Source organism: Chiloscyllium plagiosum, unplaced genomic scaffold (genome assembly GCF_037043375.1).
Source record: "Chiloscyllium plagiosum isolate Xiang-an unplaced genomic scaffold, Cpla_swu_hap1 HiC_scaffold_14, whole genome shotgun sequence".
Lineage (NCBI taxonomy): Eukaryota > Metazoa > Chordata > Chondrichthyes > Orectolobiformes > Hemiscylliidae > Chiloscyllium > Chiloscyllium plagiosum.
The window spans coordinates 98,915,388-98,987,476 of record NW_028270152.1 but is presented as its reverse complement, the minus strand read 5'-3'; the positions used below and the strand labels follow the sequence as shown (position 1 = coordinate 98,987,476).

At 43.0% G+C, this 72,089-nt stretch overlaps 1 long non-coding RNA gene and 1 other non-coding gene across 2 annotated transcripts; one reads left to right on the top strand and one right to left on the bottom strand.

Moving 5' to 3' along the window:
- The first annotated feature begins 12,838 nt into the window (after nucleotides 1-12,838).
- On the top strand, nucleotides 12,839-19,699 carry LOC148148069 (uncharacterized). Its single transcript, XR_015759313.1, has 3 exons — nucleotides 12,839-12,923; nucleotides 19,044-19,171; nucleotides 19,306-19,699. It is a non-coding gene; the product is annotated as an uncharacterized LOC148148069 (long non-coding RNA).
- A 29,110-nt stretch (nucleotides 19,700-48,809) lies between these two features.
- trnag-ucc (transfer RNA glycine (anticodon UCC)) lies at nucleotides 48,810-48,881 on the bottom strand. Its single transcript has one exon. It is a non-coding gene; the product is annotated as a tRNA-Gly (tRNA).
- Nucleotides 48,882-72,089: the final 23,208 nt, after the last annotated feature.

Here is a 72,089-nt window from a genome sequence, read left to right as displayed (position 1 = left end):
AGCTTGGCGAACAGAACCACAACAACGAGCACCCGAGCTACAAATCTTCGCACAAACTTTGAACACAATCTCTTATCAGGTTACTTCAGTGCAATAAAGCAGATTTACATGTTTGGGTGTTTGTTGGAATTCCACTCACAGAGGCCAATGAAATCTATTCAATTGCCGTCCTGACTTGTGTCTCTTAGATATTAAACAGAATGTTGGTGGTTAGCAGCTTTTTCCAGATCAACATTTGTTCACAAGCTTTTGGGCATCGCTAGATGGGGTTAATGGAGTAAGTGCTCAAAGAAATCCCAGCTTCTGACTTGCTGTTATGACAATATCATTTATAACTAATCCAGAATGAATCATTTTCAAAGCATATTTGATGAGATTATGCTTAGGCTGCTTTACTTTATATTAAACCAGTGCTGTGGCTGAATTTGATTGTTCAGTACGGTGGGAGTTCCGCTGAAACCAACACTTGCAGCAGATGGTGATAGCTTTTCAGTTGGTCTTCAATTGCTATCTCAGACCATCCAGTACCTCTGATAAGAATTATTTTTCCAACAGGAGTCAAGCCAACGTAATCACTGTTTATCTCAACAGGTGTGAGCTCTTGTGCCAAAAACATGAAAACAAATTGCTGAAGTGGGAGGGTCTCTGGATGCGAAGGGTTAACCTTGCCTTCTCTCCACAGGAGCTGCTAGACCTGTTGAGTTTCTTCAGAACTTTCTGTCTTTATTTTGGTTTTCTAGCATTTAAAGTTTGTTGTTTCATTGAAAAAAGTTGTGTTCGATGAAACACGTACTTCAGAGAAAAGATGCATTTGAACAAATTACGAATGTTCAGAGATATTAAATATCAGAGAATCATTTAATTTGACCGCCCTGATCTCGAGCTGTAGTTTCACAAGAAACTATTATGAAGTAACAACACACTCCAGAGTGCAGTGGCTGCTGTAATTGGGTGGAAGTTATTTTGATCACTCAAATAGAGAATATTAATGATCCCGTTCCAAATAATCAACAGAAGGTTTTTTTACAACATGTGTGAAACAATTAATTTGTTGAAATATTTTAATAAAAAGTGTTCACCGCCAGCGCTAGCTTAATAAATGATACAATGATAGGAAGGTAGGAGCAAGAGGAGGGCACTCAGCCCCTTGAGCTGTTCCACCACTTACTTAGATCATGGAGCATCTGTGAGCTAAATCCACAGGTCTCCCTTTGGCTAAAACTCTTTAACACCTTTGATTAACAAGCAAACACTATCCCAGATTTACTGATTCGACTGCCCGTAACAAAGGGAGACACCATTTCTGAAAGACATTCCTGGGAGTACTGTGACACAATGAGGCTGGAGTTAATTGCTCATGAAAGTAAACTTTCAATCTCTGACAATTTCCAATTGAAACATCCCAATCATCATATTTCTTTAATTTAACACTGTACTTCCCTGGAATAAAGAAGTATAATGTGTGATTGCCTTGCTAAAAATGAGGGAAGCTTCATTCCCTATTTTATGATTAAGAAATAGCTCTGTTCATTCAGTGAAAACACAGTCAAATCACACAAAATGAAACCATGTCATCTTGTTTAGACACACAAGTGCCTCAAATAATTTTCAATTCTTCCAGTGGTTGTTTGAATCTCTAGACAGGTGTGGAAGTGTCAGACATTTTATATCGCCTTGAGAAACCAGTTGTCATCAGTCTATTTGAATTGCTGAAATTTGTGTGGTATTAGCACATTCACAGCGCTGTTAGGAAGTGAGTCCCATGGCTGTGATTGAGGAAGAAGAAACGAGCAGCGAAATAGTTGAGAGTCACGTTAAAGTCTGATTTGGAGGAGAGCTTTCAGATGAAGCATTTACATGCATGTGCGCCCTTATCCTCAAGGATCACAGTTTTGGAACATGCTGCCGAAGGGACATGTCAGCATGCAAAGTGGAAGCTGAAGAAGGCCCCTCGGCCCTTCTCGAAGGCTATTCTATTCATGGGATCGTCATAATCTTGCTGCTCACCAGTCTTCCCAACACACCGATAACATTGAACCTGATTGTTTACTGTTCAGCAAAAGAATGGTGAACCTTTGGAATTCTCCACTACAGAAATTGATTAAGGACAAAACATTAAATGATTTCAATAAGGAGATAGATTCCTTCAATCCTTAAAAAATGCTATGAATATGTGGGAGAAAGGCGAACAGGGTACAATATTGGTTGAAAGCCATGAAAACATTGAATGGGGCATAGTTTGTAAGTTTGCACGTAACGCCGACATTGGTGGTATAATTGGTAGTGAAAGTTATCTAAACGTACAATGAGATCTTGATTAGCTGGGCCAATGGGCTGAGGAGTGGCAGATGGAGTGTAATTTAAATGAATACGACGTCAAAACAGGTCACAACTTAAGAGTTAATGGTAGGGCACTGGATAGTGATGTTAAACACTGGGCCCTGAGGGTCCAGACTCATAGAGTCTTACAGAGTTAATGGTAGGGCACTGGGTAGTGATGTTGAACACTGAGGACCCTGAGGGTTCAGACTCATAGATTCTTGAAAGCGTTGTCTCAAGTACCTAGTGTGTTGAAGGTGTTTGACACATGTACCTTCATTGGTCAGAGCACCGAGTGCAGGAGTTCGGACTTCATGTTCTAACTGTCCAAAACATTGGAATGAACTGCCAGAGGAAGTGGTAAATGCAAAGATAGGTCCAACATTTAGAAGACATTTGAACAGCTCCAGGAACTGGATAGTTCTGGATGGATATGGGCCAAAGGCAGGCAAGTGGAATTAGTTTAATTTGGGAACTCTGGTCAGCATGGATGAGCTGGACCAAAGGAACTGTATCTGTGCTGTACGGCTTTATGACTCACTGACTTTATGGTGGAGTAGGCTCAAAGTTGGAAGGTGGTGAGCAAGTGAGGGGCTAGATCGGGCATGTGGGAGAGTTTGGGCTGATAGGCTGTGAGGTGTTGTCTGGCTGCTGGGTAAGCTTGCATGCACTCTGTGTGGCAAGGAGGCATCAAGGTAATAGGTAATGGTCACAGGATAATTTGGTCGAATTGTGCTTGGGAGGTGAGGGGTGGTTTGAGCTGAAATGCAGGAGGTCTGTCTTTGCCAGGCTGGTTAGTGTAGAGGTGAGCAGAGTGCCAGGCTGTTTCGGGGGTGGAAGGTCACTGTAATGAAGTGACAGGTGGATGTGTTGTCAAAATGCAAAGCTCAGAGTCTGGCAAAATGGTGGGTTGTAAAGCACAGATGCGAAAGGAGCTAGGATGCAATGTGCACAGGTTGACTTGGGTAAGATGAGAGGTCAGTGATCAAGGTCATGTCTTGTGTAGTGGGCTTTAGTCAGAGGTTGTGAAAATGATGGTGCCGGTCCAGTCAGGGCCAGATTCACCATGGACCAGGTGCAGGGCGACAGCAGTGTAAATGAGTGAAAGGAATTGAGATCATATGTCCATCTGGAATATAGAATATAGAACATTACAGTGCAGTACAGGCCCTTCAGCCCTCGATGTTGCGCTGACCTGTGGAACCAATCTGATGCCTATCTATCCTACACTATTCCATTTTCATCCATATGTTTATCCAATGACCTTTTAAATGCCCTTAAAGTTGGCGAGTGTGCTATTGTTGCAGGCAGTGCGTTCCATGCTCCTACTACTCTCTGAGTAAAGAAACAACCTCTGGCATTTGTCATCTATGTCCTCTCCTGCTAGCCATCACTATTCAAGGAAAAAGACTTTCACTGCCCACCCTCTGTTTATCTTTTATGTCTCAATTAAGTCACCTCTGAACCTTCTTCTCTCAAATAAAAACAGCCTCAAGACCCTCATCCTTTCCTAATTAAACCTTCCCGCCATACCAAACAACATCTTGGTAAACCTCCTCTGAACTCTTCCAAATCTTCCATATTCTTTCTATAATGTGGTGACCAGAACAGTACACAATTCTCCCAAGTGCCGCCACACCAGAATTTTGTACAGCTGCAGCCTAACGTCGAGGTTCTGAAACTCAGTCCCTCTATCGATGATAGCCAACACAAAGTATGCCTTCTTAACAACTCTATCAAACTGGCTGGCAACATTTAGGGATCTAGGTACGTGGACACCGAGATCTCTCTGCTCAGCTACACTACCAATAGTGCTACCCGAACCAACCACCCCAACCACCCTGTAGCTCAACATTTCAATTCCCCCCCGCCCCACTCCACCAAGGATATGCAGGTCTTTGGACTCCTCCATCGTCAGACCACAGCGAAACGACGGTTGGAGGAAGAACGCCTCATCTTCCGGCTAGGAACCCTTCAACCACAAGGGATGAACTCGGATTTCACCAGTTTCCTCATTTCCCCTCCCTCCAGCCTGTCTCAGTCAAATCCATCAAATTCAGCACTTCCTTCCTAACCTGCAATCTTCTTCCCGACCTCTCCGCCCCCACCCCAGTCTGACCTATCACCCTCACCTTGACCTCTTTCCACCTATCACATTTCCGACGCTCCTCCCCCAAGTCCCTCCTTCCTATCTTTTATCTTAGCCTGCTGGACCAACATTTCCTCATTCCTGAAGAAGGACTAATGCCCGAAACGTCGATTCTCCTGTTCCCTAGATGCTGCCTGACCTGCTTCGCTTTTCCAGCAACACATTTCCATCTCTGATCTCCAGCATCTGCAGACCTCACTTTCTCCTACACTACCAATATGGATTGCCTTGGAGGTGTTTCATGTGATAGGGGTTGTGTGTTCCTGGCATGAATGGGTGTATAGCAGGGTAGGGTTTGTCAATGTGAGTGGGAAATTAGGTCTAGACAGAGTAAGTGCAGTGGTTAGTCTGAAAGATGAGGTTTGGTGGTGAACTGCGTGTCAGCTTGATAGTTATTAAAGTTAAAGATTACTTGTTCATTTCTCAAATCATATTTACATAAATACTCAGCTGTAACACTCCAAAGTCTCTGAACCTTAATGGTCCTCCATTTTTCAGAGGCCTCCAGAATTCAGATAATTGTAAATTAGATGTTTCAACTTCCAGACAATTGGCATGAGTTCAGCCGTGACAGCCATCCTCCCCATCCCAGTGCTCAGCTCCTGCCTGTGCTGCTGCTGCAGTGACCTTCCTCCCAGAGAGTACATTCTACCTTGCATTGATAAGTGAGGAAGGTTCACTGGGCCTGATTTCCAAGTATGGGGACGGCAAACACGGGGGGACACAACTTTAAAGTGAGGGGAGATAGGTATAAGACAGATGTCAGATGTAGTTTCTTTACGCATTGAGTAATAAGGGTATGGAATGCTTTGCCTGTAACGGTAGTAGATTCGCCAATTTAAGTACATTTAAGTCGTCATTGGACAAACATAAGGACGTACATGGGATAGTGTAGGTGGGATGGGCTTCAGATTAGTCTGACAGGACAGCGTAACATCGAGGGCCGAAGGGCCTGTACTGCGCTGTAATGTTCAATGTTCTATGATTCACTCTGATTTCTCTCCGAAATACTGCCAGCTGTTGTGTATTTCCAGCAGCACGGCACCTAGTGGGACAGCAAGCTGGTTCCGTGGTTAGTGCTGCTGCCTCACAGTGCTAGGGACTCGGGTTCCATTCCAGCCTCGGGTGACTGTCTGTGTGGAGTTGGCACTTTCTCCCCATGTCTTTGTGAATTTCCTCCAACAGTCCAAAGATGTGCAAGCTGGGGGAATTGCAAATGCTGTGTTCAGTGATTGGGAGTTTAGGTGCATTAGTCAGGGTTAACTGTAGCATAATAGGGTAGGGGAATGGATCTGTATGCGTTACTTTTCATAGGGTGGGTGTGGACTTGTTGGGCCAAATGGCCTGTTTGCACACACTGTAGAATTTCGATGAATCTGCATTTCCTTGGTTTGTATTTTGTGAAACGTCTCTGCTCTTCACAGCAATCCAGTGGAAGTGTCAGTTGGTGAGATCTTCAAACAGTTACTGGGGTGGGATCAGGATGTTCTTCTTCCTAAATTATGTCTTAACGGTCAAGGTCGAAGGCATGTTTCTAAAGAGGGAACCAATGATCATGATCAACAACTGGTAGGAAACAAACATAAACCCCAGTTATGCTGTAGACTTCAGCGGGAGCATACTGACAAACGTTTACAGCTGAGGATACATTTGAGTAACTGATAAGGTCAAATTAACAGAAACTAACATGCTCAATTGGTCATTCTATTGTAGAGACACCGTCTCCCCCCACGCTTTAAGGCCTGGTCTCCTCCTGTCAGGAGCACAACACCGGTTCTGTGATCTTTGGTTGTTTCGCGATGGACTATTCCCCTGACGTCACCAAGGTAACCAGGAAGAAAGGTGGGGAGCTAATCACGACTGGATTGAAGACTTACCCATCAGTGAGAAACAAGAAGGGAACCGACACCCTGAGCAGCCAGTTAACCCTGCCCGAGTCAGCGGTAGGTTGCCCCAGCAAAATCTACTGTGAGGTTCAACACAGGGGGTCACAAAAGAGCAAAGTAATGCCATGTCCAGGTAAGTGTTGTGGGAACTGAGATGAATAGATCATCTGTGATTAACATGAATAAGGCATTATTTATAACCGTTTTCACAGAATCACCTTATACAGCACAGGAAAAAGGCCATTTGATCCACCCAATTCACGCCTATCAATAACAGCCACCGAACTATTCCTTTCTCATGTGCCAGCACATGATCCATTGCCTTGTGTGACTTGCCCTTGCAAGGATACTTCATGCTTTTAATGAGGGGCTCAGTCTCTACATGACTTATAGGTGCTGAGCTCCAGGGTAACACCACCCTCTGTTTGATTTTGTTTTCCCCTGAGATCCACGTGGAACCTCCTGGCCTTACCTTCACCCTGTGCCCCTGAGGCATTGATCTCTCCATCAAGGGGAAAGGTTTCATCCAGTTTACCCTGTCTATGCCTAAAATAATTCTAGACATCTTCCCCCTAATTCTCCTCTGCTCCAAGGAAAACCCCTGTCTATCTAATCTAGTTTCATAACTAAAACCCTCCAACCCATGCACGATCCCGGCAAATCTCATCAATACTGCCTTCAGTGCAATCACATTCCTTCGATAACACGCACACAACGCTTCAGTATGGCCTACCCAGTGTTTTATTAAGTTCCAGTATCATCTCACCACTCTTCATTGTCAATGTCTAGGCTAATAAAATAAATATCCTCCCACTTCTTAGCCTCTTTATCCAGACGACACAGTACTATAGGGGATCGGTGGGTACATGCACCAAAGATCCTCAGGCCTTTCCAGGGTTGCACCATTCAAAACGTCATACCTCTAGATTCTTCTGCCGAATTACATCACCTTACATTCATTCAGAATAATTTTCATTTGCAACTTTTCTCTTCACATCCAACCAACCCTTTTATATCCTCCTGCAATCTAAAGCCATTATGCTCATGACTTACCAACATGACAGTTTTCATTTCATCTGTGAATTCACTGGTTAATCCTCCTAAATTTGAGTCTCAATCATTGGTATGTAAGAGAAATAGCACGGAAATCAACACTAATCCTTACAGAACACGAGGAGACATAGATTTCCAGTCACGCAGACACCCGATGACTATTATCCCCTGCACCCATCACTCAGCCAGCTCTAGATCCAATCTGTCAAATTAACTCGGATCCCATTGGCTCTGATTATTGCTATCATCTGGACATCAAGTTATCTCTATGAAAACTACTATCAAATTGTTACACATGACTTCCTCTCAATACAACCGTGCTGAAAATTGCTGATTTATCTTCCAAATGAAGACTAATTTCACTTCTGAATAGTTTCCTTACCACTGAGACTAGCTTGACAGATCTGTGTTTTCATTATTTATCGCTTCCTTCGTCCTGCATAACAGTGCAACGGTGGCTGATCTACACTCACTTGGCACAACTGTTGTGGCCAGACAGAAATTCTAAATTATTGTCAGCGACCCAATTATTTCATCCTTTGCATCGCTCAACCGCTTCGTATACTTTTCATCTGCCCTGGAAATATAACCACTTTTCATTCAGCAAGACAACACAGAACATCACGTCATGTGTCCAAATTTCTGAAAGTAGATCACAACACCCCTGCATGATTTCTGTCCCCACATTGTCCCTCTTACTAGTGAACACTGACACAACACATTCGTTTTGACCACAACCTAATCCTCCGGCTCCACTCCAATAATAACACTTAATGGGCATTACTGTTTCCCGAATAATTCTTTTATTATGAATGAGTCTGTAACTTTCAAAAATATTTTCCTTTATTTTGACTGCTATTATTTTTCTCATGGTCCCTTTTGCTCTTCTAATTCCTTTGTCTTTCAAACTCCCCCTTGCACGTTCTGTACTCCATATTAATTTCTATTGTTTTGAGATTTCAGTATAGACCGGAAGCCTCCCTTGTTTCTCTTTATCTCCCCCTCCATGCCATTTGGTGCCCAGAGCCCGCTGCATTCTTTGTCCCACGCAGTGGCTTCCTGGGAAATGTCCTCCCTGTGATTTTCCTATCTCTTTCTTAAATGTGTCACACTGCTCTGACTTCGACTTTCCAATAAGTGTCAGCTTCCAGTCCACTCTGGTTAAGTCATTACCTGATCTTACTAAAATTGTCCTTCCCCTTTTCAGAACTTTGGGCCAATTTCTATTCCTTTGCAGTGCAATCTGAAATCCAACTGATTTACGATCACTGTCTGCAAAGTGCTCCACCATTGATGTTTTACCCACTGGGTCGACTTCATTCCCAAAAGTTAAGTTCAGGTTCACCCCTCTCTTGCAAGGTCTGGATTAAAATTCTCTGTATTAAACACATACTTTGTTCAAATATTCTCCTGGGTGCATTTTCAGAATTGTGCTCCCTCTAAATTTTTGACAAAATGAATATCCAAGCCAATGCGGAGGAAGTTAAAAACCTCTTTTCTCATTCCTCTATTTAATTTACATGTCTGTGAAATTTGCCCATGTATTTGCACTTGGTCTTTTGGACCTATAGTAAGGTCTATCTTGCTCTCCCAGTAGTTATGTTTGCTGTATTTTGGTTTTGAAGTACTGTCAATTTGCCTTTGTTCAAGGAGGTATCCATGATTTCATTTCTCTTTACAGCCTAAAATACTCTTGTCAGAATTGCGACAGAAGCAACATTCTGTACCGCACACCCCCGCCCCCATCCTTTTCCATCTTTCCCTGTCTCGCCTGAAGGCACTAAATCCTGGAATATTGAATAGCCACTCCTGCCCGGCTCTCAATATGTCTCCATGATAGCAACGGCATCATTTCTTCATTTATGCCAGTAATTCGTCTACCTTGTTCATCAGACTCTGTCATTAAAACTAATACCATCCAGTGTTGCTATCTCCCTTCTGATGTTACCGGCCTATAGTTTCTCTGCCTCCTTGACTCCCTTGCTGTGTCCTCTAAGTTTAGCCTTTCACATTGTCCTGCTGATCTTTCTGTGTGGATCCCAGCTTCTCCAGCACTCTGCACAATTATGATTCCTGTATCCATTAACCACAAGAAACCTTGATATATGAGAACTGATTGTATTTGTTATGAAATTCGTCGGATAATGTGTGCGATGTGTTTCCTAAAGGTCCAGACATTCTCCCACCAACTCTTCTTCTAACTGTGAGCTCCAGTGAAGAAATCGCAAGCAGCAAGTTTGCAACCGTCGTCTCTTCAATCATCGAGTTCCATCCGAAGTCAATCTCCGTGAGTTGGTTGAAAAATGGCCGACCCTTGGATTCTGGCTTCTTCACGTCTCCCGTGTGTGAGGCGAATGGGAACTTCTCGGTGACGAGTCGGCTGATGGTCCCTTATGGTGAATGGTTCAACAGTGCGGTCTATACCTGCCAGGTCACTCATGGAGAGAACACTCAAAGTAAAAACATCACCGCACTCCAGGGTAAGAGACACAGACTGAGAGAGCAACAAATCATTCTGAACTCTGATGTGAATCAAACACACTAATTTATCAGGCGGAGTAAACAGCATGGTACAGCTTCTCATTTCCCAATATGCCACGTATCTTTATTTCAGTTTGAGTGTTACATTAGCATTGCTCATAATTCAACCTTTTGGCAAGTCAGAAAAGCATGTTTCCTGTCTGTTGAAGAGAGATATATAGACAGTGAGCTTTGTTAAATAGTTTGTTGCCTGACCATGCTGGGAGAGGCATTCAGAGTGCTGAATCCTTGCCTGGTAGCCGCTTCGAGTATAGGTTTGGGGTGGAGGGGGATATTGGAGAGATATCTGATTGAAACATAGAAAATACTGAGAGACTGAGGTTGAGTGAATGTGGAATAGGTGTTTTGACTGGTAGGCGAGACTAGGACCTAAGGGCACTGTCTCAGGGTCAAAAGGGCACCGTTTAGAACTGAGATGGGGAGGAATTCCTTCAGCCAGAGGGTGATGAGTCTGTGGAACATGTTGCTGCAGAAGGCTGTGGAGGCCAGGCCATTGTGTGTATTTAAGCCAGAGATAAATCGGCTCTTGTTTAGTACGGGGAGAAGGCAGAAGAATGGCTTTAGCCCGAAACGTCGTTTCCTGCTCGTCGGATGCTGCCTGACCTGCTGTGCTTTTCTAGCATCATTCTGATCTAAACTCTGGATTGGCTGAACAGCCTTATGCTGATCCTCTATCTTATGATGTTGTGGTCTCAAAATGACGTGGTTAAAATATGCAGTAACCCTTACTTGAAAATAAATCACAATGCGTTCAATGCTTCATTCCCTGCTCAGGAATGACCTGTTGGCCTTGGACATTGTACGACATCGATTTTTATCTGGGACTGAGCTCTTTAACTTCATTTATGGGATCAGACCACAGACCAAGTGGCTATCACATTTGATGAACTGGGATAAACGTGATCTCACTGAGCTTCTTAAAGATGCTCTCTGTAATTCGTGGATGAGGCAGGAGAATAAATTCTGGTAAGAATGCTACAACAGGGATGAATGAACGAGGAACTCGAGACAGGCTGATTTAGCCTGGTTTGGGGTGGCGATGTTTACACAGTGAGTATTGGATGCCTATAAAATTAGTGATATTTCCATCGCGATTGTAGATTAATTTAAGACGCTTTTGTTTGTTTTTTTCCTCCCCTGCACTATGAAGGAATTAAAAAATGCAGCTTGGTAATTAAAGTGAAAGTACAGACCAGTTATGAACTCACTGAATGGAGGGAAAGACTTAAGGAGATGGGTGTCCTTCTCGATATCCAATGCTATACACAATGTCTTGTTTTCAGATCTACTCCAAACACAGCCCATGAGGAACAATGACATAAATTAGAGAATGACATCACACCAATAACGCAAAGTATTTTTGATCACGTTAAATATAATGAACAGAATTTCCATGGCTGTTCACCGCTCCTGTAACACTTTCGAACTCTGCAAAGAGAATAATTGTTATTTATTAAAGTTTGTCCAAAATTTGGGATGTGATTTGGCAGTCTGTGTGACCAGCAGCACTTGCACCTAAAGGTTATGAACATGGAAATGAACTCATTATATTCAGATTACTCTTGTCACAAGTATCAATAGATGGTCTTAAGTGAGAGACAAACTCTGAAAGAAAGGTCATTCCATGGGTTACATGATGATATCTTCGATGATTTTACTTTTTTCACAGGTTTCACTTGTTACAGAGCCAGTGTTCTTTCGAATAATTACACAGGGTATGTCATAGGTAATCACAAATGCTTTCACAAATCAAAATACATCAACAAAGTAAGCATCGTTTCAGCAATAGTTGGAGTTGCCATTTTGAAGGTGGTGTCTTCACCCTGTGAAGGAGTAATCTGAAGATTGGCTGTTTGTATCAGAAATGGGCATTTTTCATTGACTTTGATTTTTGTTTCATAGAAGATACCGAGTGCCACCCTAACACCGTTAAAATCCTCCCACCGCCAGTAGAACAAGTCTTACTGGAGGCGACGGTGACGTTACCCTGCGTTGTGTCCAATCTTCCTTCTGGAGAAAAGAAGCCTCTGAAATCAGACATTGCTGAGCAGCCTGGACAGAATCCCGACAGCGTGATCAGCAAATTAGACATTTCTACTGAAGCTTGGCTGAGTGGCGTTACTTTTGAATGTGTGGCGTACCATCAGAATCTACCGACTCCGCTGAGAGACTCCATCCACAAGGAGAAAGGTGAGCAGTGAGATTAAAACACAAAGGATCCCATGTGTAATCCAGATCCAGTTACATCAATGGCAGGCTTTGATTGGTAATGAACAAACACTGTTGGGAGCATTAATGATGCATATGAAGGCAGGATAGCTAAGTAGCTGATTCAGAAAAAGATGGACCAAAGGATATTGTATTCTGATTAAGTCAGATAAAGTGGGAAGAAGCCTGGGTTGTGACGTCACCATCAGCAATGACAAGTGGCCAGAATATCCTCGTTGTGGGCTGGAAACGTGGAGGCAACTTTCACATTAAACTTTTCTTTTTTTACTGAACAGTATGTGGACCATACTGCTCCTTTAAAAAACGAATGTGAATAAATCCCAAATTAAACATGGCGCATTTTAATATTTAGTGAAATTGTGATATTGGTTCAGGATATTTTTGTATGATTTATATTTGTCTCCAATATTCTGCAGTGATTAATCCGCTGGAGCCATCAGTGTCGGTCCTCCTGCCACCAACAGAAGAAATCTCCGCTCAGAGGTTTCTCTCCCTCACCTGTTTAGTGAGAGGTTTCTCCCCCCGAGAGATCTTCGTCAAGTGGACAAACAATGACAAGCCGGTGAATCCCAGTAACTATAAGAAGACCGAGGTGATTGCAGAGAGCGACAACACCTCCTTCTTCATCTTCAGCCTGTTATCCATTGCAGCGGAGGAGTGGGCCAGCGGTGCTTCTTACTCCTGTGTGGCGGGACATGAAGCGATTCCATTGAAGATCATCAACAGAACAGTCGATAAATCCAGCGGTAAACCGAGTTTTGTAAACATTTCACTTGCACTGATGGACACTGTTAATTCATGTCAATAAAAATCTCAAAGTTGCATTTAATAATTCCACAGAAGTAATTAAGTATTTTGTTTTCCTCCAGCTGTGAGTTAAATACTGAATTAGTTGTTTCCCACTCTGACTTATATTCCATCTGTGTAGTTACATAGAACATAGAACATAGAAGAATACAGCGCAGTGCAGGCTCTTCGGCCCTCGATGTTGCGCCGATCCAAGCCCACCTAACCTACACTAGCCCACTATCCTCCATATGCCTATCCAATGCCCGCTTAAATGCCCATAATGAGGGAGAGTCCACCACTGCTACTGGCAGGGCATTCCATGAACTCACGACTCGCTGAGTAAAGAACCTACCCCTAACATCTGTCCTATACCTACCCCCCATTAATTTAAAGCTATGCCCCCTTGTAATAGCTGACTCCATACGTGCAAAATGATTCTCACTGTCGACACTATCTAAACCCCTAATCATCTTGTACACCTCTATCAAGTCACCCCTAAACCTTCTTTTCTCCAATGAAAACAACCCATGTGCCTCAGCCTTTCCTCATACGATCTTTCTACCATACCAGCCAACATCCTGGTAAACCTCCTCTGCACCCGTTCCAGTGCCTCCACATCCTTCCTATAATATGGCGACCAAAACTGCACACAATACTCCAGATGCGGCCGCACCAGAGTCTTATACAACTGCAACATGACCTCAGTACTCCGGAACTCAATTCCTCTACCAATGAAAGCCAGTACGCCATATGCCTTCTTCACCGCACTATTTACCTGGGTGGCAACTTTCAAAGATCTGTGTACGTGGACACCAAGATCCCTCTGCTCATCCACACTACCAAGTATCCGACCATTAGCCCAGTACCCCATCTTTTTATTACTCTTACCAAAGTGAATCACCTCACACTTAGCGACATTGAACTCCATTTGCCACCTTTCTGCCCAGTTCTGCAGCATATCTATATCCCGCTGTAACCTGTCATATCCTTCCTCACTGTCTACAACTCCTCCGACTTTCGTATCATCCGCAAACTTGCTCACTCAACCTTCTAACCCCTCCTCCAGGTCATTTATAAAAATGACAAACAGCAATGGTCCCAAAACAGATCCTTGCGGAACACCGCTAGTGACGGCACTCCAAGATGAAACTTTGCCATCAACTACTACCCTCTGTCTTCTTCCAGCCAGCCAACTCCTCATCCAAACCGCCAACCCTCCCTCAATGCCATACCTCCGTATTTTTTGCAGTAGTCTACCATGGGGAACCTTATCAAACGCCTTACTAAAATCCATATACACCACATCTACCGCTTTCCCCTCGTCCACCTCCTTAGTCACCTTCTCAAAGAATTCAATAAGGTTTGTGAGGCACAACCTGTCCTTCACAAAACCATGCTGACGATCCTTGATCACATTATTCCTATCCAGATGTTCATAAATCCTATCCCTTACAATTCTCTCTAAGATTTTGCCCACAACAGAAGTGAGACTCACCGGCCTATAGTTACTAGGGTTATCCATTCTCCCCTTCTTGAACAAGAGAACCACATTTGCTAGCCTCCAATCTTCTGGCACTACTCCTGTAGACAACGAGGACATAAACATCAAGGCCAATGGCTCTGCAATCTCCTCCCTTGCTTCCCAGAGACTCCTAGGATAAATGCCATCAGGCCCAGGGGACTTATCTATTTTCACCCTTTCCAGAATGTCCGACCCCTCTTCTCTACATACCTCAAAGCCATCCATTCTACTTCATTGTGACTCGGTACTCACATTGACAACAATGTCCTGTTCCTGATTGAATACTGACGAAAAGTATTCATTCAGTGTCTCCCCAATCTCTTCAGCCTCCACACGCAACTTCCCACTACGATCCTTGACTGGACCTATTCCTACCCTAATCATTCTTTTATTCCTGACATACCTATAGAAAGCCTTAGGGTTTTCCCTAATCCTACCAACTAAGGACCTTTCATGTCCCCTCCTTGCTGCTCTTAGCTCTCTCTTCAGGTCCTTCCTGGCTACCTTATAACTCTCAATCGCCCCAATTGAACCTTCACGCCTCATCTTTACATAGGCCGCCCTCTTCCCTTTAACAAGGGATTCCAATTCCTTATTAAACCACGGCTCCCTCACACGACCCTTTCCTCCCTGCCTGACGGGTACATACTTATCAAGGATACTCAATACTTGCTCCTTGAACAAGCTCCACATATCAATTACGCCGTTGCCTTGAAGCTTACTTTTCCAAACCACACATCCTCAGTCATGCCTCACCGCATCATAATTTCCCTGACCCCAGCTATAACTCTTGCCCTGTAGTGCACACTTATCCCTCTCCATCACTAGAGTAAAAGTCACCGAATTGTGGTCACTGTCTCCAAAGTGCTCACCTACGTCTAATTCTAACACCTGGCCTGGTTCATTACCCAGAACCAAATCCAGTATGGCCTCCCATCTTGTTGGCCTATCTACATATTGTGTCAGGAAACCCTCCTGCACACATTGGATAAACACTGACCCATCTAACGAACTTGAGCTATAGCTTTCCCAATCAATATCAGGAAAGTTAAAGTCCCCCATAACAACCACCCTATTACTTTCACTCTTCTCTTGAATCATCCTCGCAATCCTTTCTTCTACGTTTCTCGGACTATTAGGAGGCCTGTAAAAAACTCCTAACAGGGTGAGCTCACCTTCCCTATTCCTAACGTCAGCCCAAACTAGCTCAGATGGCGAGTCTTCATCCATCGTCCTTTCCACAGCTGTAATACTATCTTTGACAAGCAATGCCACACCTCCCCCTCTTTTACCCCCACCTCTGACCCTACTAAAACATTTAAACCCTGGAACATGCAACAGCCAATCCTGTCCTTGTTCTACCCATGTCTCCGTAATAGCCACAACATCGAAGTCCCAGGTACCAACCCACGCTGCAAGTTCACCTACCTTATTTCGTATACTTCTTGCATTGAAGTATACACACTTCAAGCCACTTTCCTGTTTACAGGCACCCTCCTTTGAAATTGATGCCATGTTCCTAACCTCCCTACACTCCAGGTCCTGCACCCTAAAGCTACAGTCTGGGTTCCCATGCCCCTGCAGAGTTAGTTTAAACCACCCCCAAGAGCACTAGCAAACCTCCCACGAAGGATACTGGTGCCCCTCAGGTTCAGGTGCATCCTGAACTGTTAACGTGGATTCTTAACAGGTCTATGACGAGTGTCTTGTGCAGTTAATATTCTCTGTTCAGATACACCCTTGGTCAGAGATAGAGTAAAGCTCACTCATTGCAGGATTCCGCCAAGTACCTAATCCATCCTAAATCCCTCTGTGACAAAATATGACAATATCCATTTTATGTCAAGGGTAGGGCACGAGTTTTTTTTTTTACATTACATTACAGTGTGGAAACAGGACCTTTGGCCCAACAAGTCCACACCGGGTCGCCGAAGCGAAACCCACCCATACCCCTACACTTACCCCTTACCTAACACTACGGGCAATTTAGTATAGCCAATTCACCTGGCCCTGCACATCTTTGGACTGTGCGAGGAAACCGGAGCACCCGGAGGAAACCCACGCAGACACGGGGAGAACGTGCAAACTCCACACAGTCAGTTTTGAACTTGGTATTTTTGATTCCCCCGATTGGACATTCTTACAAAATTCATGTCAGTTTTAAACTGCCAAATTACACCAATTGGAAATGTAAATTTAAGACACGTTAAATTAAATTTGATTGGAACATCGTAAATAGTGCAGAACAGTTTGAATGTAACCTTTGTTTCTGGGGAACTGCCAGGGATCTTGCGCCAGCGCATGAGTTGACAGAATGTATCTTCACTTTCACACCAAAGAGAATCAACAGATATGTTGTTGTGGAGCAGAGGGGAGGGGAACGATGAATGGTCTGTCCTCTTGCTCCCTGTGCAGAGTTTTCATGGTGGATGTTCTCTGTAATGTAACCCAGTTACGAACAGGAACAGTCAGCTTCTTGCTTACTGTCCAAAGATTTATCAGTTGGATGCAAAACAATACCTTTGAAGCATGTTAGACACGCTTGGCTCTGTTAACAAATGATTAAAATTGATTCCCATAATCCAAAACTGGTGTTTGCATCGTCCCAGTTTGAATTCCATAGTCTTGTCTCAGTTTTCTGGAGCACATGGGATCAATTCTGGTATTCGAATACCTGATATCATTTTGTTTCACATACAGAACACAAGTAGACATTTTCGAATAAACATATTCAGAAATGTTATCTCTGGGGCAGTGGGGATTTGAACTCACGCCTTTTCTCTCAGAGACAGAAGTTCTATTACTGCAACAGAAGAGATGCTGATAAAACGCTTATCTCTCCACGACGATGGGAAATGTTTCCTACAACACCAAGGTCAAATTTAATTATGGGCAATGCATTAAAATTAGAACAATAAATTAGAATAATAAAAATTCCAGTCTGGTATAAGAACAGATACAGAGAGATGATCGCAAATACACACATAATGACACATATACGGGCTCTGACCTAAAGACACATATTTATGTGCACACTCAAATGTGCATATAGATAAGATGTCACACATGCATACTCGCACAGAGCCACACATGCAAGTGGTACTTGAACACTCACCTAAGCTCGTACAAAAACTCACATACACCGAAAGAAAATCATTTGCACAAATGAACAGGAGTATTCACACATAACCACGAGAAACATCGACACACGGTAACACACAAATGGGCATGAATACATATACATTCATACAGCACAATGCGTACAGACATACACACATGAACTACAGATACAAATTTCGAAAAATGTCCTCCCACATGTCAACTCACACAGGCACATAAGTGCACAGAGATAAACATTAATATCATTATTTCCCCATTATCCGAATCACAAACATACGATGACAGAAGCAGCTTAATTAGTTATTTTTAAACCACATTGATCAGCATGTATACAATATCACACGTACACACAAATTCAGAGTCTCACATGCAGACACACAACTGCATAGATGAACAAATAGAGGGGGGTTTGTTAAATAAGGATAATGGGCACAAGGATCAGCAAGCATCCACGAACAATAGCACAAACAAGCTTATCAGGAGATAGTTTGGGAAAGTTTGCCACACAAGCAATCATCATCATATAAATATAAACATCCATAAAAGCATAACATTGCATGCAAACATTTATTATGCATAAACATGAAAATAAACTAGTTTAGGTAGGATCTGAAACAGACACATAAGCACACACTTTAGATAGCACTAATGAAAAGTGAACACTCACAAAGACATTACAAGATAAGCATAGGCAGCAACGAAGTGGCATATTAGCATGATGATGCTTACATAATGTGAAAAGACAAAAAAGTAGGTGCACAAACACATGAGCACACCAGCGGTAAAGGAACAGGAATATGTTTATTCATTCACAGACTCCAACATGGGCAAGAGTGAAGTAAGAGACTCTCATAACCACATACACAAACATTAAAGGAAAACCAAACACACCAAGCAGTAGATCAAATAAATTAAGGGACACATGTAGAAAAACTGATTCCTAAATATACAGATCCTACAAACAAAAATATGAAGCAATGTCCTGACTGTGATGTCACTTATATTCACGATTTACCAAGCAATTGGTCACCAATACATAAAGATGAGAATCACATTTGAACTTTTATTCAGTGATGGCCACAATTTTCAACTAAAGTGCTGTCACAGCCTATATTTAAAATATAACAATATAATTAAAATCATCATTCGTAATAAGCAGTCCTCAAATAATAATATCCTTAAATAATAGATGAAAAGAAAAATAATTTAAAACGTTCTGCCATGGACAATGAAGAAAGAACATGTGCAGTTAGTATTTGTAAATTTTTGCTGAGAGTCAATAATGCACTAATAGATACAGATAAGAGTCACACTTGCGAAATACCTGACTGCTTTATGAAGATGTAATGGTCTCTAATTACATTACTTGGATGCAGATAGATTGATCTGGATCAATAAACAATCTAAATGCGTTCTCTCGGCTTTATATTCATAGATTCAATAGATCGCACTTGGATTGAAGACTATGAGGATGATAACAGCAACATTTGGACAACTGCTTCCACGTTCATCACCTTGTTCTTCCTGAGTATTTTCTACAGCGCTGCCGTCACTCTGGTGAAGGTGAGAATAATCACATCTTCCTCACGCCAAGCAGCCCAATATGTTTTGTGAAATAGTGTGCCATTGAATAAACATTATATCTGAAAGTTCCTGATTATAAATATCTGCATCATTACTTTCTCTATCTTTTCCAGGTTAAGTGAATGAGTTGTGGACCTTTTGATTTTCCTGATCTGCTTATCAAGGTCTCTGAATTCCCAATCTCCAATCTGTCCTGTTGCTGACTCTAACAGTGAGATTACTTCAGTTTATCAGCGTGTAACTGAGACAATTATTGATGGATTTTCCTTTTTACTTTGATATCTTTGAGATGGTTGTGGTTGGAAGAATTTCTGGCTTCCCAGTTGTTTGAAGCCCATTTGTTTTGTTTTTATTTGTTCCTTACTCAGAATGGTTGCCTACCCTTTCTGATGAGCCTTTGTATTGCCTTTCTTGTGACTGTTACTGATGTACAGAAAATTCCCAGCTCACAGCGCATGTGTTCTCGTCTCAATGTGGCATCCAGCCATTATATTCACTTCTGTTAGCTTTTACATCAAATTTTTCGATAAAAATGCTTTCTGAAATGGTTAATAAATCTCGAATGAATATGCACTAACCTTGAGTTTGCTTAATTCTTTATTCAAGGCCAGTCAGTAATAATACATTTTCCCACATCCTACTCCTTTCCCAGCCAAATACTTTCACTTGTGCTGTTTGGTTGTGTTTCATCCAGTCATTTAGTTTAATGCTGCGCTAAATGCATCTTTCACACGATCTGCCTGATGGAACACTCCAGAGGCTGAATGAACATTTCCTCTTATGTACCAAGAGTCACGGCCTCGGGTCACCTAATGATAATTTTATAGGCTCCACCAGAAGCCGAAAAAAGGCAGACAACGGAGTTTGAAAGTTTTCTGTACACTGTCTAACCTAAAAGTACTCCCAATGTCAGGGCAGCCTGGGTTAGTAACGCAGAAATCGCCACCTAAAGCGCCCAACGAAACATTCATCAGCCAAAAATGTCAACGTTTCGTCAGGTATTCAGACAACAACACGTGCACAATCCAAGGGCGGATTCTCAGAACTGGAGTTTTTCTCACACATAAATCTCATGGAGCACAATTCCTGGGATCTCCTTGACACACCACACCTGTCAAATCCCAGGGAATGAGACTGAGATCTGTCTGATACAGAGATATTACTGAACAGCAAACCTCAAAAATAATAAATCAGAGGTCGATGTTGATCAGGCAAGGCACAGCTCATGAGTACTTGAAATATTCAGCCATTGAGATCCATATGACGCAAGACGGAATTGAGAACCAATCATAGCAACTGTTCACAGAGTCTGGAAACTATCAGCAGAGGAGAACATTCTCAATTTCTCAGAGTTGGTGAGGTGTATCATCCCGGGAATAATGTTGTGAATCAGTCACGCACCCAATCTCATAAGTTGCATTTCTTTTCAAAAATGTGCACCTGAAGCTAGATGCAACATTCCAGGTGAGACAAGAGACTGTTTTATTTCAGTTTAGCATAATTGCTTTGTGTTTGTTCTCTACAGCGTTATTGATGAAGTAGGGTTTATTTGCTATTCTGTCCACGTGTCATGGTACATTCCTTGATTTGTGCAGATATACACGGAGAATCCTATGCTCCTTCACACCGTTGGGTTTACACCCTTACTATTTTTTTCCCCTGAGTTCATCACAAAACAAAGAAGCAAGTCACACCTCCCTGAGACTGAGATCTATCTGACACACCGATATTAATGAATAACAATCCTCAACAATTATAAATCACAGGTTGATTTCGATCAGGGAAGGCAGAGATGAGAGGTTCTGGAATCCCTGCTGCTGTCCATGTCCTTTCCCACAAGCTGTCTGTCAAGCTTTGAAGCTCTTAGCTGTTCTTCCAATATCCTAACATTTTATTTTAAATTGCTATTAATATTTTTCTGTAATTTTGCATTATAGACCAAAGCACAGGTTGAACCAACAAGGACTCCAAACACTGAACTCTGAGAACGTACACGATAAGGCAATCTACATTCTGAAACGGCAAACACCCGTTAACAAATGGTTAACAAGTACAAAACAGCGGGTGAGATTAACTTGAACTCATCAAAATAAAAGGAAAGTACTCTGGAGGTAGAGCGGTTTAGACAAGACCTGGGCAGACAGAATGGAGTTCGTTTTTTAAAATTCTTGTTTCTATCCAGAATTTTCCTTCCACACAATGTAACCTTTTATTTCCCATCACCTAAGTCACCTATAGTATCTTTATTTTCAGCTACTAACCAACACCAGTAAGTTGAACAATTTATGTTCAAAGCCCCTTCCATCATCAAAGGTACGACAGAAGTAGGAAGAGCGAGAAGGAGATTGGAGTCAATTTTTCTTGTGTAAAACATTATTACTGTTCTAACACAAGGTATTTCTGAGGGATGGTCTAGTGAAGCTGTGTGGATGGAACTCAGAAATAAGAAAAGCATGATTACTTTGATGCGATTGTAATAGTCCCCCCAGTAGTCAAAGTGAAATTGAGTAGCAAATATGTCGAAAGATCTTATTTATACGTGAGAATAATAGGATTGTAATAATAGCAAATTTTAACCTTCCAAACATAAAGTGGGACAGCCATGGTTTTAAGAGCTTGGATGGTGAGGAATTTGGTAAGTGCTAAAGTCAATTTTCTTCATTAATATGCAGATGTAACTATCACAGAAGGAGCAAACCTGACCTACTCTTGTGATATAAGGCAGAGCAAGTGACTGAATGATTAATAGGGTCTGTTTTTGGGGCCGGGGTCATAATTCGATTAGTTGTAAAATATTTATGGAAAGGATTGGCATTATATATAAGTTAAAGTTTTGAATTGGACGAGGGCAAATTTTGATAGTATGAGACAAAAACTTTCAAGGGTTGATTGGAGTAGACTGTTTGCAGCTCAAGGGACGGCCGGCAAGAGTGATGCTTTCAGAAGTGAGATAACGAGAGTTAGGAGGCGTGATGTTCCTGTTAGTGTGAAGATAAGGCAGGTAAGAGGAGGGAACGCTGGAGGAATAAAGATATTGAGGCTTTGGTTCAGATTAAGAATGAATCGTATATTCGATATAGAGAAATGAGATCAAGTGAATCCCCAAGAGTACAAGAGGTGCAGGGACATTGTAAAGAGGGAAATGAGGAGGGCAAGAAAGGAAAATGAGATAACCTTGGGAGATAATGTTAAAGATAATCCAAAGAGATTCGACTAGTACGTTAAGAGCAAAGGGGTAGATCATAGAGTCATAGAGATGTACAACTTGGAAACAGATCTTTCAGTCTCATTCGGCCATGTTGACCCGATATCCTAAACTAATCTAGTCCCATTTGCCAGTACTTGGCCCATATCCCTCCAAACCCTCCTATTCGTCTACACACTCAGATGCCTTTCAAATGTTGAAATTGCACCAGCCTCCACTGCTTCCTGTGGCAGTTCATTCCATACACACCATCCCCTACATGAAAAAGTTACTCCTTAGGTACTTTCAACTTTTTCCCCTCTTACTCTAAATCTATACTCACGAGTATAGGTTTAGACGAGACTCCACCCACCCCAGGGAAAAATACCTTGTCTATTCACTGTATCCATGCCTCTGATGATTTTATAAACCTTTATAAAGTCACCTCTCAGCCTCCAACGCTCCAGGGAAATCAGCCCCAGCTCATTCAGCCTCTCCCTAAATAACTCTACATGGCTGTGAATATGTATAAGCCTAGAGGGATGGTTTCATAAATCATGTTACATTTTATATAAACGTTTTTTTTTAAATCATTTAGTTTAAAATGGAGGCTGGGTGCCTTTTCAATTTCATACCAGTAGCACAGAAAGACCTGGGGAAATAAACTGCAACAAAAAAGAAATGGACAAAAAGTGATTGCACTACGGATAATCTCACCATGTCATTCGTGTAAAAAATAATTCCCTGCTTTGACCTTGAAGTTAATAGAGTCTATTAATTAGTCCTGTGTGTGTAATAATTTAAATCTATTTGTCATTCTACATTTAGTTGTTATAGTTACCGTGTGGATTACTGCACCTCTCTAAAAATTCAAAACAAAATAAAGTAAAACTGCAAATTAATATTGTATCTAATTTAGAGAAAAAAAATAGCAATTCAATGACACCAAATTGGAAAGGAATGTAGAAATGTAGCCAATTCTGAGGACTACAAGAAATTGCAAGTGACCATTAACTAAGTGAGGGAGACAAACAAAGGGATTTCAGACAATTACGTCAGTCACTAACAATTTCACCACAGGTTCCAAAGGCCATAAAAATGCAAAGAAGGCTCTAAGCTTTATCTATAAAGGGATAGATTTGAAAGTAGGGTCACTATAGAAAATTGGTTGACTATAATTAAGAGTATTGCCTGCGGTTCGAGTTGACATATTATAGAATGTATGAGAGAGAGTGAAGAGAAGATTTATAAGAATGCTACACAAGTTTCTGGCTGTGTATATCAAGGAAGAATTGTTGTGCTGTTCACTTCTCTCTTGAAAAGAAGGATGACAGTTCTAAAATTATGAAAGTTTTTGAAAAGAGAAGGTACAGAGAAAACATTTCACTATGGGATAGAACATAACCAGATGTTGTCAATATAAGACGGTACCTCAAGAAATCCAAAAGGGAATTCAGAAGAAATCTCTTCACTGAAAGAATGATGAGAATGGGGAATATGTGACCAGACGGAATAGTTGAACTCAATAGTTGAGATGTATTTCAAGGAAACTAGGCAAGCACGTGGAATGGATGGGAATAGAGAATTACAATGGGCGATTGAGATGAGAAAAGATGTGAAACACCTTGAGTGGAACACAAGCGCTGGCATGAACTGATTGTACCAAATGGTCTGTATTTCCTCTGTAATCCTATGTAGAAAATCACCATTGTATGAAACAAAAAGTGTATTAAGAACATCGAGAAGAATTATAAAATTTCTCACAAAAAAGTCTCAAGTGTTCAGCACTGAATGTAAATGATTTTATCACATGGCCACACTTCACTATTTGCTTGATAGCACTGAAACAGCAGCAATCACAGTACTCTTACTAGGAGTAGGAGTAACCCCGTGTCCATGCACCAATTGGGGGATCTTAATGACTTATTAATGGTCTCAGTAGGACCTGCCAACCTGGTCCTGGGAATGTTGTGAACACTCTAGCCCTCACGGCTTCTTTCACTTACTTACTCTGATTTCCAGTTCCCGTAATGATCGCCACCATGGACAGGAGACTGTTCCAGTATGCAGATGGGATACCCTGTTATGAGCCATAAGGTACTTCATTAGGAGGACATCATGCAGGCGTGTCTCCAGGATGCAGGAGGAGGTCTCCCACACAATGGAGGACCCACCTACTGCTAACAAACTGCCAGCATTGGTGGGAACAGACTCTACATTGACCACCTGAGTGGGCATCCTTTCCATAATTTGGGATCATTAAAATACTGCGGAGGTGGAAATATGACAGCCACTGATACTCCTTCCTTCCCTTATCATTATCCACCTGATGACCTTGCAGCCTGTCCTTGGAGGGCTGATAGAACCCAGTCCCATTCCAATATTCAAGAACATGAAGAGCTGGCAAACTGGTCAAAATTGATAAAGCTTAAGACAAACAGTCTTGTCCTGAGTGTTAAATTCTAAAGTGTAACTTGAGATGAGTTCAATAAAAATGGCAGAAGTACCGAAACAACCACTTCCATCCATCAGAAACAAATTTCTATGAATGGGAACGGGTGGTCCGCTATTTGGAATGGAGCAGTGCATTTGAAAAGTTAATGTGGAGCAGCAATGTTATATGATGGATGTGTGCACAGTTTGAAGCTGTTTGCTGATTCAGTTTTGCTAAAGATTTGGCAGATACATTCCAATTAGAATCAATTAAATTTGCCAAAGTGGACATTAAATACTCACATTTATGAGCTGCTTTAACATCGAACATAGAAAAGTACAGCACAGAACAGGCCCTTTGGCCAAGGTTTAATCCTAATGTAAACTATAATAACAACCTACACACCCCTCAACTCACTGCTAAACATGCGCATGTCCAGCAGTCGCTTAAAAGTCCCGAATGACTCTGCTTCCACCACTGGCAATGCATTCCATGCATTCACAACTCTCTACGGAAAGAACCTACCTCTGACGTCTCCTCTATACTTTTCTACTAATATCTTAAAAATATGACCCCTTGTACCAGTCAATCCTGCCCTGGGGAAAAGTGTCTAGCTATTGACTTTATCTACTCCTCTCATTATCTTGTATACCTCAATCAGGTCTCCTCTTTTCCTCCTTCTCTCCAGAGAGAAACGTCTGAGCTTATTCAGCTTTTCTTCATAAGGCAAGCCCTCCAGTGCAGGCAGCATCCTGGTAAACCTTCTTTGCATGCTCTCCAAAGCCTCTACATCTTTCTTATAGTAGGGCGACCAGAACTGGGCACAATATTCCAAGTATGGTCTCACCAGGGACTTGTAGAGCTTCGCAAAACCTCACGGCTCTCAAACTCGATCCCCCTGTTAATGAAAGCCAAAACATCAAATGTTTTCTTAACAACCCTATCCATTTGGGTGGTAACTTTGAGGGATCTATGTACTGCACACCCAGATCCCTCTGTTCCTCCACACTGCCAAGAATCCTATTTTTAACCCTATATTTATTCGAGTTCGACCTTCCAAACTAGAAAATGATGCACCAAATGCCAAACAGGAGAAGTTTATTGGCATGTATCAGAAGAGTTAGGACCAAGACCAAAAACATGAAACCGGCTTTTAAACAAGCTTTCAAAGAGGGCATCAGTACCAGAGGGCATCTGAGGAAGTTTATCAGTAAAGTACAGCTAATTAAGGGGGCTTGGCCATACTCATGGACAAAAAGATATAAAGCAATCAGAGAACCAAAGAACAGAGTGTGTATATAAGGGGTACAAGAGAAAGCGTGGATCAAGGCCTTGAAGAATTTAGAGATCTACATAAGTTTAAACTCAATACATTAGATGATAATGAGCCTGTTAAGATCTCAGTCCTTTCTCTATGAGCACAAGTTTAAGTTTACCAGTCTTGTCCAGGCCAGCAGTAAATGGGATTTTTATTTGTAATGTGCACATCTCCTGATTTCATAAGATATCTTAGTTTTGTAAATGCAATAGAATGCATTTTGCACCATTTCAGCAATTCATTAAATAGAAATTGACCAAAGTAAACAACTTTCAAAAACTGTCTTTCAACAGCCAGACTGACGCAATATTCAAAGAGGATCTTCATGAACAAAGTGGGCTTGTCAGGGGGTTAAATCATTTCAAATTCGAAAACTAGATTCCATTTTAATCATATCAGCTGGATGTTGGATACTCCATTAACAAAAGGTTCCCAAATTCAAATAATTGTTTGCAAATACAGAAATATTTAAACATAAAGGGAAACAACATTTTATACTGAACAAGAAAAGAGTTCTGATGCTTTGGAAAGTGCACAATGATTGATCGAGATGTTCCCAATGGAAAAATGGCCTGGTCAGATGGTGATGAACGTTGACAACTGAATTTTGTTATGTTTTCAATTGGCAGGTTGCCTAAGTGGTCAAAGTATTGTCATGCCAAATGAGGCAGAGAATGGCCATCACCAATTTAGTCGAATCACAACAAGCATTGGCAGTTAACTGCCAAACATCACCTGGTCCACTCTCCATGCCTTTATCAATCAGCACTCATTACCCAGACAGATGAAATGCTTTCTCCCTTTCCATTGGAATCCTTGAGAGTGTCCTGCTAAGTACAATAGTAAAGACTTAAATAAAAAAACTTTATTTTCATCAATACTCAAATTTCCATGTTGTACCAGCTGGCAGAGGTGAAACTTAACTATAATGTATCAGGCCTACAATAAACTGGTAAAGTTCTGCACTGGTCTCAGAGGAAAACTAGCAACGATGTCCTTGTGGAGACATTACTTTGCCTTTGATACTATACAACAACAATTTCAAAGCCATTGAGGAACAGAAATAAATAGAAACAAACCACATGCACATAAACACAGCGCACTATTATTTAAAGTAATAGAGAGAAATTCTGCACCCACAGAAAACCTAATTGTCATTCTGAATACTGAATGTAGCACCAAAAGCACCTTTGTGATAATGACAGTTTGAAAATCTAGTCCATATTGTTTTGCAGCAGTTGAAGAATTAGTGGTTCTATTATGAACCCTGGTTAGTTCCGACACCAGTATTTGACCATAGATTCAGATTGTTTTTAAAGGCAGATATCAATATGAAGTTGCACAGTGGCAGGAGCACGGATCTCCTATGGACAGCACTAAAGAGATTTCACCCCCATTGGCCCTTTAATAAAGAAATGTGGCAAACCTCAGAGATAGGGAAATGTAAATAAAGGAATCACTATCAAGATTTCATCCAATTTGATAGTAACTGATACCTGATCACCAAATTCAGCTGCCACTTGAAAGGATGAAAGAAGCCCCATAAGGAGAACTCCAAATTTCACTTGATTCTGTGTCACATTATCGCAAGAGAGCTTTGTAGTTGGGAGGGGCTGTAGTTTGGAATGGTGGTGTTTGCTATTGCACTGGGAGATGTTGTCAAGAGGAATCTTACAGAAATTCCTGCTTTCCAGAAACTCCTGTTCACATTACATTCTGTTAAAAAAGGCCACTTTCAAAAGATGTGACTGCAATATATGTTGCCTTTTTTTTCAACTTGAACCATGGTCAGTTCTTTTTGAAGAATGGGGTGAGGGGAGGTGGCCGATGTAATAGTATTGGGAAGCAGAGAGTTAGGTAGTCAATGTGTTTTCAATATGTTTAGCCTCATTGCACAGTCCAGTGCTTTGAAGTGAACAACTGAAGGCCTGAACATTGAAGATCTGGAAATGATTATTGAAAGACTTTGTTTGAATGCATGCTCAATTATTCACTGGCTTTTAACTGGGAGGAGGTAGGATTTAAAAAATGGCAGGTCGGGACTCTGGCACCTTCTCATTGCTAAGCCATGCTGACATAGACCAGTTCTCTTTGACATCTTGACTCTCCATGATCTCCCTCATTTCCCTGATTGTGACCACCTTTGCAGCCTCAGCAAAGATCAGTATGAACAGTAGGGCTCAGAAATGTGTTGATCTGTCCTCCCTCTTACTGGAGTAGCAACTCTTGAAACTAAGCTGCGCTGTCAACTGATGAGTAACCCTGGAAAGAATCTCTTCATTTTAGATTAGAATGGTGCTGGAAAAGCACAGCAGGTCAGGCAGCCACTGAGTAGCAGGAAAATCGCCGTTTTGGGCAAAAGCCCTTCATCAATGAAGAATCTCTTCATTGGTCACTGCTGGCAATATACCATCCTTAGCATACGCCAAAACCTCCAGGTTTCAGTCCCAGCATCAGGTCTGCAGCATTCACTGCAAGCTTCACCTAAAATGTTTTTACAAGACTAACGATAGAGCAAAGATTACATGCCAGTCAATAATTTATTTAATGTAAAATAACAAACTGTGGAAGTTGACAATCTGAAAGAAATACAGAAGTTGCTGGAGAAACTCAACATATTTTGCAGCATCTGTGGAGAGAAAGCAGAGTTCACCTGGAGTCAAGTGACGCTTCTTAAGAGAGATCTGAAGTTGTGAACATGAGTCATTCAACGAAAAACATTAACTCTGCTTTCACTCCACAGATGCAGCCAGATCTGCTAGCTGTTAGTAAACAGTCACACATTGTATTCAGCTTACTTTTCAATGACCTTCTTAGTTTCTGGAGAAGCAGAAACACCAGCTCCCTTGCACTTTCAGCAGTTGATGTTTTCAGAGCTGCAAATGGTCATCAAGTGCCATTAAGTCAATTGAAGCAAAGATTTACGTTCAGAATAAAAACATTTTTAGAAACTTGAATAGGAGTGTCAGGATTTCAAGCCACTGACAGTCAGGCTGGAACATGGAAATGAAGGATGTGACAAACCCATTTCTTCAATACTTTACACGTGTTGCACGGTCTAGGAAAGTCTCAAGTAAAGAGCTTAGGGCAATTAGAGAAGGGCAACTAACTGTCCAATTTCTCTACTTAAGAGCTTTGGATTCTGGTTCTACATACAGGATTGACTTTTCCTCATCATTGGGTATTGGCTCAGCAATTGCAAACATTAATAGTGGCACAGAAAGGTTTGCCACTCTGCTATTGCACCAATTGATCCATCAGCTCTTTAGATTTGGCCGTTTCCTTCTTGGGATAGTGACCGAGCAACAGTCCACATCAGCAGCATGCCAACATTAGTGGTACCATCATTCACAGCAGCGCTGGGTCCAGCTCTCAGTCCAAGCAGCAGGGCTCCACCACAATTCACAACATTATTACTGCAAATGGCTTGTTTTTAAGAAAAACCACCACAATCTAACTTCTAGAAAAAATACACACTTGGGAGGCAGAGTCCAGCAGTTTCCGTCATGTGCTAACTATGGCCTGGAATAGCGTATTTGACATTGTTCTCGGATGTATGCAGAAGGAAATATCTACATAACTTCACAGAAATTGCTGGTTCTCCAGCAATAACCTTTATTCCAAATACAATATTAATCAGGAATTAAATTGCACTTTGAATCAAACTGACTCTTTAATTTCTTCAGTTGTTCCTGACAGACTGTGGGTTTCATTTCCAGCGCAGTTTGGATTGTCGCACTTACCATGTCTGCAATTGGTCATAAAAGATAAATGAAGTTATTTAAATAAGCATTTGGCTCCATCCCACAATTGTGTGCCAGCTGTTTGAGAGACTGAAGATTCTGGATTCAGGACTGCAGCCTGCATTCAGCCGTTTGAGTGAAACTGGTCACACTCCAGATGGGTGACTGCAATAGATGGTGAATTTGTTCTTCAAAACCTTTGTTGCTGGTGATAACGATTAGCGACAGAAAGGGGATATCAAGTTCTTGAATGTATTCATATTCAGAGTTTAGAAACTTCAATAACAAATTGCAAGCAAACGTACAATGAAGTGTCTTTGATGTCCTCTCCTAATACAATATTTTTGAACCAAAATTCTGCAGCCCTAATTCTAATGCAGATAACAGAGAGACAGTAATGCAAATGCTCTTGCCCGGAGTGGTGTTCCCTGCGCTGCTGTGTGATGTTTCCTGAAAAGTACCTAGAAAGTAATTTCCTTTCTATTTTGTGTACTCTGAATGAAATAAAACATTAATCACATATTGTTTTCAAACTTACTTTTTTCATGATAGATTTTGGAGTGTACAGTTTTCCATCGACCTTGTACTATGGACTATCAGGGGGTCTGCTAATAGTCAGAAAAGTGCTATTCAGTCATTTTAAGCGAACATCTACATCCACAATAAAATCCTCATTATTAACCTGCAATATTGAATAAGTATTTCAAGCCATGGACAGCTAGTTTTGTAAAACTAGTTCAAGGCACAATTACAATATTTGGTGATTTATTACCCCAAAACCCTCATTGGCTCTTTGAAAGACAAGGTAATGAGGCTGGAGTGTGGGAGCAAAGAAAGGGAGCTATGATGCAACCAATTCAATTCTTCAATACTTCAATACAGAGACCCAGGTTCAATTCCCGCCTCAGGCGACTGACTGTGTGGAGTTTGCACGTTCTTCCCGTGTCTGCGTGGGTTTCCTCCAGGTGCTCCGGTTTCCTCCCACAGTCCAAAGATGTGCAGGTCAGGTGAATTGGCCATGCTAAATTGCCCGTAGAGTTATGTTAGGGATGTGGGTGGGTTGCGCTTCGGTGGGGCAGTGTGGACTTGTTGGGGCGAAGGGCCTGTTTCCACACTGTAAGTAATCTAATCTAATCTAGCTGCTTGAATGGCTGAAGACTCTGGATTCAGTCGTGCTCCTTGAGTTCAGCTGCTTTTGTTAAACTTATTACAATCCAGACGGATACTGCAATCAATACTGATTTTATTCTTCAACCCCTTTCATAGGATACTATAGCTGGTGATAAAGGTGAGTGTGTGATGGGATACATATTTCTTGAATATATTCATTTTAAGAGACTAAAGTGATCAGGAATAAGTAACCCAAATTTGCAAGCTTCCTTGATGTCCTCTCCTAAAACTGTTTGCTTTGAAAAGAACTCTCCAATCCAAAGAACAATGTGGATAATGGAGAGGCAGTATGTGATTGCTATGGTCGGGAGTGGTAATCTCTGCACTGCTGTGTGGTGTTTTCATGAGAGGTCTGTACGTTATCTTACCATAACTGCCTGCCCACCAGCAACTTACTTTCACTTTCTTGTACTCTGAATGAAGCAAAATCATGGTCACATATCGTATCAAACATACTTTATCGGGACCGCCTTAGATTTGGAACGCACGGTTTTCCATCTCCATCGCAGTTTAGGCTGTCACGTTTACCAGGCTTGCAATTGAACAGGCAGGTTTAGTCACTCAAATCAGCAGTTGTCTGCTTATACAATTGTGTGCCAGCTGCTGGAACGGCTGAAGGATCTGGATTCAGTATTACAGCACTTACTCAGCTGTTTTTTTAAAAACTGCTCACACTGCAGAAGGATGACTGCATGAGTTGGTGATTTATTTTGTCAAACTTACATAACTGGTTTGCAAGAAGTCAGAGCACAGGTAGGGGGAGAGGCAGAGAATGTCGGGGAGATGGAAGTTTTCCTTGCAGTATAGACCAGAGAGGTCAATGGGAGGTAAAACGTTCAGGACCCGGCTGATGAAGGGGAAACGTTTCACTGAAGAGATTTGGATGTTTTAAAGCAATGGCTTTTCCAGCAACTCTGTTTATCTTTCTGATTTACAGCATTCGCAGTTCTTTCGGGTTTTATTTGGATGCTTTCTGTTGTTCCAGTTAAATAAGAGCATCAATCAGTAGGAACAAAGCAAGCATTAGGGATGCAAATTTAGTGCGATTGCTGTGGTCTGGTCTGCAAAGATGTTTGTTGCACTGCTGTCACATGCTTTCAAGAGGAAGCCCCTGAACAATCTAAACAACAGCTCTCCTGCAATATCCTTTCACATCTTTGATTTCTGAATCAATTATCATTTATACGCAAACTGGAGCAAACTTATTTTCTGCAACTGTCCCTGGAGAAATTAGATTTCCCGGTTCTTCACAGTGTACGCAGCGGAAATTAGTCATGAAAGAAGACATTTTAAGCTAGGTCTTGTATGCACAATTGGCTGATGGCTGGTATAAAATTGCTGGATGCTCAGGGATTCAGTATTATATTCTTTGATCAACTGTATTTATTAAGTAGATCAACTTCCAGAGGTAGTGGGACAATGGAAAACAGTAGGTTTTTTCTTTAAAACTTTCATAGGGGCTTTGAAAGACATCAAAGGCAGAATGAGGTGAGCAGAGGATATAGGAAACCTAATTGTTCAATATATTTATTCTTTCTTCAGAGTTCAACTATCTAAATGTTCGAATACAAATTGAAATCTGAATATTGTATGGGCAAGCAATTTTCCACTGACCACTTTTGAAGGTTTTGTATTGATGCAACTATTTTTTAAGCAAACAAAATCTCTAATCTCTCAGAAAAATGCAAACATTATAGACATATTAAAGCAACTTTGTTAATGTGACTGCCGTAGGTTGGTGTTTGTTGCATTGCTGTGGCATTCTCAGACAGAAGCCCCTCCATAGAACCTACAGGAAGTGGCACTAATTTTCTTTCACATTGTTGGGTTCTAGATGAATCTTAATTAAGTCACACATTGGACTAAAACTTTCTTTGTGATCACTGCATTCATTACTGGAATCTCTTCTGCCTTGGAAGTGTCACAGTTTCCATATCAGCAATTAGTGTTACAGCACAAATTAAGTGATTTTAAACAAACACTTGAAAGATTCAACCATTGAAAAAGCTCTGAAGATGGAGGATTTCAGCATTATAAACTTGTTTGTTGGATCTTTACATTGAAACTCCAATTTTGAGAGAAAACAAATCATCTGGATGTGTTTTAAATGGGCAACCACTGCCATTTAGACAGCAATCCTTTATTCCCGTCCCTTCTGTCAGAGGAAACATCTTGTTTCAATTAATTTGACTCTTCCTCTCCTAACCACAAACTGACCAAAATAAAGAAAATGTGTAAGAAGACAGTGCAGGTGTCCCCTGCCGTCATCTCCCTCCAACACAGGTATACCGTTTTGCATACTGTTGGGGGAGATTACTTACCAGGGGAGGGCAGCAGTTGCATGGTTCATGGCATTGTGGCAGACACTGCTGTTCAGAAGGGCGGTAAAACGACTCGTCGGACCATTGTCACAGGGAATTCTCTTGTGAAGGGAGTAGATAGTAAAGAGGAGGACCTCAAAGGTAGTGATCTCGGGATTACTACCAGTGCCACGTGGTAGCCAGCGTAGAAATAAAAAAAAGACAGGTCGAATACATGGCTTGAGAGTTGGTGAAGAAGGGAGGGGCTCAATTTGTTGGACATTGGGACCGGTTCTGGGGCAGGTGGGACTATTACAAAATGGACGGTCTGCATCTGAACCAGACTGGAACCAATATCCTTAGTGGATCTTTTGCTACTGCATTTGGGAATATTTAAACTAATGTGGCAGGAGACTGGGAACCAGAAGAGAAAACAAATAGGCAGAGATGTGGACACCGGAGACTGTAAGAATTATGAAGATTGCATTCATAAAGGGAAGAGTAGACAGAGAGTAGATGAGCACAAAAAAACTGGGAGCCTAAAATGCGTTTACTTTAATTCAAGGAGTATAGTGTGAAAGGCAGATGAACTTAGGGCTTGGATTGGTGCCTGGGAGTATCATGTCATTGCAATCACAGAGGCTTGGTTGAAGGAAGGGCATGAAGATTTGCAATTAAGCTTCCCTGGATATAGACGCTTCAGACAGGACAGGGAGGGAAGTAAAAGGGAGGGGTGGAGTTGCATTGCTGGTCAAGGACGATATCACGGCTGTGCTAAAGGAGCACACTCTGGAGGTCTTGGTTAGTGAGGCATTATGGGTGGAGCTGAGAAATTAGAAGAGTGCAGTTACACTGTTGGGGCTGTATTACAGGCCTCCCAACAGTGAGCATGTGGTATAAGAACAAATAGGTAAACAGATTTTGGAAATATATAGAGGCAACAGGGTAGTGGTGATGAGAGATTCTAATTTTCCCAACATTGACTGGGATATACTCAGCGTCAGAGTGCTGGATGGGGTGGAATTTGTAAGAAATGTCCAGGAGAGTTTTCTACTGCAGTATGCCAAGAGTCCGACGAGGGAACGATCATATTGGACCTGGTATTGGGGAACAAGCCAGGACAGGTGGTAGAAGTTGCGGTGGGGGATTTCTTTGGGAACAGTGACCACAATTCTGTAAGTTTTAGAATACTCATGGATAAAGAAGAGAGTGGTCCTAAGGGAAGAGTACTAAACTGAGCCAAGACTAATTATGTCAAAATTCGGCAGAAGCTCGGAAATGTGGAATGGACACAGTTAATTGAAGGGAAGTCCACATTTGAAACGTGGGATGCTTTGAAAGGTAGGTTAAGGATAGTGCAGGATAGGCATGTCTCGTTAAAGGCAAAGGATAGAAAGTGCAACAATGGTGAACCATGGATGACAGGAGAAATTCTACGACTAGCCAAGAGGAAAAGGGAAGCATACATAAGGTCTAGGCAGCTAAGAACAGAACGGGCCCTGGAAGAATATCGGAAAAGTAGGACAAGTCTTAAACGAGGAATCAAGCGGGCTTAAACGGGTTATGAAATAACTTTAGCGAGCAGAATTAAGGAGAATCACTAAGCATTTTATTCTTATACAAGAAGCAAGAGGGTAACTAGAGAAAGGATTGGTCTACTAAAGGATCTCGAAGGAAGGCTGTGTGTCGAACCTGAGAGAATGGGTGAGATTCTGAATGATTACTTTGCATCAGTGTTCAATGAGGAGAGGAACATGATGAATGTTGAGATTAGAGATAGAAGTTTGATTAGTCTTGATCATGCTGACATAAGTAGCGAAGCTGTGTTGGGTCGGCTAGTGGTTATTAAGGTGGACAAATCCCCAGGACCAGATGGGATCTATCCCAAGTTGCTGAGGGAGGCGAGAGGGGAAATAGCTGTGGCCCTGACAGATATCTTTGTGGAATCCTTAAATACAGGTGAGGTGCCGGAGGATTGGAGGGTAGCTTATGTTGTCCCCCTGTACAAGAAGGGTAGTAGGAATATTCTGGGTAACCAAGGACGTGTGTGCATGACGTCAGTGGTGGGAAAGTTGCTGGAGAAGGTACTGAGGGATAGGATCTACTTATATTTAGAAAAGAATGGGGTTACAGTGATAAAATGGTTTTGTGCAGGGGAGATCGTGCCTTACCAACTTAATTGAGCTCTTTGAGGAAGTGAGCAATTTGCTAGATGAAAGAAGGGCTGTACATGTCATATACATGGACTTTAGTAAGGCGTTTGATAAGATTCCCCATGGTAGACTAATGGAGAAATTGAAATTATATGGTGTGCAGGGTATTCTAGCTAGGTGGATAAAGAACTGGTTGAGAAACAGGAGACAGGAAGGAGTATTAGAAGGGAGTTTCTCGAAATGGTGAAAGGTGACCAGTGGTGATCCACAGGGGTCAGTGTTGGGGCAACTGTTGTTTGTAATATTAATAAATGATCTGGAAGAGGACACTGTTGGTATGATCAGCAAGATTGCAGATGACACGAAGATTGTTGGAGTAGCAGAAATCGTAAGGGACTGTCAGAGAATGCAGGAGGATATCGAGGGACTGGAGATCTGGGCGGAAAGTGGCAGATGGTTTTCAATCCAGACAAATGTGAGGTGATGCATGTAGGCAAGACTAATTTTAGAGCGAATTATACAATGAACGGAAGAGCCTTGAGAAAAGTTGTTGGGCAGAGAGATCTGGGAGTGCAGGTCCATTGTACCCTGAAGGTTGCTGCACAGGTGGATAGAGTAGTCAAGAAGGAATATGGTTTGCTTGCCTTCATTGGACGGCGTATTGAGTATACGAGCTGGCAAGTCATGTTAACATTATACAAGACATTGGTTCATCCGCACTTAGAATTCTGTATACAGTTCTGGTCGCCACATTATCAAAAGGATATGGACGCCTTTTGGAGGGTGCAAAGAAGGTTTACGAGGATGGAAGGTGCGAGCTATGAAGAAAGGTTGAGTAGGTTAGGTTTATTTTCATTAATAAAAAGGAGATTGAGGGGGGACCTGATTGAGATTTACAAAATCGTGAAGGGTATAGACAGGGTGGATAGAGACACGCTTTTTCCCAGGGTGAAGGATTCAATAACGAGAGGTCACGCTTTCAAGGTGAAAGGTGGAAAGATTAAGGGGGATACACGCGGCAAGTACTTCACACAGAGGGGTGGTGGCCGTTTGGAAGGCGTTGCCAGCAGAGGTGGTAGAGGCAGGCACGGTAGATTCATTTAAGATGCTTATGGACAGATGTAGTAGATGGAGACAGATGTAGTAGAGGGATACAGATGCTTAGGAATTGACAGACAGGTTTAGACAGTACATTTGGATCGGCTCAGACTTGGAGGCCGAAGGGCCTGTTCCTGGGCTGTAAATTTCCTTTGTTCTTTTTTGTTAACTTATACATTCCTTTTCATGTTGTATTTATTAGAAGGTGAGAGGTTGGGAAGTGCTTTTGCCAAAAGAGGACCCGAATGTCCTTGGTCACACATCACGAACAGAATTCATGCAGGGCATCCATTAACCAGGACAGGAAATGAAATGTCAGCCTTCATTACAAAATGAATCATGTGTAGGAGTTGTGGATTGTTGTTGAGGCAGTATTTCGTCTATTGTGGACAGACTTTCTGACCTTTATAAATCAATGGTCTCCTTGTCACAGGGGCAGTACAAAGCTGTTTTATCAGAATAATCTCTGGCGTGATGGTAAAATGAAGAGAGTGTGAAGAGAGTGTGAAGGAATGGACTTCCATATGAAAAGAGTGTGTTTGTGGCTGTCCATATGATAGTGACCGGTGTTGCCCTCGGTCTAACTACCACCCTTGATAGTGTAGGGTTTGGTATCCTCACCTTGCACGCGGGAGTTGAGGGTGCAATTCTCTGCGGCAGAAAACCATAGTGTTTTGGAGCAGAAAGATGTGAAGCTCCAGTCCTCGGGGTTGTTGTTGGAATTTTCAGCGGAGCTGTGAAGAAGGTTTCCAGCCATTTCCTCCCCTTTCTCGATGACATTCTCAGCGCTGCTGAAGCTCATGTGAAACGCTGCGGTCCTGTGAGTGTTATGAGTTGAATTAGTTTCAATCAATAGTTTCCTCTTCCGATTGTTGGGGTTTGAGAACACAAGACCCAAGACCCATCAAGTGCAGGACAAAGTATTTGACGAGATTCCACCAAGGGACTGCACGAAACAATATATAGGAGAAAGAGGCTGACAACGTGCGAGCTGCATTCATAAAGTTCATCTAGTCCGTAAATGCCACGGACAGCTGTTCCTCATATCGATATGCAGGACACTGAGTATCTCTGATCCCGGGAGTTGGAACTGGGATTATATGACCGTCTGCAGCACTGGTTACTTCCTTGTGTGAAGTACCTCCTGATAGAACACATGTAAAAGTATATTGCTCATTGAGAAATACATACAAAATAGTAGCCCAGAACAGTATTTCTGTTGTGTGTCTGGTGCTGCTCTTGACATGCCCTACAACACTGTACATATTCTGTGCTTCCTGAAGATTAAGTGAGTGCTTCTATGATCGTATTGTGGGCAGTATCTGCGTTTTAACTTCAATAACGCGCCTGTGAAGCCCAGGTCCACCAATGTCTTTTTTGTCTTTCTCTTATCATGTGCAATTACAACACAGTAAAGAATCAATTAATATTGGAAGATGACATTCAGAGGTGTGCAAAATGCCGAGATTTTAGTGATATTTATGCAATGATTAGGGATTGCCTTGATTCAGGAAATAAGGATGTAAAATGTGTTTTGTGTCGAGATAAGGAACAGTGAGAAAAGAAGTCAGAGCAGGTGTAGTTGACAAGCCCACTCGCAGTAACCAGAGTGAGAAATAAGACGTACAAGAAAAACTACTGTGTGTGAGTGCTAAAAGATGGCAGTAATCATGAGTGATCTTAATTTCCCCTCTCCCACTCCCAGTTCTATTGTAAAGAATGTTTGGAGAACAATAATCAATAAAATACGTATAGACCAAGACAAGCCATATCTTGGTCATCGATTACTTTACAGGCGACTTAGTTTCCGTCTTTTCTTGGAAACCATCTGAACCACACTTTTATTGGGTTTCTTTCCATATTAATATTAGTCTGTCTTTTGATTATTCCTCACAAAGTGCATGACCTCACACTCACAACATGAAACTGCAAGATTTCTCCACTCACGCATACTATTGTTATCTTTTTGCAGATTTGCACGTCCTCATCAAAATAAGCCCGCTCACTGATTGCGTATCGGCAGCAGAACTGGACACATTTCACTCTGCCACTTCCTTCAAGTCAGTAAGACAGATAAATCATTGAAGCCCGATGACTGACCATTCTGGATTTCACTAATTATATGTTTTCAACTTGAAAACTGCTCAATAATCCCGATTCGGTGAATTCTTGTGAGTAGACAGTGGACAGTTAATGCTGATTTATTACCCAACACCGTGAACCCTCTCAGTGTGCAATGATCTATTATATGGCTCCTAATTGAGTATTTGACAGAAATTCGAAAGGACTATACCGAACAGCTCCCTTGATCAGCTCCGCTGGTCATGTTAGCAAAGAAATCTGGCAAATTGGCAAGTGTGACTTTCCTTTCAATAAATAATGTTGACTCAGTTCGAGTGCAAACATCTCTTCCTAACGTTGTGTTTTTACTCATTTTAAATGACAGCAAAGACATAAGAGCAGATAGCAGCAATTTAGCCCATCAAGGCAGCGACAGCTTTCAATGATATCTTGGCTTATTTGTATAATCCTCAACTCTACGTTTCAGCCTTACCTCCGTGGCCCTTGATTGCGGACTGACTACATAACTGTCTATCTCAGCCCTGAACGTACCCATTCTTGACAGACCTCTGTCGGATGCATCTCCACAGACTTGCTATCCTCCGAAAGAGAGAATATTTTCCTCACGTCAGTCTTACATGTTTGACCCCATCCATTGTGATAAGGCCCACTGGTCCCACATCTTCCCAGGTGTAAATCAGAGCACAATAAACACCTGAAGGTCGGTCTTCACTAAGCAGAGACAGCTGTGAGTATTTGAAACATTTTCATATCTTGACCTCAGATGACACAAACAGACATGAATTGCACATTAGATTTGCCAAAAGCGAATCTTCTTCAAGATCACATAGAATCATAGAGTCATAGAGATGCACAGCATGGAAACAGCCACTTCGGTCCAACCTGTCCATGCCGACCACATATCCCAACCCAATCTAGTCACACCTGCCAGCACCCGGCCCATTTCCCTCCAAACCCTTTCCATTCATTTGACCAGCGAAATGCCTCTTAAATATTGCAATTATACCGGCCTGCACCACGTCCTCTGGCAGCTCATTCCATACACGTACCACCCTCTGCGTAGGTCTCTTTCATATCTTTCACCTCTAACCCTAAACTTATGCCCTCTAGTTCTGGATTCCCCGACCCCAGGAAAAAGACTTTGTCTATTAATCCTATCCATGCCCCTCATAATTTTGTTAACCTCGAGAAGGTTACCCCTCAGCCTCCGACGCAGCCGGGAAAATAGCCCCAACCTGATCAGCCTCTCCCTGAAGCTCAGATCCTCCAACCCTGGTAACATCCTTGTAAATCCATTCTGAACCCTTTCAATATTCACAACATCTTTCCGATAGGAAGGTGAACAAAATTACACTCAATATTCCAACAGTGGCTTAAGCAATGTCCTTTACAGCCGCAACATGACCTTCCAACTCTTGTACTCAGGCCTCTGACCAATAAAGGAAAGCATACCAGACGCCTTGTTCACTATTCTACCTACCTGCGACTCCACTTTCAAGGAGCCACGAACCTGCATTCGAAGGTCTCTTTGTTCAGCAACACTCCCTAGGATCTTACCATTAATGGCATAAGTCCTGCTAAGATTTGCTTTCCCAAAATACAGCACCTCGCATTTATCTCAATTAAATTCCTGCAGCTACTTCTCAGCCCATTGACCCATCTGGTACAGATCCTGTTGTAATCTGAGGTAACCCTCAGTAACTCAGCTGGCGATGAAAGCACTGGACCAATACAACAACGTTTTTATTTTCTCGATCCATTGCTATGTTTATTAATCTCTCTGCACATGAAAATGGATCCTTCCCATCCACTTTAATGGATTAAATTTCCTCCAGTGTGGCCCTTCGGCCGTACAGTCCACACTGACCCTCTGAAGATTAACACACCCAGACTCATTTCCCTGTGAGTGATGCACAAAACACAATGGGCAATTTACCACGGCAAATTCACCTGGCGAACATATGTTTGGACTGTGGAAAGAAACCCAGGCAGATAGGGGGAGAATGTGCAAACAGCACACAGACAGTGGCCCGACGTTGGAAGCAAACCTGGGACCCTGGTGCTGTGAGGCAGCAGTGCTAAGTGCTGAGCCACATTTGTCTCTCATCAACGCGTGTAATTCAACTGGATCTCCCAGCATCCTACTCCGTTCTGAACCAAGAGAGGGGGACAGCGAATACTGGGGTCAGGCTGCGGACAGGGCAAGCCAATTACTAGTGTTTCAGGTTGGAAACATTCATTTCGTAAGATATATTAAGCACAGGAGTTAAATGTGTAGTCGTGTCCGAGTGGGAAGGGGGATGGGTTAGATATACATTGGGAATCCCCACACAGTTTCGAATTCTGCCGACTACGTTTTCAATGATTTCCGAAAGGACGATTTCGTGCTCAAACTTGAAAAAAGAACAATTTCAACAAACCATGCCAGTTGTTCGATTTGATTTTGTAACCTCGAGTTCTTAATCAGAACTGTACCGTATCTATCAAAACCTTGACCGTTTCTCTACCCACGGATACTGCTGGACACATCGAGTTTCTGCAGTATTCTCTGAATGTACTGTGCAAAAGTGCAACTTTACATTCGATTCCGTTAATCACAGTCCTCCATGTCCTGACCCTGGACCGTGGCAAATTTTCTTCCTGTTCGTCAAAGCGGCCATCCCCACCACTCCCTCCCACATCATTATAAACAGCCGCAGGAAATCTCTGGTTCACCTTCTTCGCTCCAAAGTGAAACTTACCAGCCTGTGGACTCTCTCCTCATAAAGGGAATGCTCATCCCTGGACATGGTGAAAGACAGAGGATAGTGAAGAGATTTTGGGGAAATATTGATATTTGAGAGCGGAACAACGTTAAGGAGGCAAAACATGGAAACCAGTCTCCAGCTTTGTGGATCTTCAGAAACTTTGGGAAGTGGAATCGGAGGGGAATGAGCAAGGGTGAACTTTCGGACTGAGCAGAAACTATCAAGACAGCTTCCCCCTCTTTAAGGGGACGGGACATTAACTCTGATGTTCTCGGGACACGAACTGATCTGAGACATTGAAGGATTTCTCGTTTTAGTATATGAGGACTCCAGGACATTGAAAAAGCTCGGGCAGACAAACACTGAGAGGCTGGAACCTGGACTGTCAGGGTGTGGGAGAGAGGCTTCCCAGTGACATGGGTACGTCTGCAGTGAGTGGGATCAGACTGTTCCTAGGTCTCCATAATGAGTGTCCCAGGCTTTATTTTGGAAAAGTACATCTGATAGAGGACAGTTGTCATTCTGGGAAGGGCAGACTGAAGTTGAGATTCAGTAACCGCCTACTTTGGAGGATAGTGTGATGTGCTGGATTGCACGTGTCAGCGCATTAGTCTGCTGAATGAAATATAACTGATTCAAGAGCCCCCCGGGCGACAGCGATTACTGCCCTTGATGCATCTGTTTGCTTTGCTGCACAACATTTCCTGGCAAGTCTGCAGTGTCTCCTGCTTCACTTCATTATTTAAAAAAGGACTTGCTGTGACAGCGAGAGACTAAAAGTAGAAGCGATGGAGAGATCATTGTTGAACAGTGTGCAGAATCTCGCCGTTCGATAAGCAGGAGAAAACATTGACTAATGGGTTCACAGCAGGCGGCAGGGCTTGGTCTCACCAAATAACAACGGGCTGAGCTCAAACACAAGAAGCATGCTGAGCCGTCACTGTGACGATATTGGATCAACAACACGGCTTTTACAATAAGTTTATGCAATGGACTTTCAATGTACGGAACACTTCAGAGCATTTGACACCATACTCGCCTGGTTATTACCAGATGCTTTAACTGACGAAGCCACATATGGTGTTCTTCAAATCCGTTTGTGCATTTAATTAACTATTCATCACAGTAACTCGGACTTCTTTGCAGTCATAAAGCTGCTCGATGAGAATATATATCAACCTGCGCTTATGCAGGAAAGAACAGGTCACAGCTGGTCTTCCTTCAGTGAAAATGCACCAAAAGGGGCAATCTCTTCTTGCTTTGCTTTCAAACTATTGCCTTCCCCACTGTAATCTGACAGGATAAAGAGGATGCGTTCATCCTCTCGGGGCCGATAAAACACTTGAATATGCACAGAGGGAATGTCATACCAAAAGATCAGGGTAATTGTGGTGAATTTACCAGGAGTGGTGTGTGAGTCGGTGTTAACAGTGGGTAGTAAGGGCTAACTCATTAGCACTGACGTTGAGCCTTGCACCAACAGCATCAAACTCAAGTCTTGCCTCACGTCTCCCAGTCATCATTGACTTTCAGTTTATCCTACTCCCCCTTCAAAAATTCTCACTTGTTCCCGAATACTTTCGGATTTCCACTTCGAAATTGCAGCCGTTTGAAACGAATTTCTGGAGTATGAACGTCACTTTTTTGGGATCAGCTTAACTGCCCATCCATAATTACTCCAGAGCTTGAGATAGTAAGTTACTTTACAGTATCGTGGAAGTACTCAGCACAGAGATGCATCCATGATGTCGCTCGGGAGGGAGTTCCGAGAATTAAAACAAACGACATTGAAGGAACAGTGAGATAGTTTCAGCTGAGAAAGGCGAGATTCTTAGAGGCGATTTGCGGTGAGAGGTGTCTCGTGTATCTGCCGCAATGATCCTTCTAGTTGGATGCAATCAATCACTGGATTGATTCTGGCAGATCCGCGTCTGTGCTCTGTGTGGAAGCAGGAAATAGTTTTCATTCAGATAAATCAAAAGAAGAGAAATAAATCTTTATTTCCTGAATGCGAATTGGATCCAGGACTGTGCGATTCAAACTCAGACTCTGAAGCAGGGACTCCACTGATGCTTACAATAACCCTTGAACTAACCTGTCCAAACTTTTGTGCCTATTTTCTTTCACCCCACATTTTGAAGCACCAGTCCTTGCCGTGAGTGGTGAAGGAGCTAACTAATCCCTCGGAGAAAAACAATTGGGGCAAGTGACCCATATATCTGTCCCGCAGCGGGTATTGCTTTGCTCCGAACAGTCCGGGTTTGCTGTGTGGGACTGAAACTGTGTTCGATCACACACAGACGCGGTGTATCAGCTGCCAGCAGATGTGGAGAAGGTTGGGGCGGATTCAGACCCATGGTCGAATGGTCGGGCAGACTAGATGGGCTGAAAGCTCTAACTGTCCACCGATGCCTTCTGGTCCCTGGCCATCCGGAATCTAAGGAAATAGAAACAGAGTTTTTTTTTTTCAGTTCGAAGTCCTCCGGTCCTAACTGGGTGAGATGAGAGATGGAACACGTCTGATGTAAGTTTAGAGACTGGGAAAATGTTTGGAGATGAAGTAATAGAAGAGGATCTGAGTATAAAGTTGGAAGTCAGGAGATATTCAATAAAAAGGAAGGGTGCTTAAGGCAGAGGGAGATGGACATGGAGAAAGGAGTGTCACTGGTCTTGAAGTCTTAACTCTATTTTCCTTTCCAAGATTCTACCAGACCTGCTTTGATTTTCCCGGAATTTCTTTTGTTGGTACTGAAACAGAAGATGAGAGTGAGTTCCTGGATCAACCAGCTCTCTGTTCTGTGGGCGTTTGAATTCCCCGTTCGACCAGATCACATCTCAGCCACGCGAAAACGTCACTATCCTGCCCCACCCCAACCCTGTTACTGACAATAAACTGTTCATTACGTAAACCCACGTGCACGCAACAGCATCATTTTCCGAGTGAATTGGGAATGTTTAGGGAGAGTTCCGTTCGGTTTCATTCAGAGCATTCTAAATCAGTTACTTTTGTTTCAGTACAATTTGACATGGAGCCGTCACTCTCAGTCCCCCGAGCATGTGGCCATTCGCATTCCACGGCTCTGGATATTTTGGTTGGTGCATGGTTGGAATGGAACCTCACGTTTTGAAAGGGACATTGTTTATCGTATATTTGGCTGAACTGATAAACGTGTCTCTGGTACCTCCGAAACAGTGGAAACAATTTTCACTCAGAAACCAACACATGATCAAAAACAGTGGTAACAATGTGTCAACAAAATCTGCAACAGCGAGCGAATGCGCTCTCGTGTGGAGTTGCAACATTGCAAATTGAATGGAGAGCTGTGAACCTATTAACAGATAAAAGTGCCCCTCCATGAAACTGCATCTGCCAAGTCTTCTGCACTCACTCACTTTATCGATACCTGTTTGCAAAATTCCACATCCTTATCACAATATGCTCACCCACCTATTGTGTATCGCAGCATTTCACTCTGCCACTTCCTCCAAGTCATTCGGTCAGATAAAACATTAAATCCGATGACTGACCAGTCTGGATTTCACTAAATATATCTTTCCAACTTGAAAACTGCTCATTAATCTCGATTCGGTGATTTCTGTTAAATAGACAATGGACAGACAATGCTGCTTTATGACCCAACACCGAGAACTCCTTTATTGTGCAACGGACTTTTATATAGCCCCTTATTGATTGCTTGCTAAAGTTCAAATGTACTTTACGGAGCTTCGTCCTTCACCAAGTCTGCAGGTCATGCTACCAAAGAAATCTGTCAGATTGTCATCGTGTGTTTTTCCTTTCAAAAATGATGTTGAATCAGTTTGACTGTAATCATCTCTTCTAAACTTTCTGCTTTTCTTCATGTGCAATGGTGGTTCACATTTTCGAAATGACAACAAAGACATGAGAGCAGATGGAAGCAATTTAACCCATCAAGTCAGCGACAAGTTTCAATGAGATCACGGCTGATTTGGTTAATCCTCAACTCCCCTTTCGGCCTCATCTCTATGGCCCTAGATTCCCGAAGTGACCAAATGCCTGTCTTTCTCAGCTGTGCATGTATGCAGCATTGACAACCCTCTGTTGCAAACAACTTCACAGAATTGCTACCCTCTGAAAGAGAAAATATCCCCCACACCTAAGTCTTACATAATTGCCCCCTTCCGCTGTGAGGAGGCCTTCTGGTGCCACATTTTCCCAGGTGTATATCAGAGCAGAAAAAACCCTCAAGGTCGGTCTGCACTGTCCAGTGCCAGCTCTGAGTGTTTGCAGCATTGTCTTTTTTGACTTTTGAATGAACAAATATACCTGAATCTTCTTCAAAAACACTTCAATGGCTGTAATTTCTAGTGTAGTGCGCTAGAAAGTCGAGTGCTTGATCACAAATATATCACTCTCAAAATGTTACCTCTGTTTCTCTTTCCACAAGTACCGCTGCACCCGTCGGTTTTCTGCTGTATTCTGTGAATTTTCTGTGCACAAGTGCTGCATTTCATTAAATGCTTTCAATCACAGTCCTCTGGACCCTGACCCTGTTCAGTGACAATACTTCCTCCTGATCGTCAATGTGCCAATCCCCACCGCTCCATCCCCCATCAAGATAAACAGCTGCAGAACATCTTCAGTTAACTCTCTTGGCTCCAAAGAAAACCTCGGGAATCTCTCCAAATGCCAGGTAATCTCGACCCTGGACGTGGTGCAAGGCAGAGGAGTGTTAAAGAGATTTTGGGAAAATATTATCAAATGGTAGGGGGAAAAAATCTTAAAGAGGCAAACCATATAACCCAGTCTCCCACATTGTGAATCTTCAGCAACTCTGTGAGAAGTGAAATCCAAGGAGAATGAAGAAGGGTGAACTGCCCGAATGAGCAGAGACAGTCAAGACAGCTTCCCCTTCTTTAAGAGGACAGACCATTAATATTGATGTTCTCGGGACATGAACTGATCTGAGACATTGAAATAATTCTCGTTCCCCTACATGACAAACACAAACCTCATCTAGACTACGGGACAATGAAAAACCTCGGGACCGCACAAGGGATAAGGAGGCTTGAAGGGAGGTGGTCCCAGTTCGAGGAGAGTTGGTGCTCAGTTACATGGGTGTGTCTGTCGTGGATGGGATAAGACTGTTCCCATGCCTCCATAATTAATGTTCCAGACTTTAATTTGGAAAAATAAAACTGATAAGAGGACACTTCTCGGTTGGGAAGAACAGACTGAAATCCGTCACAGCCTGCTGTAGATGTTTGGGCAAGGTTTTAGGTTGGAAGTTTCAGCGTATTAGACCGTTAAATGAAAGGCTGGTGGTTTAAGACCTCCAAAGGCGACAGCGATCGTTGTTGTTAAAGCAGCTGTTTTCTCTGCTGCAGTGTTTCTTGTTTCTAATGGGGGCAGGAAAATGTTCCTCAAACGGAAAATTTCCGTGTGAAGAACCACAAAGAACTTTCTGCAATGGTTTAAAAGTTAATGTAATGAACTGTGGACTCTGGGAATCTGAAACAAAATCAGAAATTGCTGACAAAACTATCTGGTTTGGCAGTACCTGTGGGAGATTATTGAGTTCTGATGAAGTTGTTAAATATTGTCCACGATTCTCTCTGCATGGATGCTACCAGACCAGCTGAGATTTGTCGTGGAAAAAGTATAGAGAATCACCAGGAGACGTAGAGTGTTCTTCAAGAAGTCGGTCTGTTATTTGCAAACGAAAAACCGTGACACCGAGAAAGCAGATTGTCGAATGCTCTCGAACTTCATTGTCCATGGATTTTTATAAATTTTTCCCACGCTTTGTTTGCTTATCAGCATGTTTAAATATATTAATCAAAGTACCTCACACTCGCTCCACAATAAACCAGTGATGTTAGTTCCCATCATCGCTTTAATTGTTCATTCTACTTAACGTTATTCTCATGTGACGGTTAGATATTTCATGTCAGCTTTCGCAACAATGATCTTTCATTCCAGACCCTACTTCATATTTTCCCGATGCCATAAATAGTTGTTTATTGTCAATAATCTCTATCAGGCTGACTCTATTAACTATTAATTTGATACTTAATGTCATGTCCCAAATATTTATGTTCCCAATCGAGTCATAATGATTCTTAACAGGAAGCCTAACTTTACTAACTGTAATCTAATCTCACCATCGAGACCTTTCAGCGTCAATCATTCTTTGCTAATTGGTGTGAGAGAATTCCACTATTCTTATCTCATCCTGCATTCTACAGACCCCTTGCAACAGATCGCCAGTGGGGTTCATGCTTTAAGCCTTCCCTTGCTTTCATGCCCTTTATTTTCCATAATAACATTTTGTCATTCTGACCAATGGCAGTCATTCCTGGCACTGGATATACTGACGGTGAAGGGTCAGTGATCAGAGCGGACTGTCCCTGTCGTTCTATTCCCGACTCTCCACCTCCCGCTCTGTTAGTAACCTCTCAGTCTCCTGGGAATTGCATTGTTCCCAATTTTTCCGGATTCCAGGCCTTTAACCTTGGCTGAGCAGACAGTCGATGGTCTGAAGAATATCATTCCCAAACCTCTCATGTTCGAGATAATAACAATTAATAACGATGTCTGTGCATCCTCCTCTAATCTGTGAAAATCATTGTTGCGGACTGTAGGAACATTTATTGACCGAAATTGAGGAGGTTTTGACCAGATCAAACTCCTATGAGTTGAGAAGATGGTCTAGATCCCTTTTTCTTTTCCCCTGATGGCAAATGTACGACAATGCAATTCAACTGGTGAAATTTCCAGGCTTGAACCGAAACACAATTTACTTCGCACTATCGTTGTAACGCAAACAAAAAACAAAGTGTGGACTAACCCAACTCTATTGGAAAACTGAACGAAATGAAACATCATTTAACTATAAAACAGTCAATGTTCGAATATAGTAACATTGCATAAACCAGACAAAACTGGTCTTCCTGCTACCGGAATGATATTGTGAAACTTGAACGGATGAGAAAAAGGAATAATGCGATGTTTGTAATTCTTAAGCTTCCAAATGGTTTTGAGGTGCGAATGTATTTTAACCTTGAAGAAATTTGTCGCATTTAAACCTCCTTCCTGTCCACGATAGAAGCTGTTGAATCTGTTCGGAATTTCCAGCAGCTTCTGTAATTTTTTAAGGTTTCTGACGATTGCAATCTCTCACTTTTGGAACAAAACAAAACGAACCTTATGTTGCGAACAATATTCAAATAAGCAATGGGCCGCAGAGAGGAAAGCTTTCGAGCAACGCTGCCTGGATTGTCACGGCAATTAACAGGAACCATCGCCATGAAAACCCTAAAGCAACCTGACAAATCCATTTCGCCACAGCATGCAACGTTGGTGCTCAAGACCTTTCCTAGCAAAACCACAGGAAAAGCCACAACATCGCGATGGCTGGGAATCGAACCCCAGTCAACTGCTTGGAAAGCAGCTATGCTCACCACTACACCACCACCGCGCTAGCAACGAAACGCTCCCTTTTCCCAAGCACACATAACAAGGCCGTGATAGTCACCAACTGAACTGGGGCTGAAAGCAAAACAAGAAATTGCTTGTAAAACGTCAACAGGTCTGAAAACACCAGAATCAGAAGCCTTCAGCTCTTAAGAACAATCACTGGATCCAAAAGGTTCACTCCCCACAAATGCTGCCGGACCTGCTGAGTTTCCCAGCAATTTTTGTGCTGTCTCTCAGATCTGCAGTTCTTTGTCAGTTAGAAAACAAACGTTGACCCATTGAAGGGGATATTTGATCAGGTGATAGTCCTCTTCATCCACAGATATAGATGGGATGGAGTATAGGATCATAAAATTCTTACAGTGTAGAAACAGGCTATTCGGCTCATCATGCATCCCACCAAGTCTCACCCTCTACGCTATTCCTGTAACCCGGCATTTCTCATGGCTAACCTTATAGCCAACACTCACCTGGACACTATTGACTATTGAGCGTTGCAAATCCACCCTAACCTGCGCATTTTTGGACTGTGCGAGGAAACTGGAGCACCCGGAGGAAACTCATACAAACACGGGGAGAATGTGCAAACTCCACACAGACAGTCTTCAATCAGACAGGGATCTGGGTAATTGGAGAGGTTTCAAGAGGGAGCGCAGACTGGTTTGTGAATGATGGGCCGAAAGCCTGATCTCAGTGCTGTAAAGGCTCTACAGTGACATGATTCCCTACATCCAGCATTCAACACAGTTTGCATTTTGTTTTAATCCGTCCTGTTATTGACATTATTCTGAGTGAAATGTTTCGAGAGAGGTTGTTTGCGCATTCACACAGATTTTTGTTGTGATGGGTCAGGAGCAACATACAGAATAACAACTGGCGGAGGGAGAATTGAATTCCCCCTCCGAATCTGCCGAGGACATGCAGGACCTGGAACTTCTCTATCGCCACTCACTCACCACCCGCCGCCTTTTGGAAGAACGCCTGATCTTGCTCGTCAGGAACCTCCAACACCAGGGCATCAATGTGGCCTTTACCATTTGCCTGATTTCCTCCTCCGACCACCTTATCCCAGTTCCATCCTGCCAGCTCAGCACCATCCTCATGGCCTGTCCTCCCTGCCAATCTTCCTTACCACCTATCCGCTCCACCGTCCTCTCCGACCAATCACCTTTGCACCCACCTCCATCCATCAATTGCGCTCTCCGCTCCCTTCTCCGCAGCGCCACTCCCTCCCATTTATCTGTCCACGCTGGACACTCCCAGCCTCATTCCCGATGACGGTGTTTTACCCGAAATGTCGACTCTCCTGCTCCTCGGATACTACCTGACCTGCTGTGCTTTTCCTGCATTACTCTAATCTTGACACTGATCTCCAGCATCTGCAGTCCTCACTTTCAACTCGCATGACTGAATTCCTGCCCCTTACAGTTAGAATTGGGTCTCGTGTTTTCATCATGAATTTCATTATGTTTAATATATTTTATTTTAAAAATCATCACAATATATTGATGCACTCATGAGCATGGAATGCATTTGGACAGAACAATGCCTCCTTTCTTAGTGAACAAATAGAATTAAAGGAATCGGTTTGGAGAATGTTTTCTCTCACAGAAACAGGAATATGGAGTTATAATTCTCTCTGAAATAAACACAGGCCATTCAGAGGAATCTGATAAGGTCATGCAACATCTGCCGAAAGAAGGGAAAGGTTAGCTCATGTGTTATGAGAGTCGGGGAATTCAGCAGAGCTGCAGGAAGTTAGAAAAGTAATAATTACTGAACAATGGGAATGGGGTTATCGCTGAAGAAAGAATGAGAGGTCTATACAGCCTGTTTAAAATGTTCAGTCTGTTCTAGTAGTCAATCCAATCAAAGCGAGACTTAGATTTCATATCCAGTTTCCTTGTGCAATCCACATATCCCGTGACTCCCTGAGAAACCAGCAATCTGTGTCTTCCAATCTGCAATGCACTCAATTAGGGTGCATCAACAATCGTCAGGGACAGAGAATATTAAAGACTCCGAGGCCTTAGAGTTAATGGCTCTCTCCTCATCTCATTCCCAAATAACCTGCCCCTTACACTGAGGGTGCTGTCAATAATAACCAAAAGATCTGTAAATGGTGTAACTTTAACACTGACTTCTCTTCACAGATTCTGTCAGACATGCTGAGCTTTTCCGCAACTCCTGAGACTGTGTTATCGTGTTTCAGATACGCAGACCCACAGGATAAATTTCTCACCATCTACCCTCTGAAGCCTGTTCAGAATTTGATGAATTCAAATGAAATCGTATTTCAATTTTCTCGAATTTGGACACAATTTATTCAAAAGCTCAGCATTAGAGCACGTGGGTTTCAAACAGTGACTTGTATTTTGTGGTTCATTGATGTGTTTGGCTCATTGCCGCTGGGTTTCCACGTATTACTCAGATATAATTGTTCTGGCGAAGCTGACGATGAGTTAGCGTCTTGAACTGCTGCCATTCATTTTGTCCAGATAAACCCATAATGATGTAAGGGAGGGAGTTCGAGGATTTCCAACGAATGGCACTTGTGGAACTGAGACGTTTTTCCGAGCCAGGGTGGCGAGTGGCTTGATGTGGAATTGTCAACTGGTGTCCCTTGTCTCTGCTGTGCTCAGTGTTCCACGCGATAATGCCGTGGTTCTGGAAGCTGCTCTGTGAGGAATTTTGGGGAATTTCTGCAGTGCATCTTGTCTGTGGTATATTCCACTGCTACTGAGTGTGGGTGGTGGAGGCAGAGAATGTTTGTGACTGTGGTGCTGAGCAAGCTGCACTGCAAGTTAATTCTACCTAATTATGGGGAACATAACTACTTGCCATCATCATCAATCTATTTCACACCTGGACATCTAGTGATTATACGGATGTGGTGCACAAGTCTGTTAGTTGCTCAAATGACCATGATCTTTTAACTAAATTCAACTTTTCACGGGTATTATGCTGAGCGACCTCACGCGACTGTTCCACTTTCTCATCAACATTTCATCTGTAAAAACTGGGAACGAGCTGATGGGACACAGATTGTGCTGCAGATGGTTAGACACAGCGCAGTGTCAGTTACTGCAAACTGATTCTGTTTGGTTTATGCATGTGTTTCTCTGAATGTGTGTGTGCATTATCGTGTGTTCCTGTCTCTGTGATTCTGTGTGTGTCTCCCCATCTATCTCTTCCTGACTATCTGTGCTTATGTGAGTGTGTTTGTGTCTCATTGTGTGTAGTAGTGTGTGTATCCATGTTTATGTATCTCTGGGTCTGTACCTCTGTGCAACGGGCTCTCTGTTATTTTCGGGATTGTAACAATTGGAATGTGGTTTAAACCCCAATATATCTGTACCTCTGACTATTCCTCTTGGGCGTGAAGTGATCCATTGCTTTTTGTTATGTTTGAACGTGTGTGTGTGTTTGTCTGTGTGTGTCTGTGTGTGTGTGTGTGTGTGTGTGTGTGTGTGTGTGTGTGTGTGTGTGTGTGTGTGTGTGTGTGTGTGTGTATTTGTGTCTGTGTGTTTTCTGCCTGTCTCTATGTGTGTGTGACAGACGGAAATACGTACAGATACTCAGACACAATCACGTATACAGAGAGATGTGCAGAGACACATACGGACAGAAGCACACATATCGACTTAAAGAGACACACATGCACATACAGTCACACAGACATACACACACAAGCGCACAGATGTTCATGGAGACAGCAAAAGTGATACTATTAGAATTTCTTGTTCCGAAAACTAAATGAGAAATTAATAGATTTTTGGATTGTTTGACTTTACAGGAAATTTGTCCATAATTTCGTCTGGACAGCTGCGCCTTTAACAAGTTTTTGAACGAAATAAGGGACAGGTGGTTTAGTTAGTACAGTGCGAAGCTCATGTTGAAAGGATGAAAGCAATTTGAATCGATGAACGTATTTTACCATCCCTGTGTTTTCCAGTCTTTTCAAAATGGCCGCTGATGCTTCTGAATTGGGTCGACGTGCTGTCTTGTTCCAGGATGATGAATTCGGAATTGAGAACCTGGATGATATTTCTATTAGAATCAATACCGATCATTGGAAAAGTCCTCTTCCGTAGGAAAGGGGACGTTGGGATTGCTGTTAGATTTCAGCACTTCGAAGACCACCCAACAAAGAACAATGAAATACAAAATTACACAGATTGTAATCCACTGGCCTTCTTTAAAAGTTTCAGGTTAACAATGCAACATATTTTGATGGTATTGTTTGTTGTAACCATTTTATTATACACATCACGAGAAAACATAATGTGAATTCAGATATATTGTCCTAAAATACAAATGGTGAAATACGTAAAAGCTTTAAGAAATATGGAGGTTGCATAACATTGCAAGATGGGAGAAATAATAAATAGACTGCACTTTTTATAAAAAATGTGCATTATGTATTTTGCAAGTAAATGCGTTTTTGAAATGGCATTTTAGTTTTCTCAGGGCGAATATATATATATAAAAACATTTTTTAAAAAAAGAATTGAATGTAATTGTGGACTAAAATGTGAAAAGAGCGACCTTACAAACAGATAGAAAGTGGAGGATAGCTGCAAGGTTTGACAGCAATTCACCTGATAGTGACCCAATAATTGAAGTGTGATTGGAGATGAATGGAGTTATACACAGATGCAGCCTTTGTTTGTGACAAGGAGCTCATTGATGATTTGCCACTAGTTCACCACTGACAAAGACTTTCTGCTACCAGCAACGATGTGATTGGTTCTCAGGCAACTAAACAGCTTGGGACTCTGAACAAGATACAGGGAAGTCGCCACCTGCTCAGGAGCTCTCTCTGTTCGCGGCAGTGACAGGTGCTTTAATCCTGAAGAAACCTGGTTTATTTTTGTTTCAGCTGTTCCTAAAGGCTCTGCCTTTTAATGAGTGTGTTAGAGACTGTTTGTAAGTATTAACCAGTCCTTCTGCATGGCGTAAATCAATGACAGCCTCCACGATGCACTGTATAAATTTACCAATGCTCTAAACAAAGTACATTCCAAAGACATGACAACGAAGAAATGGAAGGGCAGGGGAAGCAGATGAATGGGAGGGTTATGATTTGGAGCCAGTGGTCAAACCTGGTTAAATGAAGAGTAGAGGACTTTAATTTATAACGTCAGGAAGTATGGGATACAGTGAGATTTGGCGATCTGGATTCAGAATTGGTTGGCTGACAGAAGGCAGAGTGTGGTTGTAGATGGAAAATATTCTGCCTGGAGGACAGTGTTGATTGGGGTCCCGCAGGGCTCTGTTCTTGGGCCTCTGCTCTTTGTAGTTCTTATAAATGACTTGGATGAGGTAGTTGAAGAGTGGGTTAGTAAGTTTGCAGATGGCCCTAAGGTTGCAGGTATCGTCGACAGTATAGACGGCTACTTCAGGCTGCAACGCGACATAGATAGGATGCAGATCTGGGCTGGGAAATGGCACATGGGGTTCAACCTGGATAAACGCGAAGTGATGCATTTTGGAAGGTGGAATACGAATGCTGAACATAAGATTAAAGACAGAATCCTTGGCAGTGTGGAGGAACAGAGGGATCTGGGTATGCAAGTACATAGATCCCTCAAAGTTGCCACCCAAGTGGATAGGGTTATTAAGAAAGCATATGGAGTTTTGGCTTTCATTAAGGGGGATTGAGTTTAAGAGCTGCAGCTCTACAAGTCCAAGGTGAAAGCACACTTGGAATATTGTGTCCAGTTCTGGTCTCCCTACTATAGGAAAGATGCAGAGGCTTCGGGGAAAGCCCAAAGAAGGTTTACCGTGATGCTGCCTCGACTGGAGGGCTTGCCTTATGAAGAAAGTTTGAATAAGCTCGGACTTTTCTCTCTGGAGTGAAGGAGGAAGAGAGGAGACCTGATCGACGTATAGAAAATAATGCGAGGAATAGATACAATCAAGAGGAAGAGATTTTTCCCCCGGGCAGGACGAATGGTATGGGAAGTCATAGTTTGAAGATATTAGGAGGAAGGTAAAAAGGAGATGTCAGAGGTAGGTTCTTTATGCAGAGAGTTGTGAATGCATGGAATCGGTTGCCAGCTGTGGTCATGGAAGCAGAGTCATTGGGGACATTGGTGCGGCTCCTGGGCATGCACATGGATAACAGTGAGTTGAGGGGTGCGTAGGTTAAGTTACTATATTTGACATTAGGATTAAATCTCGTGGGCCAAAGGGCCTGTTCTGTGCTGTACTTTTCTATGTTCTATGTTCTATGAGTGCATACACTGGGTATATCTAAACGTAAGGTGTCAACCTGGTGAAGCTACGACACAGAAATAGTTGCATTCCAGAAACCATAAGAAGCAACGGATAGACAAGGCTAATTGACTTCATCACTCATGGATCAGACAGAAACTCTGCAATCCTGCCACCATCCATCATAAATGATGCGGGACAATATAATAAATCATTTCCTTCACATGAACCACGAGGCTGAGGGTTACAAAATAGATCCTTTCGAAATTATGACAGGCATGGAAGTAATGGATAATGGAAGTCTTTTACACAGACCACAGGAGACATAGGTTTAAAGTGTTATCAAGCAGACCAGACCCAGACGTATGGTATGCAGATTGATTTTGCTTGTTTTGTGATAGTCATACATTCTGAGAAACAGTGAAGAATATTATGTTGCATTCTCTTCAGTACAAATCATACCTTACACAAGGACATCAGTTTAATATAGTTTCACAGCTTTTGAACAGGTGCAGAGAAGGATCAACTCTATATATGACAGGTCCATTCATAAGTTTGATAACAGCACGGAAGAAATTGTTCCTGAATCCATTGGTACGTATTTTCAAACATTTGCATCTTCTGTCCGATGGAAGAGGTTGGGAAAGAGCATAGCGGTGGTGGGAGGGGCCTTTGATTGTGTTAGTTGCATTCCTGAAGCAGTGGGAATTCAATAACGAGTCAATGGAAGGAAATGTGATTTGCGTGATGGATTGTGTTCGATACACGCATCTCTGTAATTTCTTGCAGTACGGCCAGAGCAGTTACCATACGAAGCGTCTGGATAGAATGTTTTCTGCAGTGCAATGTTAAAATTGGACAGAGCCATTGCTAAAATGCTAGATTTTCTTCCCCGTCAGAAGAGGTAGATGCATTGATGTGCTTTCTTGACTGTAGAGTTGACATGAATAGACTGATTGTTTGTAATATTTATTACTCGGCAATTGAAGCTGTCCATTACCTCCAAATCAGCACCAATGACAGAGACCAGTGTGTGTCCTTCAGTCCAATTCCTGAAGTCAATGGCCAGTTCCCTTGTTTTGCTGACATTGAGGGAAAGATTGTCGTCTTAACACCATGTCACTAAGCGCTATTTCGTGTATGAGATAGTGAGGACTGCAGATGCTGGAGATCAGAGCTGAAAAATGTATTGCTGGAAAAGCACAGCAGGTCAGGAAGCATCCAAGGAGCAGGAGAATCGACGTTTCTGGCATAAGCCCTTCTTCTTGAATGAGGAGGGTGTGCCAAGCAGGCTAAGATAAAAGGTCGGGAGGAGGTACTTGGAGGAGGGGCATTGGGAATGCGTGGGTGGAAGGAAGTTAAGGTGAGAGTGATAGGCCGGAGTGGGGGTGGGGGCGGAAAGGTCAGGAAGAAGATTGCAGGTCAAGAAGGCGGTGCTGAGTCCGAGGGTTGGCACTGAGATAAGGTGGGGGGAGGGGAAATGAGGAAGCTAGAGAAATCTGCGTTCATCTCTTGTGGTTGGAGGGTTCCTAGGCGGAAGATAAGGTGCTCTTCCTCCAGGCGTCTGTTGCCATGGTCTGGTGATGGAGAAGGCCAAGGACCTGCATGGCCTTGGCGGAGTGGGAGGGGGAGTAAAAGTGTTCAGCCACAGCGCGGCTGGGTTGTTTGGTGCGGGTGTCCCAGAGGTGTTCTCTGAAATGTTCCGCCAGTAAGCGGCCTGTCTCCCCACGGTAGAGGAGGCCACATCGGGTGCAGTGGATGCAGTAAATGTTGTGTGTGGAGGTGCAGGTGAATTTTTTATGGATAATGGAGGATCCCTTGGGGCCTTGGAGAGAAATGATGGGGAGGTTTGGTCGCAAGTTTTGCATTTCTTGCGGTTGCAGGGGAAGTTGCTGGGAGTGGAGGTTGAGTTGGTGGGGGTTGTGAAACTGACGAGGGAGTCGCGGAGGGAGTGGTCTTTCCAGAATGCTGGTAGGGGAGGGGAGGGAAACATGTCCTTGGTGGTGGGGCCTGTTTGGAGGTGGCAGAAATGACGAAGGATGTACGATATTTGGAGGTTGGTGGGGTGGTAGGTGTGGACCAGTGGGGTTCTGCCGTCATGGCGATTGGAGGGGCGGGGTTCAAGGGCGGAGGAGCGGGAAGTGGAGGAGATGCGGTGGAGAGCATCGTCAACCGCGTCTGCGGGGAAATTTCGGACTTTGAAGAAGGAGGCCATCTGGGTTGTTCGGTATTGGAATTGGTCCACCTGGGAGCAGATGCGGTGGAGGTGAAGGATGGCGCTTTTACAGAGGGCAGCGTGGGAGCAGGTGTAATCTAGGTTGGTTTTGAGACCTACCCACTATCGTGGTGTCATTAGTAAATCTGTAAATGGAGTTAGAGCTGAATTTGGCGGTACGGTCACCAGAGGGTAAGAAATATTGAAGGGGGGTGAGTACACAGCCTTGAAGGGCACCAGTATTGCGTATTATTGAAGAGGAGGAGTTTCCAACTATCCTCATTCATTGTGATCTGCAGGTCAGAAAGTTAAAGATCCAGTTCCCGATGTGCAGAAAGAGTCCTAGGACTCAGAAATGTCAATGACTCTTGTTGGCATTAGGGTCTTCAAGGCAGAGCTAAAGCCAATATACAGAAGACTGATGTAGGTGTCCTTGTTATCCAGATGTTCCAGAGATGAGTGAAGTGCCAGAGAGATGGGGTCTGCATGGATCGATTACGATCGTGTCGAATTATCGAGGACCTCAGCAATCTGGGAGTTAATGTTTGCATTTTTAACCTCTTAAAGCACTTCAGAGATGAGATCAGCCATGATTGTATTAACAATCGGAGCAGGTTCGAGGAGCCGAATTTCAGACTCATGCTCCTATTTCTTGTGTTCATTTGTTCTTTATAGCTCAGAGGGAAACATGTTAATGAATGGTTCTAGCAGACAATGAAGATTCCCACACACACAAATCCCATTTCTCAGCTGTAAGCCCATCGTCCTAAAGGTTTCAGCAATGCATGGGATTATTGATATACCACACAGGTAAAATGAATGCTTATGATTCAAACATTCATCCTAATAATGAGAGTGTGTGAGACTTTACGTTCTTCTGGGTGTATGGTAGCCGATTGTAAAATGAACCTCAGCAGGAACTGCAAAGAGGAGGGTTACAGAGTAAGGAGCACAAGCAGTCCATGAACTGCAAATGTTGTTAGGAAGAGGGCCACCTGCACAAGTACTAACCAAGACAGGGGAGGGGGGGGGGGCTGGGAGTGAGGGTGTCGATCCAATAATACCAGAAATGTTAACGTGATCTTATTAATTGGATATTATTAATTGATTCAACATCATTGTCCACAACCTTGAATACAAATCGGGAAAGTTCAAGTGATGGCGTCACCAAATATTTGGACAGTTTGGCAATTATGACCAGGACGTGGGCCTATGGAGGTGAAGACGTTTTACTGTGATCGTACAGGAGGTATGGACACCATGAAGCATCTCCAAAATGATAACGGATGAATGTGGCAATTCACAGATATTCTGGGCGAGCAGAGCGAAACAGGCAGACACACTGAATAAGGAACAGAGAGTGACAGAAGGATGTTGAGATTTCCAAAAGTCATCTGCTCAAGTCAGTCTTGATATAAAAACTGAGTATATTATTGGTGAAACTAGTTTACAAGTAAATTGTGAAGTGGAAGTAAGCTGCTGGCAAACAGATCGATGTAGCGATGGTAAGTGAATGGACAAAGCCCTGTCCATTACAATACAAAGTGGAGAGTGTCAGGGAGAATCGACAGAGACTTTAGTTTAAATGGGGAGATGTTATAGGACTCTGACGTAGAGAGGGATCTGTGTGTCCTGGGATATTAAAACACATTGCGTTAATCTGCAGGGGCAGCATGGTATTAGCAAGGCAAAGGGATGAAGTTTTCGTTTGTTCATCGTACTTGAGCATCACTGGCTGGACTCAGCATTTATCCCTCAATCCCATCAACCCTTGAGAAGATGGTAGTGAACTGCCTTATTGAACTGATGTACTCCATAAAACGCTATTTTTGGAGAAACTGAATGTCGCAGAAATTAAACTGCAGCTTTTTGTATTCCCAGTCCCAATTTTAAACTTAACTGTTTGGGTGGCACAGTGACTCAGTGGTTAGCATTGCTGCCTCAGAGTTCCAGGGACTCGTGTTTGATTCCAGTATCGTGCGACTGTAAATAGAGTTTGTAAGTTCTCCCCGTGTTTGCGTGGGGTTCTTTCGGATGGTCTGGTTTGCTTCGACATGTGCGGGTTAAGTAATATTGGCCATGCTAAATTGCCCATAGTGATCAGACATGTGAAGGTTAGGTGCATGAGTCAGGGAAATGTACAATGATAGGGCAGGGGAATTTCACACCTCTGGGATTATATATTCATTTACTCTAGTCTGAGTGAGAGACTGGAATTCCATGTGTTGTCAGCAAGCTGATGTACAGCAGAACAAAGTCTCTAAGCTAATTGAGGGGAGCAATTCGTAGAACAGGGAGAGAATAGGGAAAAAACAAATTGCTGATAAAAGCTCAGCAGTTTTGGCAACATCTGAACAGAGAAACAAGAGTTACCACGTCGTATCCGGTCACCGTTTATCTGAGCCAGACCTGAAACTTTAACGCTGATATCTCTTCAAAGATGCTGCCTGCTGAGGTTTTTCAGTAACTTTTGGTTTTATTTCTGATTGACAGCATCTGCAGTTCTTTCAGATTGTATTTAGGTAGTGAATGGGGTTAATGTCAGAGTAAAGCTGTTTCTGCACTTCAGCTTTTCTAACTCCCAGACCATGTTCACTGTGGAATTAGATAATGACAAAGTCAACCCTTATCCCCACACTGTCCCTTTCAAATGTACTTAGCATAGTTATATCACTGGCTTATAGGCAGAGTACATTTCCCTGTACACTTTCTCCAACTAAACCTCCTAGGGTCCGGGAAAAATAGGGTTACATACAATGTACAGATATGTCCACAAACACTCCCGTGTCAGGGAAGCTCTGTGTTAGATTACAGAGTAAAGATGCCTCTACAGTGTCGATCACAAACTCGTATATAGCTCATACGCACAGACACACTGTCATGCAGTCACACATGTTCAGTCACACGCACAGTAGAGCATTGCAAACTCCCGATCTCAGAACATCACACTCGAACACAACCTCTCACTCAGCCAATCTCAGCCACCAACTCTCAGTCAATCAGTCACAGACACCTCAAAGCCACACTCGCTCATTCACAAACACAGTTACTCTTTCACAAATGTATACTAATGATGCACCATCCGAGAAGCTTGATTCATGGTAAATCAATTTCTTTATTTTTAGAGAACACAAAATTTGAAGGCAGATTACGACAGGCTGGTCCTTGATAAATGCCTGTTATCTGGATAAAATACATCTTACTCCACGCTAAATCTCTGACAGATTCTGAACAAGACCACGCACCTACAATTCAGTAGCTGACCTGTCATATTACCATCGTATTTTTGTCTTGAAGTTTGGAAAGTTAGACAGACTTTTAAAAATCTCAGGGCACGGACTTTAAAAGGATTCTGGAATCTGCATCTAAATCAATGGAAACTTTGTAACAGAGTTTTCCATATCCTGCTTTTACAGTTTAATTTGTAAATTAACATTTCTACAATGTAGGAATGTATGAATGGAAAAAAAAAGCTTTGCACACATTTGCCCCTCACCTGTGCTGACAGAAATCAGACTCAAACTGAAGCTTCTCTGCTCCTGCATCCAGTTTACCATTGTACCATTTGGTTTAGATTATCCCTCCTCTAACATCGAAATTGCATCGATTCACATCCCAGTTTATTTCATCTTCAGGAGGCCGAGAGATGAAAATGTATAAAGTGTGCGATGTGTTTTAATCTGCCAAACCAGGACAAATGATTCCAAAAGTGTCAGTAGGCATTGTAAGTTTGTTTCAGGTAGCCATTTCATGTCAGCACAGCGCCGACAGCGACTTTATAAACAGGGAAAGGCAAGAACGGGTTGGGGACTTGGGAGTCCATGTGCAAATGAATGCAGCGTAGATTCACAGAACTATAGTTGGACGGCACGGGTTCAATGGCCATGGAAATGACACAAGCCCAGGACTGTATCCCTGGAATTTTGAATAGTCTAAAATGATGAAAGTTTGAGAGTCAATGAGAGGAACTGCAGGATTAGATAGGGAGAAAATATCGTTGTTGCTTCTGGAATCTATAAATAGGTTCAGTGTCGAGTAATCTAACAATAGACTGGAACCCTTTGAAATCTCAGGCCACGTTCAGCATGAAGTTAGGTTTTGTTTTAATCACCCGACACTGTCCCCATCAATCTCTAACACAGGCATAGGGTTAAGTACAGATTAAAGCCCAATTACACTGTTCCCATCAACCACTCCCAGGACAGGAACAGCACTGAGTTAGATAAAGAATAAATCTCCCTTTGCATTTTCCCCATCAAGCCCTCCCAGGACAGGGAAAATACTGTGCCAGATAGTAATCAAAACATCGTCCATATAACCAGAAAATGACTGCATTCCATCTGTTGCTGCCTTGCCTATTGCGGGTCACAGAGTGAGCTCCGGAACACCTCCAGGGCAATCTTATCCTGTATCTGTGTCTGTGAGTCTCTCTCGGTTTCTGAAATTAGCTCCCATTCCCTCTACAATGTTGAATAAATTTCAAAACCGTTCAATTACGTTTAAAACATTTTCGGACACCCTTAAGATTTTTTTGCAGGGTTTATAAATATCCATCCTCATGTTACTTGCGGATATCCAGTGTAATTCCTCTACATTTATATAGTCCGTAATCCACAAAGCAAATTAACATCTGGGGTCCGTGAACAATCCGAAAGTTCCATGAAGTGTCTCTCTTTATTGCATGCGATTGGTCATTAACAGTAAGGAAGCGTTCCTATGAATTTTTTCACTGAGAAGCCATCAGGAGTCCTGAGGACCACTTTGATTCTCAGACTGACTGTTCATCGTCACTGCAAAGAAAAATCAAATTTTCAAGATGCAGGGAAATCTCAACCAAAACAACTACTAATGTGCTTCCCCAATGTAATCACTGATACTTTTTAGGATGAGATTTTGAGTAGGACATTTAGCTGAATGGACCCAGGAGTAGGGCGAAGCCATTCAGTCCCTACAGCCTGCTCTCCATTCACTGTGATCATGCCTGATTCCCTATCTCAACGCTATATTCCCACTTGCTCTACAGAGGTCGTGGTAGAGAATGGTACATTTACAACAATTGGTTCACGTTTGTCGGAGGAATCGAACAGAAACTGAATGATCCCGTTGAAAATGGTGAGAAGTTCTTAAACGTTATCGTTCAGGGGGATATATGGTATCAGAACTCTAACTGACAGTGGACTCAATAATGTGGAGGACAATTGATACAGAAGAGTACAGTGCAGGCCCTTCAGCCCTCGATGATGTGCTGATCGGTTAATCTACTTTAAGATCAAACTAATCTGCATAACCTATCTTCCATGTGCCTATCCAATAGTCGCGTAAACATCCATAATGCATCTGATTGAACTACCACCGCCACAGAGTCTGGTCGTTGCATAGAAAGAACTTACCTCTCATCTCCCCAATAACCTTCCTCTAATCACTTTTAAATTATGTCCCCTTATGAAGACATTTCTGTACTGGGAAGAAGTCTCTGGCTATTCATTCTATCTGTGGTTCTTATCATCATATACACCCTTATCAATTCACCCCGCATCCATCTTCACTCCAATGAGAAAAGCCCTCGGCCCCTCAATATTACTTCATAAGAAATGCCCTCCAGTCCAGGAAGCATGGTGGTAAATCTTTTCTGCAGCGTCTCTAAAACGTCTGCCTTCAGGATCAATCTAGTCAGATTGCAGATTTTAAAAAATCTGTGACTGATTCTGAACAAGCTTCACGTGGAATATGCTTTACAAATCACAATCCCTCAGGTAGTTGGCGGGTTCGCCATGTCAGAGTGTGATTTTGATTAAATACAGGAAATGTCACTCCCCCACGGTCATTGCGTGACTGTTTTGCTCTTTATGACAAAAAAAAACTCTCACCTCTCTCGTGTCTGTTTCACAGGAATTCTGTGCTTCATATTAATTGGCCACGAACAATAAGGCTCTGATTAGTTAATTGTGAGGATATCAGGAATCCTGTGGACCACGTTCATCCTCAGACCGAATAGAAATAACTTCTGCATGTGTCCTCCTAAATTCTGCTACTCTTCTCTTCCCTGTTTCCTGCATTTTCAATTTGTGTCATTTGCAAATTCTGAAGACATGTCCTGTTGCCTGGAGGTTGAAGGTGAGTAAAGCTCGATGTCCACAACAAAACTCCCAAGCCAAGCGTCAGCATGCTGACATCTCTTGATGTCAGTGACCAAGTCCTCATTGACAAAGTGGGAGTTTGAGATTCAGAAACTAAATAACTGTGACACTCTGTTCTGTCCATTGACTCTCCACCCCTCAGTGAAATTCAAATAATGACCTAGTTCCCTGTTAAAAGCGTCAGTTGGAGCCGCCTCCATTAGAACTCCAGCAGGGCCCTCCACACAAACACCAAGCGTTGTGTCAACAAAAAAAATCTCTTACTACACAGCTGTTACTTTTGCAGATAATTCCAGCCTGTGTTGTCTTATTCTTGAACCTTAAATTCGGGGAACAGTATCTCCCAGAGGTGTCATGATTTTTGAAAATCCCATCAGATTCCCAATCTGAAAAGTTCTATTCTTTCCAATCCATCCCCATGATTGAAGGTGCGGACCCAGGAACAAATTCAACAATATTCCAGTAATCTGTAGTAATTAAGGAAGTGAACTCACTCTCCACCACCTTCTCGGGAGGAATAAGTGACAGCACAGACAGTGAAGGCCACATTCTTCAGGAGGTTCTCCCCATCAGAGTTTTCAGGTCCCCAGTTAATTAGAACAGAGTCTATGTCCAGGTTTTTGCAGGGGCCTGACATGCAACGCCAGCCTGTGCTTCTCCAACAAATACCTGACCAATGGAATGATTCCTTTATGAATGAGTTAATGCAGAGAAATATTTATACTTTTCAGTGTAATTCTCTGGTTGTACAATCGACTAGAATCTGCTCTAAATGATAGTTCCATGAGGTGTTCGGAAGTATATCAGGTATTCGTACAGTAGATATTCGACCCTTTTGAATGGCTGGATTTAACCCAGTGGAAGAGTTCCTGTCCTAAACACACACAGGTTGAATTCCCAAGCAAAGTCACAGGGCACAGGTGTCACATCGGTTCCCTTGGAACTGGCTGTCCAAGCTCCGTGTGTAATCGTCAGTGTCCCTCTGTGCAGCCTATAGTGAGGCCCGCAGTGACTCCTTCCTGGATGTGCATTTCCCCTTGGGGAACACTGAGATTCTACCGAGGCTGTGCAGTGGGGCCTGACCCCTGAGTCCCATCAACCTGCGGCTGGGTCTCTGACCTCACAATGGGAGATAACCCTCTCTCAGCTCGAGCTGGAGATTCAACAACAGCCAATAGTACTTCCCCCTGGGGCACGGCCGCTTAAAAGTGAAGGAAAGGAAATCAGAGAAAGTTGCTCGGATAGAGAGAGCAGTAGGGAGAGAAACTGAAGTTCTCACGTGTCCAAAATCAGGTTGGAATGCAGTGACCTCAGCGACTCTAGGTGTCTTTTGCCATTTGAACTGAACTGATTCTGAAATATGAAAATTAAATCGAGGAACATACTTCGTGTCAATAAGGGGGAAAGTGGACTTTATATTCCAACATTAATAAGTGTTAAGCGTAATTTTTAATGAATCCTAATCATACGCTACTTACTTTATTGCAAATTAACAAATGCTCACAATCTGGTGTAGACACTTACTTTGTCTGAGTTCCATCCACTTTCGTCAAAAATTAAAAATGCAGCAATTAGAAGGATTTAGTGACAAAGAACAAAGAGGGGAACAGGAGGGAACGAAAACAAAATGGAAGTGCAGGAATGATGAGATAACAAAATGATAAGGGTGCAAAACAGAACCTCTGCATCCCAACTTTCTTGCCCAAAGTTGCTTGGAAGCACAAAGTAATAGGTCGGGAATGGGGTTTGTGGTGGAATTGAGCATAAGTGCCAAAATATTACTGGAAGCTATGAAATGATGCGACTAGGATTGGAATCAGGAGGTGTGGCCACGTGGGTAAGGTAGGAAAAGTCTCGAATGCAACATGGTCAGAACTGGTCAATTAACGGTCGGTCAGCAGGGGGCGTCGTTCAATCAATGTGGGCAGAGGATGTTCAGGTTCAGAGAATGCAGCAATCATATTTTAAGGGTGTTACCTATACTTTCAAACAACAGCTCTGGAGAGACATTGGCTAGTAACAAACATTTAACATCAATTAGATTCGGATTGCACCCTGATTCATTAAAGTTCCTGCAGGCTGTTTGGGCACAGGAACAGTCCCTGTTCTATCAAGGCTGGAGAAGATCAAGAAGTCAATGTGGGCAATTTCAAGTAGAGATTGCTGAGGTCGTGAGTACGTGTGGGGAACCTGGTTAAGTTGACAAAAAGTGATCAGCGAGCGGACATTTTCTGGAAGGGTTACATGGTTAAACTGAAGAACTTACATGTGGCCAGAGATGAAAGTGAAATTGAAAGCAAAACACATCATATCCAGCCATTGGCAAATCCATGGCGGCAGACTTTCCTTCCAAAACATCAGGGTAAGGAGGATCCAGTGTGCCCTGACAGGGTGGATCAGCTGCTGACTGCAGTAACTGGATTATGGGGAGTTGTGGGGTTTCGGGGGAGTGGGATTTGGGGACCTCACAGGCACTTCCCGTGACCAACAGCAGCTCCTCATCCCCTCTGAAAATTACACTAGAAACCACGCAGCAAGCTCCTAGGTTGTCGGCACCTCTCGTCTTCAGGTAATTAGACAAGAGCCAGAATGATCAAAACAAACGGAGAAAACAGATAGCAGCTTGATGTCACTTCAGCTGTCAGTGCAGAGGTATAACAACATCATAGCACCCGCATTTGCTAAGAAGGTCACCTTGAAGTCCTTAGATTTCACAAGAATCTACTTTGTTATTACATATCACCGTGGTGTGTTGCTATTTTTAATTAATTCTGGTGGGATGCATGACAAGTCAATACCGTCAATTGCGCACCCCACTGGGAGCAGGGAGTCAGGGAACTGTCTGCAGAAAGGGGCCATTGACAACAGGGCAAGGAGGAGTCGAGAAGAGCGCAGATAGGTGAATTGGAGCATGACCAAGAGCATCAGGAGCTTACCTGGTCAGAGGGTTCAGGGCTGTGTGAAATTACTGCTCGCAGCATGGAATAATGGACGTCCAGGTTCTCTAATGTGAGATCCTCAGAGGAACAGTGGACACTGGCATTCAATTTGCATAAGGTCTGCCGGCTCAGGAGGGCGACTGGGCAAGAGTCTGAAATAATAGCAGCATCAGTCGCAGTGGCAGGGCCAATACTGGAGTTAATGGGTTAGGAGAGTGGGTCTGTTATGGATATTCTCAAAAACCGTATTGTGCAGAGGGTCCTGCAACTCAGGTAATTTTCCGAGTCGGAAGTCGCAGAAGGTTGGACAGACCGAGTATCCAACACAAAAGAAATGACCAGCTCCCCACCAGTTCCACATCCATCATCGGAATTTCAGACGGGGCGTGTGAGAGACATATTGAGATCGCCTGTGAAAACTCCCACTCACGATAGCCCTAGTTAGTTTCGGGAGCACGGGGGAAGGGATCAGCCACAGTGTAGGCAGCCTGTTGAAGCTGCCTCTGTTGTGTGGTGGACTGCTGTTGTGCCTGAGGGGAGAGAGAGAGGGTAGATGGCCCTGGGCGACATTGCCTGGACCAGCATGTGTCACACAGTGTTCCAAATTCACACTGTTCCAGCACTGCCTTCGTTGAATTGCTCTAGTTTGCTGTACTGGCCTGGCGGTGTCCCTGTGGTTGTCAGGTTGTGCGAACCAGTCGAATGCCCCCGTCGGTTTTGGTGTAGTGAACAGCCCATTCCCGTCCAAGTTATTAAGTAAAAGTAAATTGTCCGTCCTGCTCGTCGTTCGATTGTGCAACGTGAAAACGTGAGCATATTTAAGGTCTGCACGGCAAGCTTTTCGTTCTCTGCTAATGGAATGTCGGACGAGGAGTCGCAGATCTCCCTAAAGCGGACAATGACTTCGAGCAAATACTTGGCTGCTCTGCAGACACTGGATAACAGCCCAAAATCGGCCTGCCGTCTTGCACTGGCCTTTATTGCATCCTTCACGGTGCTGTCCAGCCACTGTTTCCCTGTCTGAAGCGGTGTCCCAGGGGGATGTCAACAACAGGACTAATGGTCACCCTGTGGGTCATATACACAAGCTGTAATACGGTCTGCACATCTTGGGACCGACAGTTGAAAATACAGGAAATTTCGAGGACCCAATTGTAGAACGGGAGCTGTCACTTCAACGGGTCTGGGGTATCTTGTTGCATGGCCCGGACCTCTGTGTGGATCCAGGTCTTATACAGGGGAGTGGACCCAATCATGATGCGGGGAAACTGACAGTTGGTAGCCTGGTAATTTCGGCAAGCACTCGGGCTTCTTGTGAGTCTGGAGTTATCGCTTGTGTTGGGCAGCAGTGGTGATTCATACTGCCCGGCGGCTAATGTGTCCCATCGCGGGCTTGCTGTGTAATGCATGGTAAAAAAAATGCAACCACTTCATTCAGGCCCAAAGGGTCTGGCTTTGAAGCCAGTATGGGAAATTTCGGGTACTGTGGGGCATAGGGCGGTGTGGCTGTATCTGGAATTATTTTGATCACAGTGTCGCTTGTTATTGCAGCAGTCTTTCGCCTTCGCGGCCTGATACTGCTGGGCAACCTGCCGAATATTTGCATGACACAGCAACATGTATACAGTGTCCCAGGAGGATTCAACGTGCCCTCCCGTAATGGCCGTGGTCCAATAATCAAGCTTATCGGATTTAAAGGACCTTCCATATGGCCAATTTCCTTGTGGACATGTTTAAAAGTCTCCTGTAAAGTGGGTAAAGTAACCGCCATCCCCTGTCTCCTTCAGCACAGTGTCTGGCAGTGAACCAGGTATAACAAGAGAATCCCCTATCTTTATTTTGATTTTCACGTATTTACAGGGCAGCGTGGTTAGCACTGTTACCTCACAGTGCCAGGGTCCCAGGTTCGATTTCAGCCTTGGGCGACTGTCTGGGTGCAGTTTGCACATTCTCCCCATGTCTGCCTGGGACTCTTCCGTGTGCTCTGGTTTCCTCACACAATCACAAAGGTGTGCAAGTCAGGTGAAATCGCCGTGCTAAATTGCCCATAGTGGAGGAGAAAGTGAGGTCTGCAGATGCTGGAGATCAGAGCTGAAATTGTGTTGCTGGAACAGCGCAGCAGGTCAGGTAGCATCCAGGGAACAGGAGAATCAACGTTTCGCGCATAAGCCCTCCTTCAGGAAATTGCCCATAGTGTCAGGTGCATTGGCGGGAGGGAAATGGGTCTGCACGGCTTACTCTTCCGAGGATCGGTGTGGACTGGTTTGTTCGACGGGCCTGTTTCTACACTGTAGGGAATCGAAACTTACATGCCTCCTCAATATCGTCTTGTACAACTTCGGTCCTGGGCAGTTCTCACCATATGGTTGGGGTTGCCCAGCTAGCACATCCCAGCAGTGGGTGGAATTCCCTGTCCCATGGCCTACTGGAAGTCCTGCGCTGACTGCTGAGAATTGCACTTCAGTTGTCGAGGAAAGACAAAGGGAGTACTCACAGAACACACAAGCAGTGAGTGATTGACAGGTCAAGCAATGAAGGATTATCGCGTACCGCACTGTAAACAAACACTTGTCTGATGTATAAACACACTTAGACGAGACACCTGAAACTGACAAGACATGCAGTCAGCAACCGCAAAACAAGCAGACACATCCAAGGCAAATGCTCAGAAACCATAAGACGGGAAAAAAAGTGAACTGGTGGAGCCCCGGTCAATTTCCTTCGAGCTGAGGAATCTCTTAGGATTGATGCGAAAAATTTAATCAGCGGTCTCTCATTCTATTTTTCCAGGCTTCCCTTGCCCGTCCGGCTCTCCCCTGGCTGGATCCGGGTTACGGCACAGGCTCTGGACTTCATTGATACAATCTGGACTCAATCAGGCATCCAGCAGCATTAATCAGTTCAAGAATGGGATCGGGGGTTCCAGCTCTCTCCGTGGGTATGTGAGAATGTCCCTTTCCTTGGCAGTAAGGTGATACCATTGTTGCTCTCCAGAGGTGAGCAAGGTATTCTGGTGCATCCCTGGCTGACCTGAGCTTCATGTGGCTTTGATATCACTGGGGTACTAGATTACCCTTCGGCCTTTGGTTCAGCTGTGTTTATCGTGTCGAGGAAGCTTATTGGTAGATTGTCTTGGGAAGTGTATTCCCTGGTTTGTGAATATCTGTGATCATGTATGGTTTCCTTTGTCAGCCTGTTTGGTCAATGCTGAGGCATTTTGGGTGTTCGTTGTATGGCTTGGACAGGCTTGATTTTCTGTGTTCTTATTGGCCATGCTGTGTGTAGGCAGGTTTGCATGTCATTTCCCATAGTGTTGAAAAATAAACTTTCTGATCTGCAAAGGTTGTAAATTCAAAATCTTAATTCAACATCAACCTGTTCACATGGGGACAAGCCACTCAGCTGTTCAATGACGGAAAGGTATTCACTCGGGGATCAATCCTAATGGCACGCAAATGACTTCAACAAAGGGAGAGAAGATTCGTCTTCTCTCTTTGGTCAGCGATTATCTTCACAACACCACCTAATGTCATCCGATCGACATGACACTGGAGAGACAATATTTGTCTGTTCTGTGTATGAGCAGGAATTTATTAAATCAGCAACGCTTCAGATAAACAAGAATGGGCACACTGTAGAGAGGCCTGCACTGAGTGTGGAAAGAGATTCACCTGGTCATCTCTATTCAGTGAGCACGAGTATATTCACACGAGCGAGAAACATTTACTTGCCCCTTGCCTGGGAAGTGATTAACTCGGGTCTCTAATCTCAGCAGATATGGACTTGTTTCCACAAATGAGAGAAAACTTTAATGTTCTGACTTTGAAAAGAGCTTAAGGAGTACCAATGATGTGATGGAGCATCAGAAAACACATGAGAATCCCTACAGTGCAGCAACAGGCCCTTCGGCCCAACAAGTCCACACAAACCCTCCAAAAAACACTCAAATCCATTACCCTCCCTTATATTTACACCAACTATTAACCTACGATTTTGGTCATATATCATGCCAATTCACCTAACCGGCGTACCATTTTGTGTTGTGGGATGAAATTTGAGGACCTGGAGGAAACTCACGCAGACACGTGGAGAACGTGCAAACGCCACACACACAGGCCTCCGAGGCTGGAATCGAAGCCAGCCCCTCATGCTCTGAGGCAGCAGTGCTACAGACTGAGCCACCGTGCGTGGAGAGGCAGTTAATTTGCACTGTGGGTAGTAAGGGATTCAATTACTCATTCGCACGTGTGACAACCCAGTCAGGTGGAATCTGTTTCGATCAGTTGGCTGCTTTGTTGGCTTATAAAACAGTGTCATACTCGCAGCGTGGTTCGAATTCCTATCAATGGTTTAAGGTTAATTTAAAAGTTGTCCTTCTCTAAATCTTCTCTGACCTGGTTAAATCACCAACGGCCCCTTCTTTCTCAAATGAAGGCAGTTGCCTCTCCAGTCTTGGAAAGACGGTAAGAGTGCAAACAATCCAGTGAGGTTGCATATGAATGCGATATGGAGTTATTGCATCGAGAATTGAATTGTGTTCATTCTGTCAGCCGGTGTTTACTTCATTCGATGTGTTTAATCTCTTCAATTGATCTGGTGTTTAATTGTTCCGTTTTCAATCACATCAAATTCAAAGATTCTTTTCCCCGGATTTCTGTACAATTAGAGGAGACTGGTAGATATCCATTGACTGCCCTGTTCTTGATCCTCTTCTTCATTGTTAAGTGTGGATTTGTACTAAAAATATTTCGATGCATTCGGCATTTCTGAATGCTCTTCACATCGAAATGAAGACCTTGTGAAGGGTATTCACTTATATCAGAGAAACAACAATCCTACAGTGAGAGCTCAAGATTGTGTTCTCATCAGCGTGAACATGTTGATGGGACCTCAATTACTGGAAACTTATAAAGCATTTCCCACACTGCGTCATTAAAACAAATTATTGTCACAGTGAACCTGTTGGTGTATCAGGTGGATGGATGGCTTAAGTGCATCCTTTCCCCAATTCAGAACATATGAATGGCCTCTCGCCTATATGAATTCACTTGTCTTTCAGTAAGTTTGAGAAACGTCAGAGCAGGTGAATGGTCTCTTTCCAGTTGAATTCTCTTGTATTTCAGCAGATTGCCGGAATCAATTAATGACTTCAAATCACAGCAGACAAATGGTCCCATACGAATGGTATGAACTCGCTGGTGTGTCAGCAGACTGAATGACTGACTGAATGCTTTCCCATTCTTAGAACAGGCGAACGGCCTCTGTCACAGGGTTCGCAGATGTAAAGTGAGATCAAATGACGGCCTGAACCCACTCCCTCTGTGAGAACACTTGAATGGTTTCTCATCAACGTGAATACATTGATGGTACAGCAGTTCGTGAGAACTTTTAAAGCGTTTTCCATACTCTGGGCAATTAAATGGTTTCTTTTCCGTGTGAACCCACTGGTGAGTCAGCAAGTTAGAAAACTGAGTAACTCCCTTTCCATACTCAGAACAGTTGAATGGCTTTTCCCCGGTGTGGTTGCACTGATGAATTTTCAGTACAGACAAGTAATTGAATCGTCACCACACATCCGCAGTTTCTCTCAGCGCCCCTCCAAATATGTCTCGATAGTTCAGAGACTGAATGCTTTCACTCCACTGTGAATGTAACATTCTGCTTTCATTTTCAAAGACCGGTGAGGTTCAGGCTACATG